At 46.0% G+C, this 71,255-nt stretch overlaps 2 protein-coding genes across 5 annotated transcripts in view; both read left to right on the top strand.

The window, feature by feature from the left end:
• wdr5 (WD repeat domain 5) overlaps positions 1-26,034 on the top strand; it is a 37,962-nt gene extending 11,928 nt beyond the window's left edge. For both annotated transcript variants that reach the window (XM_078550253.1, XM_078550254.1), the window contains exons 2-14: positions 2,608-2,814; positions 3,465-3,573; positions 4,454-4,527; positions 6,308-6,397; positions 8,591-8,680; positions 12,939-13,022; positions 13,809-13,864; positions 15,195-15,241; positions 18,603-18,678; positions 19,074-19,107; positions 20,575-20,649; positions 21,638-21,725; positions 24,242-26,034. In XM_078550253.1, the coding sequence (XP_078406379.1) occupies positions 2,608-2,814; positions 3,465-3,573; positions 4,454-4,527; positions 6,308-6,397; positions 8,591-8,680; positions 12,939-13,022; positions 13,809-13,864; positions 15,195-15,241; positions 18,603-18,678; positions 19,074-19,107; positions 20,575-20,649; positions 21,638-21,725; positions 24,242-24,342 (1,131 nt within the window). In that variant the 3' untranslated portion in view covers positions 24,343-26,034. The remainder of the gene's footprint in view (positions 1-2,607; positions 2,815-3,464; positions 3,574-4,453; positions 4,528-6,307; positions 6,398-8,590; positions 8,681-12,938; positions 13,023-13,808; positions 13,865-15,194; positions 15,242-18,602; positions 18,679-19,073; positions 19,108-20,574; positions 20,650-21,637; positions 21,726-24,241) is intronic.
• Positions 26,035-29,404: 3,370 nt separating this feature from the next.
• On the top strand, positions 29,405-67,728 carry LOC144685585 (MFS-type efflux pump MSMEG_3705-like). 3 transcript variants are annotated; one of them, XM_078550251.1, is made up of 10 exons: positions 29,405-29,910; positions 45,072-45,190; positions 45,553-45,700; positions 47,862-48,024; positions 49,460-49,685; positions 51,454-51,647; positions 58,992-59,076; positions 60,535-60,732; positions 62,823-62,866; positions 67,164-67,728. In XM_078550251.1, the coding sequence occupies exons 1-10, from the start codon at positions 29,693-29,695 to the stop codon at positions 67,182-67,184; spliced, it is 1,416 nt and encodes a 471-aa protein (XP_078406377.1). In that variant the 5' UTR covers positions 29,405-29,692; the 3' UTR covers positions 67,185-67,728. The 3 variants fall into 3 exon arrangements, with proteins under 3 accessions (XP_078406377.1, XP_078406376.1, XP_078406378.1); XM_078550250.1 differs by lacking the exon at positions 62,823-62,866; XM_078550252.1 differs by lacking the exons at positions 29,405-29,910; positions 62,823-62,866 and adding an exon at positions 34,763-34,875.
• Positions 67,729-71,255: the final 3,527 nt, after the last annotated feature.

The raw sequence follows: 71,255 nt of genomic DNA, 5'->3' as shown, positions 1-71,255 counted from the left end.
GCAAGTCATTGTGAGGAGGTGACTTCATGCATCGATGATGGGACAGAATCTCGTTCTGTTCCATTTACATTGAGGGAGGCTTAGCTGAGGCAGAATTTGGGGAGCTATCTGACCCCACCTCAGTGGCAATGTATTCAGAAGGCTCGCAGCAGATTAGCTTGAGTAGTTTAGATAGTGGGAGGAAACTAATGCCCAAAACTGAGGAGCGTAAAGAAATTGATTGTGCTTATTGTGAAAACTGTAGTTGATTCATTTAAAGAAGAGCATGCTGACAAAATATCGGTAGAAGCAGAGTTGGTAGAAGTAATTGATAAGAGTGAAAATTGATTGGCAGGATGTACTGGAAAGGCTGGCTATGTCTTAAGTAGATGTTGCTTGGTCCAGATGCCTCGCATCCCACTTTGCAAAGGGAAGTGGGAGTGAGATGGTGGAAGGGCTTGTCATAATCTCCCAACCTTCCTGAGATATGGGGGAGGTGCCAGAGGATTGGCGAGTGACAAGCGTGACACCCTTACTCAATAAAGGGTGTAAGGACATTCAAAGTAACTACAGGGTGGTCAGTTTAACATCCGTGGTAGGTAAGATTTTAGAAACAATAATTAGGGAACAAAGTGAACAGGGAGTTGGAGAGATTTGAGTTAATTAAGGAGACCCAATACAGGTTTGTAAAAGGCAGGTAGTGTTTGATTAATCTAATTGAATTTTTTAATGAAGAAACAGAGGAGGTTGATGAAGGGAATACCATGGATGTTGTCTACATGGATTTTAAAGTGTTTCACAAAGTACCCCATAAAATTGAGGCTCATGGATAGGAGGATCAGTGTCAGCATGGATAAAAAATTGGCTTAAGGAGAGAAGATGGCAAGTACTGGTAAATGGTTGTTTCTCAGCCTGGAGGATGGTGGTCGGTGATGCTTCCCAAGGTTTAGTGCTAGGACTACTGCTTTCTTGTGATATACATTATATTACTTGGATATTGGAATACGGAGTAAAATCTCAAAATTTGCTGATACCAAATTTGGAAGTGTGTGCAGCAGGATATAGGCTAGCAGAATGGGCAGACAAATGGCAGATAGAATTTAATACAGATAAGTGTGAAGTAATGCATTTAGGCAGAAGGGATAGGGAGAGGCAAATAAACCAAATGGCACTGTGCCAAAGGAGTGTACAGGGACCCTGGGGGTTCATGTGTATCAATCTTTGAAGGTAGCAGGACATATTGAGAGTAATTAGCAATGCATATGAAATCTTGGCCTTAATAAATAGAGGCATGGAGTATAAAAGCAGGGAGGATATGCAGAATCCTGACCTAGAGTGTTGAATATTGCTGGAAAGAGAGACATGTTGCTGAAGCTTTCCGTCTTTCACTCATCAGGACAAACACGAGAATGCCAAATTTCAAACAATCAGAACAATTTATGGTACAGGAGAAAAGGGTGCTGATTGGTTGGCAAGCCAACTTTGATTGGCCAAGATGATGTGATGGAGAAAGCAATGGAGAACTATAAGCTCCCCATGGTTCTGGGTAATTCAGAAAAGGCTGGAAGGATTGATTCCTTTTGTTTTCAGGGAACGGATCCCTGTGTATGAATGTATGTTCCTTCCAGCAATCATAAATGAGCCACATTACGAGCTCGGTGGATTATCTTAAATTGGTTGTTACTGTAGCTATTAGCACATTCAGGATTATTCAGCAAGTGCTGCCCAATTGCGGAATCACATCTAAACAGTAGACATGTTGTTTGGGTTTTGCAAGCGAGGGCTGGTTGAGTACAGTCTGCCTATTACGGACAGCCCGAGGAACATGTTGCTTGATTCAATCAGCCAATCTTTGGGGTGTACAGCCTAGGTAACTGGCATCGCACCAGCACTGAAATTCATACACAATGTTGCCCAAATGTGTGGTAGGCAGAACTTTGTTTGGACTGATGGCAGCATCCTGTTTGTGGAAAATACCACTTGCATCACTACTGCATAGCAGCAGCATGAAATGGCAAACTTTTGAGATACTTTGCCTTTCCAGGGTAAGTTGAAAAAGACCAGGCATTTTTCAGGTCCGAATGTGGTAGCCTTAGGCCCATTTGTGAGTTTGCGTGATACACAATGAGCAATGATCTGATCAGGATAGCCATTGTTCCACAGGATAGCTTTGATGTGCTCTATTTCTGTGCCAAGCCTGCAAGGTGAACAAAAGGCTAGGGCCCTATTTGTAAGGTTGCTGATAAGGCCAATCTTATAGTTTGTGGAGCTATATGAATTCCAATGAGTATGTTAACTGGTGAAGATAGGCTTGTGGTAGACAGTCATTGGGAACCCATTAGTGGATTTCTCAATTAGCACAACGAGAAAAAGGAATGTGTTAGATTGCTCCACCTCAAAAGTGAATTTGAGCTTGCAATGGAAAGTATTAAGATGTGTACACAATGCGATAGATCGAAGTGAATAGTTTGTTTTATGCTGTTAATTTGAAGCTGTTTCCAAGTCGATTTGTCCAGAGATTCGTTAAATGATTACATCCTTCAGCTCCATGAACTTGCAATATTCCATTATCTTGTCCGTGTGAATTTGAGCTGTGTTTCTGACTGCCAGTTTGCTATTCTTCTCCAGTTTTTTCAGAGACTCTGCCCACACCAGCTGCACCTGGGAACAGTGGTTGTTTTTGCTGAGGTTTGGCACGAGCCGTGCCCCTATCCGTCGAAATACCAGAGCTCTGCCAGGCTCGTGTGGTTGACAACGATGGCGACCGAAGATAAAAAATCTGAGTCAGAGTGCACGAAAGCACAGTCGGCACCTTCCTCCTCCAATCAAAATAAGGTGAATAGTAAAAGATATTTTCAGGGGAAGTTCACGCACCAAAGCATAGGCCATTTTGCCTTAGCTCAATGGGTAGCACTCTCAGCTCAATCAGAAGATTGTGGATCAGCCCAGGATTGGCCATCGGTCCATTGCTCGCTGGTCCGATTGGCCATTGATGCTGGTGCATGCTGGCATCTAATGGAAAGTTTAAGCACAAGAGGCTTTTTATTTTTGTTTGTTCATGGGACGTGGGCTTCGCTGTCTGGGCCAGCATTTATTGCCCATCCCTAGTTGCCCTTGAGACGGCGGTGGTGAGCTGCCTTCTTGAACCGCTGCAGTCCATGTGGTGTAGGTACACCCACAGTGCTGTTAGGGAGTGAGTTCCAGGATTTTAACCCAGTGACAGTGAAGGAACGGCAATATATTTCCAAGTCAGGATGGTGAGTGGCTTGGAGGGGAACTTCCAGGTGGTGGTGTTCCCGTGTTTTTGCTGCCCTTCTCCTTCTAGATGGTAGAGGTCACAGGTTTGGAAGGTGCTGTCGAAGGAGCTTTAGATTGTTGCTGCAGTGCATCTTGTAGATTGTATACACTGCTGCTACTGTGCGTCGGCGGTTCATGGGGTTCAGCAAAGCTTTATGTAAAATCTCTCCTGTGTGTTTGAATAACAGCCTTCTGCGGTGAAACCGAACTACACCTTGAAGTTCACGCTGGCCGGACACACAAAGGCTGTGTCATCTGTGAAGTTCAGTCCAAATGGAGAATGGCTGGCAAGTTCCTGTAAGTAAATTTGTTTAGTTACTATTCATTTGGTAACTGCAATCAGTGATTATATAAGGTGGAAATATTCAATGTAAGATCTGATTTTCACGAATCAGTCTCAGCAGTCAGTGGCTAAATGCCACGCTGATAGTGACTGCCCTGCAAGGCTTGGGCAGTGTCACAATGGTTTAATTCCTGGTGGTGGTGAGTTAGCTGGTTCCAGTTGATGTGAGGTGTGGGGGGGTGGCATTGGTCTGTAATGCCCCTGGTTTAGGGTGGGCTTTAACCAGGCAGGATACCTGCTGCCTGAATCCAGTAACTCTGGTTGGATGAGATCTTTAGCTCAAATTAGAGCCTTACCACCAGTACTTCAGCTGCTGCTCATTACAGTGAATTTCAGCAGGCTGTTCAGCTACAATAGGCATCCTATCTGAGTTTGTTCTTGACTATACCTCACTTCACAGCATCAGCCACTGGAGCGTGGTCGGGTGGGAGCTTTCACTGATTATTTTTCAGTATTTCTCTCTCTATGGCGCTAAGGCCAGATGTAGCACCATTGCTTGCCTGGCCAGGAATGAAAGCTATGGCCCTCTGGTCTCTTGAGATGCTGACCCTCAGCTATAGTTAGGTGAAGCTTGGCAGGAGGGAACTTCACATCAATTCCTGAGTCAGCCACACGGAGGCAGATTGACTGGCTTGGCATGTGCCACCTCATCTCGAGGCAGTGTGCTGCACCCAGGCAGCCAGGATGGCACAGACGGAATCATGGGCAGGGGCTCAGTCCTACCCTCAGCTTCCCTACACTAGTGGGCTGAATGAGCAGAGTAGCTCTCTTAACCTATGAAAGTGAAATTACTTTATCTTGAACCTGAAACCTTTTTTGCGTCTTACTTCACAGCTGCTGATAAATTGATTAAAATATGGGGTGCTTACGATGGCAAGTTTGAGAAGACCATATTAGGACACAAACTGGTGAGTGTGTGAAGTACAAACAGAGCTGTCCTCTGCTGTTAGTAACCTGCCTTCGGTGGCTGTTGTTGAGATAATTCAGTAAAGCCAGTGATGTCTTTTCTGTCTATGCTGTATTGAGATGCTCAGCGAGTGTCCCTGTTGCATTGTGTGAGAGTAACTATATGTCAAAAAGCGCAGTGATCCTGATACCGAATCTTGGGGAACACCACTGTATTCCTTCATCAGTCTGAAAAACAGCAGTTCACCACTACCCTCTGCTTTCTGTCCCTTAGTCAATTTTATATGCACGCTGCACAGTGTCTTCAATCCCATAATTTTCAATTTTGCCAACAAGTCTAATATGTGGTCTTTCATCAAACACCTTCTGAAAATAACATCAACATAACTACCCTCATCAACCCTCTCCATTGTTTCATCAAAGAACTCTCAAACAAGTTAATCAGGCACTATTTACTTTTAGCAAATCCGTGCTGGCTGTCATTTATTAGCCCATGTTCTTCTCGTGATGTTGAGTTGACTGGCCTGCAGTTAGCTGATTTATCTTTATCTTCAATGAACAGGGATGTACATATGCAATCCTCCAGTTCTCTGAGGACACTACCCCCATATCTAATGAGATTGTGACCAGAACCTCAGCTATTTCTAATCTTGCTAGGCTCCCTCAGCAACCTCGGGTGCATCCCATCCAAACTGGGTGACTTTACACTTGGGGCATTGCCAACCATTTTACAAACTTACAATTTTTATTCTATCCAATTTCTTCATGCCCTCATCCTTTCTGTGACATTGGTAGCATCCTCTTCTCTACTGAAGACAGATGCAAAGTCCTCATTTAATACCTCAGCCTTGCCCCTACCTCTACAAGAAAATCTCCTTTGGTCCCTAATTGGCCCCCCCTTCCTTCAACTACCCTTTTACCATTTTGTGTTAATAAAAGATTCTCATACTCTCCCTTTCTCCTCATTCCCTTTTGAGTTCTCCCCTGCACTTTCCATATTCAGTTTGGTTCTCTATTGTGAACCTGATATTAATCCTAAGTCTCCCTTTTCTCAATGGAAGGAACCGCATTTTATCTTTCGATCAAGCACTTTAAACCCTTCCAGACGCAACATTGAGTTCAACAATTTCAGATCATGAAACTCTACCCCTATTTTTTCGTGTGCTGGCTATGCTTTTGCTAGTCCCATTTTACAACTCCCATCTTTTGTTACTTTACCTGTCCCATTATCATCTATTGCCTTGCACCATAATTCCTTTTGGCATTTAATCTCTCCTGTCATCCACCTTATTAAAGACCTTCTCTTTTGTTCTTCCTTTTCTGTCTCTGCACTACTTCAAAATCTGTTACATCTCTTCATTTTTTCTGTTTTGATGAAAGGTCATTGATCTGAAACATTAACTCAACTATTTTTACTCTAATGCTGTTTGTCCCTCCCAGTACTGTGTGCATCTTGGTTCTCCTCTTCTGCTTCATTCTGGCCCCCTATCCACAGCCAAATTAGTTCAACCACCACCCACTCCCACCCTCTGTCCTCTACCTGATGATCTCATTATTCCTCTCATTTGCTATCTGTGCAGTATCAGTGTGCACAAGTTGCCTGCCATTTGGTCTCACAACAGCAGGTGTACCTCATTGGTTGTGAGGTGTGTGGCAGAGTTCTGGGAGTGTGAATGCTGGTTGTTTCTTCTTGCAGATTGCCATTGCCAGTGGAATCCCCCTATTACCCTACACAGGTAAACTGAGCAGATTTTTAAATATTTGTTATTTGGTTTGAAATAGGGGATCTCCGACGTTGCCTGGTCCACAGATTCGAACCTGCTGGTATCAGCTTCAGATGACAAAACCCTAAAAATATGGGACGTGAACTCGGTAAGTGAGTGAGTTAGTGTTGAACACAGGATATAGAAATGAGTTATCAGCAGTTTCAGGAATGTCAGGAGGTGGTAGTTGGAAGTCAGGCTTCATTCTTTGTCCTGGGGCCAATCAGGCAAGGTAACTGGTGGATGGGACCGTAATTTAATCCATGACTGCATAATGAAGGAGCGATGTCTGCTTTATTTCACTTACTTTACCTGCTCCCCTTTTAAAATTTTTATTTAAGTGAGGCTCCTCTGCTTTTCCTTAACCTGCTCCTTGGAGGTGAACAGAGAGCAGTGAGATATTTATACTGGTCTGCAGATTTCCTCTCTCTCAGCCCTTGCAATGATGCACGATTCTGCTTGTGTTCTCTCACAAAGTGTGATCCCACATGGTGATGCAGTAACATAAAGGTTATGAAACTAAACTAGAAGCCCAAACCTCAAGATTTCAATTCTGCAGTATTCAATGAATAACTGTGAGCTGGCACAAGAAAAATTAGCAGTTTATTGTAAAAAAAAAGACCCAGCTGGGAGCCTGTCCATTCTAGCTGAAAGGTGATAACAGTTTCACACAGTTTTCAACAGTCTCTTGGTGTTCACAGGCCAGTGTCAGCCATGTCCCGAGAGCAGATCAATGTTACATGGTGCTAGCGGACCCACAAACAGGGCCCATGGTCACACTACCACTCAGTGTTCAGTACCAGTGCTCTGCTGCTCCGTCCCACTCTGCAGGACTGTTTCATTACTGGCTACAGATTCTCCAGGATACACAGCATACCTGTCCCAGTGAACCGGGGACCTCTTGTTCTGACTCAGCCAACAGGATCCACACAGACTGGTGGAACTACTGCCCTCAGGCGAATGGTTGCTGTGCTTGCTTGGACACACTGGGTACAAAGAGCAAGCTCCAACTACTGCACCGTTCACGACTCCTCAGATACTGAAGCAGTCCATGTCCAAATGCAGCAAGACCTGGACAATATCCAGGCTTGGGCTAACAAGTGGCAAGTAACATTCACACCACACAAGTGCCAGGCAATGACCACCTCCAACAACAGAGAATCTAACCATTGCCCCATGACATTGAATAGCATTACCATCACTGAATCCCCCACTATCAACATCCTGGGGGTTACCATTGACCAGAAAGTGAACTGGACTAGCCATATAAATACTGTGGCCACAAAAGCAGGTCAAAGGCTAGGAATCCTGCGATGAGTAATTCACCTCCTGACTCATCAAAGCCTGTCCACCATCTACAAGGCACAAGTCAGGAGTGTGATGGAATACTCCCCACTTGCCTGGATGAGTGCAACTCCCACAACACTCAAGAAGCTTGACACCATCCAGGACAAAGCAGCCCGCTTGATTGGCACCACATCCTCAAATGTTTACTCTCTCAACCACCGACGCACAGTAGCAGCAGTGTGTACCGTCTACAAGATGCACTGCATAAATTAGCAAGGCTCCCTAGAGAGCACCTTCCAAACCCATGACCACTACCATCTGGAAGGACAAGGTCAGCAAATAGATGGGAGCACCACCACCTGGAAGTTCCCCTCCAAGCCACTCACCATCCTGACTTGGAAATATATCACCGTTCCTTAACTGTCACTGGGTCAAAATCCTGGAACTCCCTTCCTAACAGCACTGTGGATGTACCTACACCACATGGACTGCAGCGGTTCAAGAAGGCAGCTCACCACCACCTTCTCAAGGACAACTAGGGATGGGCAATAAATGCTGGCCCAGCCAGTGAAGCCCACACCCCATGAATGAATAGGGAAAAAACTGCATGACTGAGGCAGGACCGCACTGTGGGGGGAATCAGCACAGAGGGAGTGCTGCACTTTTGGAGGGTCAGTACTGAGAGGATGCTTCACTGTTGGAGGGTTAGTACTGAGGGAGTGCTGCACTGTCGGGGGATCAGTACTGAGGGAGCACCGCAGGGACAGAGCCCCGCACAGTCGGATGTGCTGTATTTCAGATGAGGTGTTAAACCCCTACTGCCAACTCGCCCCTGGGATCTTGTACACACACTGGCTGGTAGGGTTCCTGCATTCTAATAGTGACTACATTTGAAAAACTACATTGTTCGCAGTTAAAGCATTTTGGGACATCTTAAAAGTGGGAAAGTCTCGATAGAAATGCATGTCTTTTTCTCACTGCGCTGCATTGAGCTCAGACTCTGTTATGATTTCAGGGCAAATGTTTGAAGACCTTGAAGGGGCACAGCAACTACGTTTTCTGCTGTAACTTCAACCCTCAGTCGAATCTGATTGTTTCTGGATCGGTGAGTAGCTGTTTTAATGGCCAGGAGTTGTTTTGTCATTTTGAACGTTAAACTGCAAAGCTCCAGTGTTGATCCAGGGTGTTCAATATGTAACTTGTCTTCAATATTCTCCCTGAAGGTTTTGTGTCTCACTCGGGTATGGATCCCACACACACTGACTCTCACTGGGGTACGGATTCCACACACACTGATTCTCACTGGGTTACGGATTCCACACACACTGACTCCCACTGGGTATGGGTTCCACACACACTAACTCTCACAGCACACATTACTTCCTCAAAGAAGTTGGTTAAACATGATTTCCCTTTCACAAAACCATGTTGACTCTGCCTGATTACTTTGAACTTATCCAAGTGCCCTGCTATAACTTCTCTAATAATGGCTCCTAACATTTTCCCTATGACAGATGTTAAGCTAACTGGCCTGTATTTTCCTGCTTTCTGTCTCCCTCCCTTTTTGAATAAAGGAGTTACAATTGCTATCTTCCAATCTAATGGGACCTTCCCCGAATCTAGGGAGTTTTGGAGAATTAAAACCAATGCATCAACTATCTCACTAGCCACTTCTTTTAAGACCCAGGCACTTGTCAGCCCGCAGCTCCAACAATTTACACAGTACCACTTCTCTGGTGACTGTAATTTTCCTGACTTCCTCTTTCCCTTCCAATTCCTGATTTATAGCTGCTTCTGGGATGTTACTTGTATCCTCTGTAGTGAAGACTGATGCAAATACCTGTTCATCTGCCATTTCCTTGTTTTCAATTATCAATTCTCCAGGCTCACTTTCTATAGGACCAATGCTCACTGTGTTAATTCATTTCTTTTTAAAATATTTATAGAAACTCTTACTGTCTGTTTTTATATTTCTGGCTAGCTTTCTCTCGTACTCTAATTTTTCCCACCTTATTAATTTTTTAGTCACCCTTTGCTATTTCTTATATTCTGTCCAACCTTCTGGCCTTCCACCTATCTTTGCACAATTATATGTTTAAGTTTGGTACTATCTTTAACCTTTCTAGTTAACCACGGATGGTGTGTCCGTACCTGGGACTTTTTCTTATTTGTTGCAATGTATCTACTCTCTGTATTCTGAAATATCCCCTTAAATGTTTGTCACTGCATTTCTGTTGACTTATCCCTTCATCTAATTTGCCATATCACTTTAGCCAGCTCAGCTTTCATGTCCTCATAATTTCCCTAATTTAAGTTTAGAAACATAGTCTTGGACCCACTTCTCTCTCCCTTGAACTGAATGGAAAACTCAAACATATAATGATCGCTCCTATCAAGGGCACCTTCTTAATGAGATTATTAATTAATCCCATCTCATTGCACAATACTAGGTCTCATATCGCCTAATCTCTGGTTTGCTTCAGAACATGCTGTTTTAAGAAACTATCCCGCAAACATTCTGTGAACTCCTCACCTAGGCTACCTTTCCTCACCTGACTTATCCAGTCTATATGTAGATTAAAATCTCCCATGATTATTGCTGTGCCTTTCTGACAAGCTCCCATTATTTCTTCCTTTATGCTCCATCCTACCCTGTGGTTACTGTTAGGGGGCCTGTACACAACTCCAAGTGACTTCTTGTGTTTACCATTTCTCATCTCTACCCAAACCACATCCTGGTTTCCTGAATTTAGGACATCCCCCTCTTGTGCTAATACCATCATTAATTAACAGGACCACCCTCCACCTTTTCCTCACTTCCTGTCCTTCCTAAATATCCTGTATCCTTCAACATTCAGGTCCCAATCCATGGCCTCCTGCAGCCATGCCTCCCTAATGGCTATCAAATCGTACATATTGATTTCTATGTGCACTCTCAATTCATGTGTTTTGTTTTGAATGCTTTGTGCATTCAGATACAAAGCCTTTAATTTTATCCTTTTATTCTTTTTATAACCTTTAGCCTTATCCATTGACTTACTGTTAGATTTGTACTCTCTATCCCTTCCTGTCACGCTCTGTTTTTCATTTCCCATAATAATACCTTTCTCTTTTGCCTTGTCTCTACTCTTTGATTTAACACACCTTCCCAAATTTGACCCCTTGCCCCCAACGCTTAGTTTAAAACTCTCTCTACTTCCCTAGTTATACAGCTCGCAAGAACACCAGTCCCAGCACGGTTCAGGTGTAGACCATCCCAACGGTACAGATCCCACTTTTCCCAGTACTGCCACCAGTGCCCAAAAATCGAAACCCACTTCTCCCACATCAGTCTTTGAGCCACACATTCATCCCCCTAATCTAATCTGTCCTGTGCCAATTTGCACGTGGCTCAGGTAATAATGCTGAGATATTGACCTTTGAGGTTCTGCTTCTTAATTTAGTGCCAAGCTCCTCATACTGACTATGCAGAGCCTCCTCCTTTGTCCTGCCTATATCATTGGTACCAACATGGACCATGACAATTAGGTCCTGCTCCTCCCACTGCGAGTTCCTGTCCAGCCCTGAGCAGATGTCCCGAACCTTGGCACTGGACAGGCAACACAGCCGTCTGGACTCGCACTCTTTGCACAGAGAATGGTGTCAATCCCTCTGACTATTCTGTCCCCTACTACCACTGCATTCCTCGTAACTCCCTGTGTTTAAATGGCTTCCTGCATCGCAGTGCCATGGCCTGCCAGCTCATCCAACCTGCAGCTCTCACTCTCATCCAAACAAGCTGAAAAACCTCAAAGCTGTTGGACATTTGCACGGACCGAAGCTCCTGCACTTCTGCCCTCTGGGTCCCCTTATCTGCCTCACTTGCATTCACACCCTCCTACCACAGATCAGAAGACCCTATCCTCAGGGGTGTGACCGTCTCCTGGAATAAAGTGTCCAGGTAACTTCTCCCCCACCCCCCGATATGCCGCAGTGTCTGCAGCTCGGCCTCCAGCTCAATAACTCAGAGGTGAAGTTCCTGCAGCCACAAACACTTAACTGCAGATGTGTTTGCCCTGGATCACACCGGTATGCAGAAGCTCCCACATTCTGCAATCACGGCACATCACCTGCCCTGCCATCTCTAATATATGTTAATTAATAATTGCTAATTAATTATAATCAATAAAGCCTACAAGTTCCAATAGGTTTTGACACTGCCAGTAAACTTTACAATACTGATAAAACAATTCAGTCGTTATAATACTGATAAAACTAATACAAGTTGCTGGTTTACCTGCTGCACCAAAGTGGAAATCAAACACTGGAGGCTGAAAAAGAGTAGAAGAACAAGCACCTCCTTCTCACCCTTCTCTGAACTCCCCATTCAGCAGAATTTAACTTTTGCAGTAAACCTTACAAAAGCACCTCTTTCCCCCTATGCACCGAACCCCCACTTTGAACTAAATTCCCAAATATGCTCACTCGGTCTCTGTCTCACTCAGGCTGAAGTCTCCCCTCATTGACTCAAGTTTTGCTGAGGCTCCTTGATGCCACATTCGGTCCAATGCATCCTTGTTGTCAAAGGCAGTGACTCTCACCTCACCCCTGGCTCTTTTGTCCATGATTGAACCAAGGCTGTGATGCATTTAGAAGCTGAGTGAGCCTGGTGGAGCACAAACTAAATGTCAGTGAGCAGGTTATTGCTAAGTAAGTGCCGCTTGGGGTATGGGTCCCACACACACTGACTCTCACTGGGGTACGGGCCCCACACACACTGACTCTCACTGAGGTACGGGTCCCACACATACTGACTCTCACTGGGATATGTTTCCCACACACACTGACTCTCACTGGGATATGTTTCCCACACACACTGACTCTCACTGGGGAACGGGTCCCACACACACTGACTCTCACTGGGGTACGGGTCCCATACACACTGACTCTCACTGGGGTACGGGTCCCATACACACTGACTCTCACTGGGGTACGGGTCCCATACACACTGACTCTCACTGGATTCTTGAAGCTCTCAAACTGAACCTCACCTAGAACTCTGCTGCCTCTACCGTAACTTGGTGAAGTTGCTTTCACCTGTCGCCATCTATGTTCATCGATCTTCATTGACTCCTAGTCTTAAAGTTCTCTTCAAATCAGTTTGTTGTCTCAGCTCACTTGATTTTTTTATTACGTTTTTCCGACTCCTACCTAGGTTAAAACTTCACAGTTCCTCTGGCAGAGTTACCTATTTGTGATGCTCAATCACCACTCAGCCTAGGAACCAGGACAATCAGTGTGGCTGAATTTCAGAATGTCCAACTTCTCAGCTTACTTTGCAAACCTTGGTCACTTTTAGATTTGACTTTTTTTTGTTTTCACAGTTTGATGAGAGTGTTAGGATCTGGGATGTGAAGACTGGGAAGTGCTTGAAGACCCTGCCAGCGCATTCTGACCCTGTATCTGCTGTAAGTGTTGGTATCTGGCAACTCACTTCTCCCACCGAGGAGGCAGAGACTGGGGAATGTTTGAGCTTTTGTTCTGTATTGTGCACTATTGCTGATGCGGTGTTTGTCTGTCAACCATTACTTCAAACCAGAAACGTTTGCAGTGCACGAGAAGTGGTTTTTGCCCCATTGCGCCCCCGGTCTCTTTGCCAGGCTCCCAATCCTGGGCCTCCTGGCCCCTGGTCTCGTCCCCGGCCTCCCGACCCTCTCCTAATCCCACCCTCACTCTCGGTGAGGATTTTGATTTGATGACCCTTTGGAACTGACTCCCCAACAAGAGTGACTTGGCTCTCCCCAATCACACATCGCAGCCCTTCACATAAATTGAATAACTAACGTTTACTTGCCTCTTAGCCTCTCTGCTGAAGTGTAAACAGTCCCAGTATTTCAACACTCACCTGTAGTCTCCCATCACCTTCATTACCCTGGTGAACCTGCACTGTCACTCTTTATGGATGTGATGATGGGCCCTCCAAACTTCCTGCAGTCTGCATCTTTCTGTGGGTGAACCAATACACAAAATTGTAACTTCACCCTTGGAGTCTATGCTGTTATTTATAAAACCGTTGTGGTTATCTTGTGGCTTGAACAGCCCATCTGACCTAGAGCTCCTTGTGCATGAGTTTACTTTATAAAATTGGTTCAGTGTCGCTGTGAAATGCTGCCACCTTGTGGAAGTTTGTGTTGTACTGAGTTGATGCCATGGATGTTTATGTGATTGGACATCTGTTGAATTCATCCTCTCAGGTACATTTTAACAGAGATGGATCCCTCATTGTCTCCAGTAGTTATGATGGGCTATGGTAAGTGTTACTTGGATTGCAACAATTACTTTGAATTTTGCTCCATGCCCCATGTTTATGCATTGAAGTGACTGGAATCTGGGTAACAACTTTCAGATATCCCAAATTGTTTTACAGACAATGGAATAGTTTGAAGCGTACTCATTGTTGTAATTTAGGAATAATGCCACCAATGTGAATGCAGCAATGTGGTGGAGGAGACTTCATGGGGTCTGGAGTCGATGTTGAGGGCAACTCCCTCCCGACTGTATACCACTGTGCCACCACCTCTGCTGTGTCTGTCCTGCCGGTGGGACAGACACACCCAATGATGGTGATGGTGGAGTCTGGGACATTATCTGTAAGATATGATTCTGTGAGGATGACTATGTCGGGTGGTCCGTCCGGTTTCAATCCTTGTTGACTTTCTAGCAGTTTGATACAATGTAGTGGCTTGCTAGGCCATTTCTGAGGGCATTTAAGAGTCAGCCACAATTCTGTGGATCTGGAATCATGTGTAGGCCAGACCGGGTATGGACGGCAGATTTCCTTCCACATGAGTGAATGACAATCGACAATGGTTTCATGGTCATCATTGGACTTTTATTTCCAGATTTTTATTGAATTCAAGCTCCACCACCTGCCGTGGCGGGATTCGAACCCGGGTCCCCAGAGCATTACCCTGGGTCTCTGGATTACGCATCCAGCGACAATGTCATAACGTAACCACCTCCCCCTGTTTGTAGCCTGTGTCATCCAGAACAGTGAACTTTCTAAATTAAAAGCAATTTTAGTAAAAAAAAACTTACAGCTCAGCAGAAGGCCATTCGGCCCATCATGCCTGTGTCAGCTCTTTGAAAGAGCTGTCTAAATATCTCCACCCATCTCCAACAAATATCTTCCCCGTTGCCCTGCAAATTTCTCCACTTCCCTTTTGAAAGTTCCTATTGAATCTGCTTCCACCGCCCTTTCAAGCAGTGCCTTCCAGGTCACAATAACTCGCTGTGTAAAAAAATATACAAATAAAAATACCTCCTCTTCCCTGGATCTTCTGCCAATTGTCTTAAATCTGTGACCTCGGACTACCAACATTCTTACCAATAGATGCAGTTGCTCTTTATTAACTTGATTAAAATCTCTCAGCATTTTGAACACCTCTATTAAATCTCCCTTGTACTGTTATTCTCTACTTTGTCCACAAAACTGAAATCCCTCAACCCTGTTTGAGCCTTGTTGAATGGCCAAAAGCACACGGTGTTGTAGTTAGACGGAATGTTGGTTGGCATCAGAGGGAAAAAAGCAGTTCTGGGGGCAGACCCTTTTTAAACAGCCTCTTTTTCTATTGTTGCAGCCGTATTTGGGATACTGCGTCAGGCCAGTGCCTCAAAACATTGATTGGTAAGTGATCCTGAGGATCTGGGTATGGGCTGGAGGGATGTGGCAGTGGGGGAGCAGTGCAAGTCCAACCCTGCACACTGATCAGTGAGATGTTGACTATGTTCATTTGTATCCAGCCACACTGGGTAATAGGAAATCAAAATATAAGATACTGTTGTAGCCTCTCAGCTGCTGTCTCCCTCTCCCTGGTATCTTCCCCTCCCCTGCCCCCCACCGTCCCCCACAGTAGCTAGTCATTATAAGTGAGACTAGTGTGGGTTGATAAGCCATTCACCTGGGACAGGCATTGTAGCTTTTCCCGATCCCACATATTTTCCAGCAGGAATCAGGCGCAGGAACCCTGGCTGATTTCCCCTTCTTTCTCTAACCCACAGGTCATTGGGCAGTGATATGAACATTCTAAATAGGAGCAGGAGTAGGCTATTCAGCCCCTGGAGCCTGCTCTGCCATTCTTTAAGATCATGGCTGATCTTTGTTTCGAATTTCACATACCCATCTACCCTCCTAACCTTTGGCTCCCTTGCCTGACGAGAATCTCTCTACTTCTGCCTTAAAAATATTCAATGACCCCACCTCCACCACCTTCTGAGGCAGAGAGTTCCAAAGTCTTTTCAACCCTCAGAGAAAAAAATTATCCTCATCTCTGCCCTAAAAGGGTGACCCCCTAATTTTAAAATTGTGCCCCCTAGTTCTGGACTCACCCACAAGAGGAAACATCCTTTCCATGTCCACCTTGTCAAGGCCGTTCAGGATCTTGTATAATTCAATCAAATCACCCCTCACTCTTCTAAACTCCAGTGGAAACAAGCCCAGTTTGTCCAACCTTTCCTCATAAGACAACCCACTCATTCCAGGTATCAATCTGGTAAATCACCTCTGAACTGCCTCCAACACATTTACATCCTTCCTTAAACAAGGAGACCAAAACTGCACACAGTATTTGAGGTGCGGTCTCACCAATGCCCTGTATAACTGAAGCATAACATCCTTACTTTTATGTTCAATCCCTCTAGTAATAAAGGATAGCATTCTATTAGCCTTCTTAATTACTTGCTGTACCTGCATACTAACTTTTTGTGACTCATGTACTAGAACACCTAGATCCCTCTGCACCTCAGAATTATGCAGCTGTTCTCCATTTAAACAATGCTCTGCTTTTTTATTCTTCCTGCCAAAGTGAACAACTTCACATTTTCCCACATTAAACTCCATCTGCCAGATTTTTGCCCACTCACTCAACCCATCTATGTACGTCCACAACACCCTTATGCCCTCGTCACAAAATATTTTCCTACCTATCTTTGTGTCATCTGCAAATTTAGCTACCATGTCTTCACTCCCCTCATCTGAGTCATTGATGTAAATTGTAAAAAGTTAAGGTCCTAGCAGAGACCCCTGTGGGACTCCACTCATCACATCCTGCCAATCAGAAAAAGACCCATTTATGCGTACTCTGTTTTCTGCCAACCCAGCCAATCTTCTATTCATGCTAATATGTTACCCCCTGCACCATGAGCTTTTATTTTCTGCAATAACATTTGATGTGGCACCTTATCAAATGCCTTCTGGAAATCCAAGTACAGTATGTCTACAGGCTGCCCTTTATCCACAGTGCATGTTACTCCTTCAGAGGAATTCCAGTAAGTTGGTTAAACATGATTTCCCTTTTGCAAAACCATGCTGACTCTACCCGATTACCTTGAGTTTCTCGAAGTACCCAGCTTTAACCTTCTTAATTACCAATTCTAACACCTTCCCCACAACAGACTTCCTGGCTAACTGGCCTGTAGTTTCCTGTTTTCAGCCTCCGTCTCTTCTTGGATAGGGGGGTTATATTTGCTACTTTCCAGTCTGATGGAACCTTTCGAGAATCTAGTGAATTTTGGAAAATTAACACCAGCGCATCGACTACCTCAGCCACCTCTTTTAAGACCCTAGGATGAAGTAAATCAGGACCTGGAGACTTGTCAGCCCACGGCTCCGTTAATTTGCTCAGTACCTCTTCCCTAGTGATTTTAATTTCACCAAGTTCCTCTCTCCCTTCCACTTCCTGATTTACAGCTATTTCTGGAATTTTTTTTATATCTATTCTCTACAGTGAAGACAGAAGTAAAATATTTGTTCATTTCATCCACTATTTTACTTCTGTCTTCACTATAGAGGATATCTACTATTAACTCCCCACAGTCACTAGAAGACTAACACTCATTTTACTTACGCTTTTCCTTTTTAAGTACCTGTCAAAACTCTTGCTATCCCTTATTACATTTCTAGCTAACTTCCCCTCATACTCTAATTTCTTTCTCCTGATTAGCCTTTTCATCATTCTCTGCTCTATAGACCACTCCAACTAGTGGCAACTTTCTCCTACTATTCCTCATCTCTACCCAAATGGATTCTACGTCCTGATGTCCTGAACCAAGGTCATCTCTAACTATTGGACCAATCCCATCCTTGATTAACAGTGCTACCCCTCCACCTTTACCGAGCTTCTTATTCTTTTTGTGTATCAAATACCCCTCAATATTCAAGACCCAACCCTTGTCATCTTGCAACCACATCTGCTTGATGGCTATCAGATCACATTTATTTACTTCACTAGGCACTTTGAATTAATTTATTTTATGAATGCAATGTGCATTTAGTTTTGTCTTTTTGTTATCTTTGTAACATCTAGTCTTGACAATTGGTGTATTCTTACGTTTTATCTCTCTGTCCCTTCCTGCTATTCTCTGGTGCTCATTTCTTTTATTGCTATTACGGTCTCCTGCTTTGAAGCTACCTCTTGATTTGCCCCATCCACCCAAGCTTGACCCCTCACCCCTCCCTTGTTTAGCTAAAGCCCTCTCTACTTCCCTGGTTATGCGATTCGCTGTAACACTTGTCCCAGCACGGTTCAGGTGTAGACCGTCCTGACGGTACAGCCCCCACTTTCCCCAGTATTGCTGCCAGTGCCCCACAAACTGGAACCCACTTCTCCCATACCAGTCTTTAAGCCATGTATTTGACCCTCTAATCTTATTTGCCTTATGCTAATTTGCATGTGGCTCAGCTAATCAGGCACAGGTAACTTGGCTGATTTCTCCCCCTCTCTCCAACCCACAAGTCACTGGACGGTGATCAGGCGTAGGAACTCTGCTTTGGCTGAGATCTGCACAGAATAAGGAGGATTGTCTCAAATCTTACTTTCAGGGCTCATTGACCAAGGATCTGGGTCAAACTGATCCATCTGTGTGTATGCTGCTGAAATACATTTTGTTCCTGTTCCATTCGGGCTGTTGCTGATCCAGTCAGCTCATTCTGCAGCATTGGGGCCAGTGGGTAATCTCTATTTACATTAACAGTGCGTTTCTCTCAACAGATGATGATAATCCTCCTGTGTCCTTCGTGAAATTCTCCCCGAATGGGAAATACATTCTGGCAGCAACACTTGACAAGTAAGGAACCCCTACCGACTGCTCATCACTGATGACAGCCCTGAGCCCAGTTGTTGTGATCCAGTGATGGTCCTCCTGATTAGTGCAATAAGAAACTTTCCCCCTGAACCCGGAGCCTCTGTGCCAGCTGTTTCTAATCTCCCCATTCTGCAACCTCCTCACTGAGCAAGAAGGAAAACTCATTCTGTGCAGGAGGACCCTGGAGTGTTGGCCCTGCCCCCCTCGCCTGCCGTGCCCCCTTTCGCCTGCCGTGCCTGCCTGCCCCCCCCGCCTAACGCGGGTCCTTGCCCGCTTCGCCTGTGAAGGAATAGCTGTTATTTGGAACTGGTATCCTGACTGCAGTTGTAGAACATTTGAATTTCTTTTACCAATATTCATAATTCTCTCTCTTTCAGCACTCTGAAACTTTGGGACTACAGTAAAGGAAAGGTACGTGTTGCAAGACTGATGGATTATATTTCAAATTCTTTTCTTTCTAAAGTTGAAGGCATTGACTCTCACTGGGGTACGGGTCCCACACACACTGACTCTCACTGGGGTACGGGTCCCACACACTGACTCTCACTGGGGTACGGGTCCCACACACTGACTCTCACTGGGGTACGGGTCCCACACACTGACTCTCACTGGGGTACGGGTCCCACACACACTGACTCTCACTGGGGTACGGGTCCCACACACACACTGACTGTCACTGGGGTACGGGTCCCACACACTGACTCTCACTGGGGTACGGGTCCCACACACACTGACTCTCACTGGGGTACGGGTCCCACACACACACTGACTCTCACTGGGGTACGGGTCCCACACACACACTGACTGTCACTGGGGTACGGGTCCCACACACACACTTGACTCTCACTGGGGTACGGGTCCCACACACACACTGACTCTCACTGGGGTACGGGTCCCACACACACACTGACTCTCACTGGATTACAGGTCCCACACACACTGACTCTCACTGGGGTACGCATCCCACACACACACTGACCTTGTAGTGACAGCTCAGTGTGTGTGGGACCTGTACCCCAGGTTGGCATTCTTCAAGTTTGTCTTCAGTAATGAGCTACTACATGGAGTAGGGGAATCAGAACACAGCCTGGTCTATAACCCGCCCAACATTCAGTCAGGTGCATGTTCTAGCAGAGGTCAAGCAAACTGCCTGATCTTATTTCTTTATCCCACCAGTGATGAGTCCATTTATATACCAACTATTGCCCAATCCTCAATCAGTGTAGGCTGGTCCTGGAATCTGAGAGGTGGTTTGTGGGGCTCAGTACCTGAAAAAAGGATTTATAGTGAAAAAAGAACTGGGAGATGTGATTTTTTTTTTAAAAATGCAATAAGTTATGAGCTGGAACGCGTGCCTGGAAGCAGGTTTAATAACTTTCAAAAATGAAATTGGATAAATGCTTGGACAGAAGAAATTTGCAGGATTGTAGGGAAAGGGCATTAATTAGATAGTTCTGTCAAAGGACTGGCACAGACAAGGTGGCCAGATGGCTGCCTCCAGTGCTGTTTGATTCTCTGAGGATTCATTTAGGGAGGAACCACCTACCAACTTTCTAAAAACTGCAGTTTGAAAATTTAAGCCTTCCTGATTTCTGCTCCTCACTGGAGACTCGGGCAGTCAGGGCCTCCAATGCTGCCCCAGAACCAAGCTGGCATCTCCTTGTGAGATATCATCTGAGCTTGAGAAGCAGAATTACTGGAGTCATAGACTTCGCGATTTCATATTTAAACGTTTTACCTACACCATCTTCAAGGTTCAATTAAATGGTTGTTAATTTGCCTGTATTACCCTGAGTGCTTTAGCTGATGTTATTTGCTGCTGGTGTGCAGCACTGCCTGGCTGGGATGAGTTGCTGACACTTACTGCATGTGTTTCAGTGTTTAAAGACATACACAGGGCACAAGAATGAGAAGTACTGCATATTCGCCAACTTCTCTGTTACTGGTGGCAAGGTAAGTCCAACAGTTTGTCTTTCATTGTAACTGGAGTCACTCAGTTTTTATTATGGGAGTATAATAGAGTTCCCTATTTGTACCTCCTTTTGACCAAATTGTTGGCTGACTGCTGGAGTCTGTGATCCCAGTTTCCCTCTCCCCAAGTTATCCTTCTGCTTATATGAGCCTTGCCGAGTTATTGAACAGCAAAGAGCAATATGCTTGGGCCAACCCTGTCATTTTCCAGTGGGGGTCACTGGATAGCAGTGCGGGGCCCGGAGTCCTGAGGGCAATTTTACACTAGCCTGTAGTCATGACAAGGGTAGGGTAGAATGCCTGGGCCCATTGGATTCGAAGAGCTCCCAGGAGGTGTAAGGACAATATTCCTGGTATTAATCTTGCTGATCTGAGTGAGATACTGTAGGTTACATGTTCATCTGTGTAGATTTTAACCACAGTTAATTGTGCACAGTTCTGGTCTCCATATTCCAAAATGGCACTGGAGAAAGATTTGCAAGGATAGTACCAAAACTGAGAGGTTATAACTATCAGGAAAGACTGAATGGGCTTGGCTCTTCTCTCCAGAGGAGAGAAGGCTTGAGGGGTGACTTCATCGAAGCCTTTAAAATTCTGAAGATGTTTGATCAGGTAGACGTAGAGAAAATGTTTCCATAGGTGGTGGAGACCAGAACTAGAGGGGCATAAATGAATATAAGACTGTTACGAATAAATCGAATTGGGAATTTAGGAGAAACTCCTTTACCCAGAGAGTGGAGAGAATGTGGAACTCGCTCCCACAGGGAGTGACTGAGAGGAATAGCAGAGATGCATTTGAGGGGAAGCTGAATAAGTACATAAGGAAGAAAGGAATAGAAGGATATGTTGATGGGCTGAGATGAAATGTGAAGCATAGACCTGTTGGGCCGAATGGCCTGTTTCTGTGCTGGGAATTCTGTATAATTCTGGGGTTTTTTTTGATGAATAATTGTGAATTTTCTTTTTGAAGTGGATTGTCTCAGGATCTGAGGACAACTTTGTATACATCTGGAACCTCCAGACAAAGGAGATAGTGCAGAAATTACAAGGACACACAGGTGAGGAGTCGCGTCCCTTGTCTGTGAACAGCACTCGTGGGTTTGGGCACATTAGGACTACGACATAGAAACATAGAGCTGAAGTAGAGTTACCCAGTCTATTCCTACCTTCCAGCTCTTGGTCCATAGCCTTGGAGGTTACGGCACCTCGAGTGCGTATCCCAGTGTTTTTTCAGATGTGATGAAAGTTTCTGCCTCTACCTCCCCTTCAGGCAGTGAGTTCCAGACCCTACCCTCTGGGTGAGAAAAACGCTTAACTCCCCTCTAATCCTTCCACTAGTTACTTTAAATCTATGCCCCCTGCTTATTGGTCTCTAATAACGGAAATAGCTCCTTCCTAGCCACTCTATCTAGGCCCCTCGTAATTTTCTAATCCTCAGTTAAATCTCCACTCAGCCTCTGCTCCAAATAAAATAATCCATTTATCCAATACTTCCTCTTAGTTAAAATTCTCCATTCCTGCGCTATCCTCGGAAGTCTCCTGTGTACCCTCTCTCTATGATCATATCCCTCCTGTAGTGCACAATCCAGAACTTCACACAGTACTCCAGCTGCAGACTAACCAGTGTTTTTATACAATTCTAGCAGAACCTCCCATTCTTCCACTCTAGGCCTCAACCAATAAAGGAAAGTGCCCCCTATGCCTTTTTAACCACCTTATCTACCTGTCCTGCTACCTTCAGGGATTGGGGGACATGCACACCAAGGTCCCTCTGTTCCATTACACTTCTCTGAGCCATACCATTTATTATTTATTCCATTGCTTTGCCTGCCCTCCCCAAATGCATTACCTCACACTACAGGTTAAATTCCATTTGTCACTTTGCTGCCCACCTGACCAGTACATTGATATCTTCCTGAAATCCAGTTTTCTTCCTCGCTATCAACCGCATGACCAATTTTTGTACCATCTGCAAACTTAGTCATGTCTCCTACATTTAAGTCTAAATCATTGAAAGATACCACAAGCATCAAAGGACCCAGTATTGAGCCCTGTGGAGCCACACTGGAAACAGCCTTCCAATCACAAAAGCAACAGTCGACTGTAAGCTTTTTATTTCTGCCATTGAGCCAGTTTTGGATCCAATTTGTCTCTCCCCTGGATTCCAAGAGCTTTTACTTTTCTGACCAGTCTGACATGTGGGATCTTGTCTAAAGCTTTGTTAAAATCCATGTAGGGAACATCAAATATACTACCCTCATTGACCCTTCTCAAAAGCGACACAAACACTGCACATTCACTGAAGTACCTGACGAGTGGAGTGACGCTTGAATTTTTGACTCAGGTGTTGCCAACTACACCAAATAAAATTAAAACCCTCGAAGCTCTACAAATAAAACCACAGAACAAGAGTTGGCTCTCAGGCCTGTTCCTCCATGCAGTTAGATCATGGCTGATCTGTATCTTAGCACCATTTATCCACCTTGGTTCCATAACCCTTAATACTCTAATCCAACAAAAATTGATCCATCTCAGTTTCTAAATTTCCAGTTGACCCCCAGGCTGAACAGCTTTTTGGGGAGAGAGTTCCAAATTTCCACTACCCTTGGAAATCTGTGGAGAGAAACAGAAGTAACATTTCATCGGAATTTTTACAACTTTCTGTTGCCCTCTGTGCTATTTTGCTGCCTAACTTGGTGTCATCAGCAGGCTTTGTATATACAGCCCTCTATCCCTTCAGTCAACTCATTGGTAAAAATGTTAAATGTCTAAGGCCCCAGTACAGATTCCTCAGGAATATTACCAGTCACATTGTGCCATGGTGTAGGGAAGGGAAAGAAATCCAATGTTGGGGAGGAGGAAGAGGATTTTGTGATGGAGGTTTAGAAAGTTTGGGTGATGTGATGAGTAAGTGGAATATAATAAGAATGCTAAAAAGACTGGAGCTTGGTTGAAAGCTTTGCTGCTGAATTTCCCTTCAGCACAATTCAAAAGTATCTCCTTGAATGTGAAGGGGGCTTATGGACACTTCGAGGTTATTATTAGGTGCCATATAAATGCAAGCTGCATTAACGGTGCTGTGGAGGTTTCTGGCTCTTGTACATTGTCTGCTTTTAACTGGATCCCATGCAGGACCACTTCCTTCAATTGCATCCATGATTTTAGTTGGAGATTGTTACAATTTAGCTTAATTCTCTTGGTCTGGGCTGAGCTGCTCACAACTGAGAGAATTAGGTACAGGTGGAGGCCATTTAGCCCCTCGTGTGAAAAAGTACCTTCTGGCATTACCCCTGAATGGTCTAGCTCTGAAATTATGGCTATGCCCTGTGTTCTGGACAGCGTAATCCTCTGTAAAATGAAGCAACTGATGTCATCAAACCATACCCCAGACTGCACCAGCAGCCTTTTGGCTACCGAGTGGCAGTTTAATGATGAATTCAGCAGTTATGTGACCCTGACTCTGCCCATTAGAGTCTGTCTAGACTCAGTGCATGGGATTGTGACGTTTATTGGAGGGATTTCCTCTCCCTGTGCCAGGGTTTGTCTCATCAACTCTCTGCCTGTTCCGTTGCAGACGTTGTGATCTCCACAGCCTGTCACCCAACAGAAAACATCATCGCATCGGCAGCACTGGAGAATGACAAGACAATCAAACTGTGGAGGAGTGACTGTTAGAGAGCAGTGTCTCCACTTTGAGAAGTACACCCTGTTCCAACCTGCCCAACATGGGGACAGGCCTCTCGAACTCCTAATGTCTGAGACTGTGCAGACTCTGCCTGAACCAGTGACACGGGATTACAGACCCAGTGGGAGCATCGGAACAATTCCCGTTTTTACTGTGGATTCATAACACTTAGCAAATTATTGTACGCTTAAAAAATACATACACAGACATGCACACACACGCTCGTGCATACTCACACCTAACTAAAGTTTTTTTAAGTGACCAAATCACTTGTGGCTTTCCCCCACCTCGATTCTTGTGAAAACTCATTTTTTTAAAAGCGGTTTTAGTTGTTGATAAAATGTTTTTGTAAACTTGATGTTGATGGTTGGCTGCAAGTTTAAATTAGCCAGGGAACCATCTTTGTCTTTTAAATTTTTTTTTGTGTATCTCATTGTCTCCAGATCCCCTCTGCCCCCTGCCTCTTCTCCCACTGCTGTCCCAGCTGTGGCCCCAGGTCAGTGACTGTACTGACTGGCCACCGCCACTGACTCCTGTGACCTTCAGTGGTCCTGCAATAGGGTTCTGATTCCCAAGCCCCTGCCCAACCTCAGATCTAGTGTCACATGGAGGAAGATTCAGCCTGGTAAACAAATGCTGTTGTGTCCAGAATACTCACCTAGCATTGTTAACAGCGCACCTGGTTACCCTGGGTGTGGCCTGTCGGTGAGCTGTTTCAGGAGTCAGTGCTACAGGCTGGTCACGATTAAATGTCCCAACTCAACCCACCAGCTGCTTCCAAACAAAACTGAACTTGTGCCCAGAAGGTGTGTTAGGTACGTCCCCAGCTGCTTTAGACAGCATTGGTAGACAGCCAACTGTCAGTGGATTTAAACTGTCAATGGGAACACCTCTGATTGTCACCAGTTCTGTCAGTGTGTTACAGGAGATGATTAATCCTTGTAACCTTGGGCTCTTGTCATCGTGATTGTTTTCATGGAGGGGGTTGCACTGTCATCTGGCATCAGACCTATGGTTCTGGTCATTCTGCTCTGAGCCCGTTTCAAACTATGAGAATAACTGATTCATGGCCATGATTGGCCTCAGTGCCACTGAGCTGAGGATGGGAAAATCAAATTGGCCAAGGTTCCTGCTCCTGAGCAGAACCTTTAATTCCTGGACAGTGGGATCCAGGTTCCAAGGGACTGAAAATACCCTTTCAAATGAGCTGACATCACAGACTAGCAGTGGAACAAGGGATTTCCAGGTACATTCAGTTCATTGAGCAAACTGCCTGAGCCACTGGGAGATTTATTGCAGTCTCTGAATTGAAGGTTGTTTGCAGGAAGATACCGGGAGGTTAAAGGCTTGGCTGGAAATTGGTGCTGAAATGTGTTTTTCCCCCAAACTTTTCCCTGTGATCTCAGTGCTGACAGCTTTTCCTGGACATGCTTTGTACAGGGTCCCATGACTGTGTGTAGCCAATATCTTTTAATATTTCCGTTTGTTTGAGTTGCTGACAGTACTGTGTAATAAATAGACACTGAGGAAAGAACTTCCCATTGCCTGTGAATAGTCAAATAGTTGTGATGATCTCTCCTGGAGTCAAGACTTACAGCTGTGTGAGGTTTAGGTGTAATTTTCCCCTTGATTCCTGGTTAATACAAGAGGTTTGAACATAATAAAAACCTTGTGTGTTTCTATTTTTTTGTTTGTTGGGGGGTGGGGGGTGGGTTTCGTTGAGTGATATGTCACCTCAGAACAAATCTTACTGCAATCAGTTTCTATTAAATGCACAGGACGTTTTTGGAGAGCGAAACTCCAACATCAACTTACTGAAAAAAGCCCACATATACTCACTGGCTGGAGAACATGGGTGCAGGACTAGTGGGTGTAATTCTGTCATTAACAAGTATGGGTTCCATAGACACTGACTGTCAGTGGGGCATGGGTTCAGCAGGCGCTGGCTCTCACTGGGTTAGGGGTTTTGCAAGCATTTGACTCTCACCAGGGCACAGGCTCCACAGCTGCTGACGATCCTTAGGTTTTCTTATTAGTTTGGCTGAGGAAGCAGTTATGGTTTAACATTGAGGTTAACAATCCATTCAATAGCTTCAGCTGATGCCATGTGAATGGTTGCGGTGCCAGCAGGAGGAAATCTCAGGGCAAAAGGTCAGTAAGTGGGTGATGGTCTGACTTAGAAGGTCCCAGGAGCAATTTGAGCTGTTCCTCATGTTCCATTTGCCCAGCAATTGGCCACACCTTCCTTAGCCCATCCTCAAGTGGTTGAGGGTTGTGCACCATCAAGTGACAGCAAATGAAAGGACTCCCCTTGATGTAGGACCTTTTAAAAAAAAACATTTGCACCTGTCTGAAAACCTGTAGGCCTTACTGAAACACACTACACACCCTACAAAATGACCCCCTCGATGGCGCATCTCCTGGTTGACCGTAAACATCGCCAACTGCAACCCAGTAACTGGCCCAAGAGATGAAGTCCCAGGCTTCAACCTTCCCCGGAAAATTCTCTGATAATTGATTTATTGATCCATAAGCCTGCACATCCTGTATCATCATGATAACTATCCATGTAGGCCTCAAAGGGAAGCTCAATTATAAATTACATCTTCACACGAGGCAAGACTAGTTTGTGATCAGGAACTAGAACCAGAGCTGATTCCCATACCCACCCCCCATCAAACCACCACCACAACTCAGCTCCAATACTGCCAGGACAACTTGGTTTTAGGTCCCATTACAGCCTTGGTACAAGCATGGTCACAATTTAAATCCCGAGGTGAGAATGACTGTCCTTGACATCAAGGCAGCATTTGACCGAGTGAATGGGAATTAGGAAGAAAACTCTCCACTAGTTGGAGTCATACCTAGCACAAAGGAAGATGGTTGTGGTTGTTGGAGGTCAGTCACCTCAGTTCCAGGACATCACTGCCAGAGTTCCTCAGTGTAGTGTCCTCAGCCCAACCATCTTCAGCTGCTTCATCAATGACTTTCCTTCATCAGGTCAGAAGTGGGGATGTTCACTGATGATTGCACAACGTTCAGCACCATTTGCGACTCCTCAGATATGGCAGTAGTCCATGTCCATATACAGCAAGACCATGACAATATCCAGGCTTTGGCTGATAAATCGCAAATAACATTATTACCAGACAAGTGTCAGGCAAAGATCATCTCCGACAAGAGACCTTCCCTTCTGATTCAATAATATCACTATAATCATAACATTGAACCGAAACTCAACTGGATCAGCCACATAAATGCCATGGTTCATGGAGCAGATCACAAGCTTAGATTTTTGTGGTGAGTAACCCACCTCCCGTCTCCACAAAGCTTGTCCATCCTCTACAAGGCACAAGTCATGAGTATGATGGGATACTGGCCACTTGGATAAGTGCCGGTCCAATGACACTTAAAGCAGCTCAATGTTATCCAGTGCAAAGCAGCCCGCTTGATCCACACCCCAGAGACCAACCTATTTCACCATCGACACAGTCTGCAATGTGCAATTTAAATCGTTCATGGGGTGTGGTGTCACTGGCTAGGCCAGCATTTATTGCCCATCCCTAATTGCTCTTGAGAAGGTGGTGGTGAGCTGCCTTCTTGGAAGCGCTGCGGTCCATGTGGTGTAGCTACACCCACAGTGCTGTTAGGGAGGGAGTTCCACAATTTTGACCCATCAACAGTGAGGGAGCGGTGATATATTTCCAAGTCAGGATGGTGAGTGGCTTGGAGGGGAACTTCCAGGTGATGGTGTTCCCATATGTCTGCTGCCCTTCCAGCATCCGCAGTTCTTTGCTTTTATGTCTGCTGCCCTTGTCCTTCTAGATGGTGGTGGTTGTGGGTTTGGAAGATGCTGTCGAAGGAGCCTTGGTGAATTCCTGCAGTGCGTCTTGTATATGGCACACACTGCTGCGTTGGTGGTGGAGGGAGTGAATGTGGATGGGACGCCAACGAAGTGTGCTGCTTTGTCTTGGATGGTGTCAAGTTTCTTGAGTGTTGTGGGAGCTGCAATCATCCAGGCAAGTGAGGAGTATTCCGTCACACTACTTGTGCCTTGTAGGAGATGGACAGGCTTTGGGGAGTCAGGAGGTGAGTTACACGCTACAGGATTCCTAACCTCTGACCTGCTCTTGTAGCCACAGTATTTCTGTGGGTAGTCCAGTTCAGTTTCTGGTCAATGGTAACCTCAAGGATGTTGATAGTGGGGGATTCAGCGATGGTAATGCCATTGAATGTCAAGGGAAGATGGATAGATTCTCTTTTCTCTCATTGCCTGGAACGTGTGGTCTGAATGTTACTTGCCCTTTGTCAGCTGAAGCCTGGATATTGTCCAGGTCTTGCTGCATTTGGATATGGACTGCTTCAGTATCTGAGGAGTCGTGAATGGTGCTGAATATTGTGCAATCATCAGCGAACATCCCCACTTCTGACATTATGATGGAAGGAAGATCATTGATGAAGCAGCTGAAGATGGTTGGGCTGAGGACACTACCCTGAGGAACTCCTGCAGTGGTGTCCTGGAACTGAGATGATTGACATCCAACAACCACAACCATCTTCCTTTGTGCTAGGTATGACTCCAACCAGCGGAGAGTTTTCCCCCTGATTCCCATGGACCCCAGTTTTGCTAGGGCTCCTTGATGCCACACTTGGTCAAATGTTGCTTTGATGTCAAGGGCAGTCACTTCCACCTCACCCCTGGAGTTCAGCTTTTTTGTCCATGTTTGAACTGAGGTTGTAATGAGGATAGGAGCTGAGTGACCCTGGCAGAACCCAAACCGAGCATCAGTGAGCAGGTTATTGCCAAGCAAGTGCCACTTGATAGCACTGTTGATGTCCCCTTGCATCACTTTACTGATGATGGAAAGCAGACTGATGGGGTGGTAATTGACCAGGTTGAATTTGTCCTGCTTTTTGCGTACAGGACATACCTGGGCAATTTTCCACATTGCTGGATAGATGACAGTGTCGTACCTGTACTGGAACAGCTTGGCTAGGGGCGTGACAAGAGGTGTTAGAGGTCGTGGGCTTTCTTTGTCTTGGGAGGATTTAGACTGTCTCCCTCTCTGGAAGGGTGATGTTCTCCCAGGTGTCTGTCTCAAGGGAGGTCTCTCCCAGCTGATGATGTCTGGGGGATGGGGTCTCTTCTAGTTGGCTGATTTTGTTGGTCTCTCTGTTACTGTCATTTATTTCTGGTGTTTCTATTTTTGATTGGAACACCGTAAAGGAAGTGAGACTGAGTAAAACCGCAGTGTTCCATTAACTGTTTGACACCACCTGTAGCTGCTGTCATTTTGAGGAAGGTTTTCTGCTAAGGAGGTTGATAGTTGGATTTGGGTGATGGGGTGTCTGGGTATCTGCCAGGCTGGTGCCTACTCGTTTCATGTGCTGTGCTGTCTCCTGCTCACTTACCTTCTCAATCAACTGGACCGCTACGTCCTGGCCATTGTAATCCAGCCTCTAGCCCAAGACATTCAGTTTGGAGAAAGGAGTTGTCTCTCCAGAGAGAGTGCAGAGCAGGGTGGAGCACAATGTCGCAATGCTAGCACCCAGGACAGGTGAGTACACAGCGAGACACGAAGCTGGCACCCCAGGAATGGGGCATGAAACCTGGGAATGGGGAGAGGGGGAGAGATGAATATCTGGATGTCACCAAGTCAAATATCTAGGGACATCTGTCGTCAGAGTTGGAGACCCTGGGATTGTTGGAAGGGAGAGGTGGAGGTGTCAGCACTTGGGTCCTGGACATGTTGGAGTTTGGAGAAATCTGGGAGAGAGAAGTCAGGTCTGGGGGTGACTGGAGATGTGAATGAGGTTCGAGCAGCCCTGGAATGAGAGTAAGTGAGAGTTGGCAAGTCACAGGATGGAGCCGGGAGCGCATCTGAAGGGAGGTCAGGGTGGGCCAGGACACAGTGGGCCAAAATTGCAATGTTCACAGCAGACATCTGGAAGAGAATGAACAGGCCAGAATGAGGAAGATGCAGTTTACTGCAGCAAGATGGAGGGTTTGTGGAAACTCTTTTTTTACTGGGGTTTTCAACCAACTTAAGTAGAAACTGAAAATACCCAAGTGGTTTTGAGTCTGAGACAGTGTTTGTGGCAGCTGCACTTTGATTCAGTGTGTTTGCAAGTTGAAATGACAATGACCATGCAATGTGAATCATACATTTCTATAGACACATTTCAACTCCACAGAAATTAAAATTTCTGCCCTGTAAATTCACTGTTGTAATGTAGGAAATGTGGCAGCCAATTTGTACACAGCAAGATCTCGCAAACATCACACTATCAGATTTTAGTGAAGTTGGTTGAAAGTTAAATATTGGCCCCAGGACACTGGGAAGGACCCCCCACCCCCTGCTCTTCTTTGAAACAGTGGCCATATTATGTCCTTTAGAGAGAACAGGGGATGGATATGGTCTCATTTTATGTCTCATCGATAGATGGTACCACTGGCAGCACAATATTCCCTCCATACAGCTCCTCCAATAGTGCTGCACTCTATTTGTACTGCACCTTTGATATTGCGGTGCCTGCCCAGTACTGACCCTCCGACAGTGCAGCGCTCCCTCAGTACTGACCCTCTGACAGTGCAGCACTCCCTTGGTACTGACCCTCTGACAGTGCAGCACTCCCTCGGTATTGCCCCTGTGACAGTGCAGCGCTCCCTCAGTACTGACCCTCTGACAGTGCAGCACTCACTCATTACTAACCCTCTTACAGTGCAGCACTCCCTCAGTGCTGCCCTCTGACAGTGCAGCACTCACTCAGTACTGCACAGTTGTAACCCACCTGGATTTTATGCTTATACCTCTGGAGTGGGTTTGAATATGTATGGGAAATCGTGGGGAACCAAGGGTCTAATGAGAATAAGGAACCTAAAGTATTTAATATGTGTAAAGAAAAGAAATTAATGGGATTAAAAGCCACGAAATCCCTTGGACCTGATGGCCTACATCCCAGAGTTTTTAAAGAAGTGTTTGCAGAGATAGTGAATGCACTGGCTCTGGTCTTTCAGAATTCCCTGGATTCGAGAGCAGTCCCTCTGTTATTGTTGTTTATCTTCTCAGAAATGATAGTTATGGAGCTGGGCTTGCAAACAATGCTGGAGGCGATACTATTAGCAAACTCTATTTTTTATTCAACATTATACTAACTGTTTACAAGTTAGACTCTGCATAGATCTATCTCTCTCCATTCTCTGTTATCATGTGATCCTACGTCACTGATGATGTAGACTGTATGTTTACATATTTAATATTAACCCTTTATACTACAGTCCCCAATTGATTGGAAAACAGCAAATGTAACCTCGTTCTTCAAGAAAGGGAACTGAGTGCATATTTGGGAGTTTGGTGAGTGGAAGAGTTCAGTGAGGAGGGAAGGAAGTGCTCCTTTGCTTTTTCTTTTTCTAACTTTTCCACCCTGTAGGACTTGGTTCTTACTCCACTACAGGGAAAATAGCTAGCTGTTTGGTGAGTATCTGGTAAGTGGTTAAGGTCTATTCCAGTCCCAAGATTTAAAACAGTATATGAACTGGTGGTAAAGTTAATAAAACATGTAAAGGAAATATTATTTTTTCTAAATATTACCGTGGGATACTTTAAAGCAGGCTTGTGGGGGCTGTGTTGGTGTGTGTTTCCTTGTGTGTGTGACTAATTTAATTAAACTGAAGATAGTCAGACTGCAAGGTTTGAATCATCAAAGGGATTACGTGTAAAAAAAACAGGCATTTTGAAATAGAGATGGGTAAGCTAAGATGAGTTCTCAGCAGAAATAGTGTGATTGGAATTTGCAGTTGTAGATAAGTTGAGAGGTTGTTTGATTTTCAAAGAGACATGATAAGATGTTTTACAACTGGCAAAGTTAGTAAGTTTATTTTTCCAAAAGTGTTGGCCATAAGGACAACAAGAAGGATTTTTATATTCTGGGAAAAGTAACTTTCAAAGCAAGGGTGAAACAACGGGATTTACAGATCAGAAGAGAGAAAATATATTTCAAGAAAGACGGAAAACTGTATGTGGAGAGGTCCTGTGAGATCTTGAGTGTGAAATAGACCTATGAAAAAGCAACCTCAAGCCACCCCAGGGATGTGCTGGTTTGGTCCAGAGAGCAAGGTTTTGTTCAAAGCCATGGACTTCCTCGAATCAGAGGGAGAGAAAAGCTATGAAATACCTCCCTTATAGCTTGTGGTAATATTGCTGGATGTTTTATAAATTAATAATCTATTTGGACTGTTGCCTGAAAGGGGTGTGTAGTTGGGAGTCAAGTAGAAATCTTTTGGAAACTGCTATAAGACTAAATATAACTAATCTTGTGTGTTTAACTTATTTTCTTTTGTTAATAAATGTTTTAACTTAATCCTTAAAATCTCCAAAGGTGGTAGTGGACTCTTTACTTCTGACTTCAGTGTAAACACCTTCTCATGATAAATACAAATTGCAAAATCATTGTAATAGCTTGACCAATTTTCCCTTCAGGATTTGTTCAGCCTGGCAACTACCATCTGCCATATCATAACAAATATATAAAAGAGGAAAATAACTAAGTGAATAATATAATTAAATAATTAATTAAAACACATTGAGGATGGTAGACAGGTGATGCATCCTGGCTGCAGCATGTGGGAGCACCTGATTGCCAGTGTGATCCAGTAAGTGTTTGCAGCTTGAGGAGCTTCAGCTCAGAGTCATTGAGCTGGAGGCCGAGCTGCAGACACTGCGACACATCAGGGAGGGGGATAGTTGTACCAGGAGGCAGTCACACCACTTAGGATAGGGTCTTCTGATTTGGTCAGTGGTCAGAGACAGGAGGGTGTGACTGCGAGTGAGGCAGGTAAGGGGACCCAGAGGGCAGGAGTGCAGGAGCCTCAGCATTTGCAATCATCAAATAGGTTTGAGGTTCTCTCAGCTTGTATGAATGCAAGTGGGGGCTGCAGGGTGGATGATCTGACTGACCATGGTACCATGGTCCAGGAAGCCACCCAAGTGGGGGGAGCAAAAAGGAATGTAGTGGTAGTAGGGGACAGTATAGTAAGGGGGCTTGACACTATTCTCTGCAGCAAAGAGCGAGAGCCCAGGCGGCTGTGTTGCCTGCCTAGAGCCAAGGTTTGGGATGTCTGCTCAGAGCTGGAGAGGAACTTGCAGTGGGAGATGACGGAGTGGGGGTGATCCAATTATCGTGGTCCATATAGGTACCAACAATATAGGTAGAACTAGGAAAGAGGTTCTTCATGGAGAGCACGAGGAGCTAAGCACCAAATTAAAAAACAGAACCTCAAAGGTGATAATTTCTAGATTATTACCTGAACCATGTGCAAATTGGCATAGGGTACATAAAATCAGAGAGATGAATATGTGGCTCAAAGACTGGTGTGGGAGAAGTGGGTTCCGGTTTGTGGGGCACTGGCCCCAGTATTGGGGAAAGTGGGGGCTGTACCATTAGGACAGTTTACACCTGAACCATGCTGGGACCAGTGTTCTAGCAAACCGCATAACTAGGGAAGTAGAGAGGGCTTTAAACTAAATTGTGGGGGCAAGGAATCAAATTTGGGAAGATGTGGTAAATCAAAGAATAGAGAAAAGACAAGAGAGAAAGGTATTAATATGGGAAATGATAAACAGACTGTGACAGGAAGGGACAGAGACTATAGGGAATACAAATCTAGGAGTAAATCAGCAGATAGGGCTAGAGGTTACAAACATAATAAAAGGACAAAACTAAAGGTCTTGTATCTGAATGCATGTAGAATTCGAAACGGAACAGATGAATCGATAGCGCAAATAGAAATAAATAAGTACGATCTGATAGCCATTACAGAGACATGGCTGCAGGATGACATAGATTGGAACCTGAATATTGAAGGGTATGAGACATTTAAGAAGTTCAGGAAGCTAGGAAAAAATGGTGGGGTGGCTCTGTTAATTGATGGTATTAGCTCATTAGAGAGGAATGACCTAAATTCAGGAAAATAGGATGTAGAAATGGCTTAGGTAGAGATGAGAAATGATAAAGGTAAAAAGTCACTTGTGGTAGTGGTGTACAGGGCCCCTAACAGTAACCATGCGATAGGACATTCACTGCTTCATTCCCTATGGCAATGTCATGACCAATCAGAGTCGAGCTGCCTGGTTTAAATTCCAAACTCTGCTTGGCATAACTGTCAGTCACCATCCACTCGTGCAACACGTCTATCAATCAGAGTCCACTTATCCACCAATCAGCAATCTCTTCTCATACAGTATAAGCATGTTGTTTCCTCTGACATTGGTATTTTCTTGCAAATTGTCCTGATGAGTGCAAGATGAAAAGCTTCAACAAAATTGTCTCTTTTTTCAGCAATTGATAGGTTAAGTGATTGGGCAAAGATCTGGCAAATGATGTGGGAAAATGTGAAATTGTTCATTTTGGCAGGAAGAATAAAAAAGAAGCATATTATCTAAACGGTGAGAGATTGCAGAGCTCTGAGGTGCAGAGGTGTCCTAGTGCATGAATCATAAAAGGCTAATATGCAGTTATAGCAGGTAATTAGGAAAGCTAATAGAATGTTATCATTTATTGTGAGGAGAATTGATTACAAAAGTAGGGAGGTTATGCTTCAGCTATACAGGGCACTAGTGAGACCACATCTGGAGTATTGTGTACAGTACCAGTCTCAATTTTTTTTATCCATTCACGGGATGTGGGCTTCGCTGGCCAGTATTTATTGCCCATCCCTTGTTGCCCTTGAGAAGGTGCTGGTAAGCTGCCTTCTTGTTACACCCACGGTGCTGATGGGGAAGGAGTTACAGGATTTTGACCCAGCGACAGTGAAGGATCAGCGATATATTTCCAAATCAGGATGGTGAATTATTTGGAGGGGAACTTCCAGGTGATGGTGTTCCCATCTATCTGCTGCCCTTGTCCTTCTAGGTGGTAGTGGTCATGGGTTCGGAAGGTGCTGTCTGAGGAGCCTTAGTGAATTTCTGTAGTGCATCTTGTAGATGGTACACACTGCTGTTACTGTGCGTCGGTGGTGGAGGGAGTGAATGTTTGTGGATGTGGTGCCGATCAAGGGGGCTGCTTTGTCCTGGATGGTGTCAAGCTTCTAGAGTGTTGTGGGAGCTGCATTGATCCAGGCAATTGGAGAGTATTCCATCACATTCCTGACTTGTTCTTGTAGATGGTAGACAGGCTTTAGGGAGTCAGGAGGTGAGTTACTTGTCACATGGTTCCTAGCCTCTGACCTGCTCTTTTAGCCACAGTATTTATATGGCTAGTCCAGTTCAGTTTCTGGTCAGCGGTAACCCGCAGGATGTTGATAGTGGGGGATTAAATAATGATAATGCCATTGAACATCAAGGGGCGATGGTTGGATACTCTCTTGTTGGAAATGGTCATTGCCTGACACTTGTGTGGCGCGAATGTTACTTGCCACTTGTCACCCAAGCCTGGATATTGTCCAGGTCTTGCTGCATTTGGGCATGGACTGCTTCAGCATCTGAGGAGTCGCAAATGATGCTGAACATCGTGCAATCATCAGCGAACATCTCCACTTCTGACCTTATGATGGAAGGAAGGTCATTGATGAAGCAACTGAAGATGTTTGGGCTGAGGACACTACCCTGAGGAACTCCTGCAGTGGTGTTCTGGAACTGAGATGACTGACCTCCAATGAGCACAACCATCTTTCTTTGTGCTAGGTATGACTCCAACCAGCAGAGAGTTTTCCCCCTGATTCCCATTGACTCCAGTTTTGATGCCACACTCGGTCAAATGCTGCCTTGATGTCAAGGGCGGTCACTCTCACCTCACCTCAGGAGTTCAGCTCTTTTGTCCATGTTTGAACCAAGGCTGTAATGAGGTCAGGAGCTGAGTGGCCCTGGCAGAACCCAAACTGGGCATCCGTGAGCAGGTTATTGCTGAGCAAACGCCGCTTGCTAGCGCTGACCCCTTCTATTACTTTACTAATGATCGAGAGTAGACTGATGGGGCGGTAATTGGCCGGGTTTGATATGTCCTGCTTTTTGTGTACAGAACATACCTGGGCAATTTTCCACAGAGTCGGGTAGAAGCCAGTGTTGTAGCTGTACTGGAGCAACTTGGCTAGGGGCGCAGTAAGTTCTAGAGCACAAGTCTTCAGTACTATTGCCGGAATATTGTCGGGGCCTTTGCATTATCCAGCGCATTCAACCATTTCTTGATATTACGTAGAGCGAATCGAATTGGCTGGAGACTGGCATCTGTGATGCTGGGGACCTCTGGAGGAGGCCAAGATGGATCATCCACTTGGCACTTCTGGCTGAAGATTGTTGCGAATGCTTCAGCCTTATCTTTTGCACTGATGTGCTGGACTCCTCCATCATTGAGGATGGGGATATTTGTGCAGCCTCCTCTTCCAGTGAGTTGTTTAATTGTCCACCACCATTCAGAACTGGATGTGGCAGGACTGCAGAGCTTAGATCTAATCCGTTGGTTGTGGGATCGCTTAGCCCTGTCTATCACTTGCTGCTTATGCTGTTTGGCACACAAGTAGTCCTGCGTAATAGCTTCCCAAGGTTGAGACCTCATTTTTAGATATGCCTGGTGCTGCTCCAGGCATGCCCTACTGCACTCTTCATTGAACCAGGGTTGATCCCCTGGCTTGATGGTGATTGTAGAGTGGGGGATATGCTGGGCCATGAGGTTACAGATTGCGTTCGGGTACAATTCTGCTGCTGCTGATGGCCCACAGCCCCTCATGGATGCCCCGCCTTGAGTTGCTAGATCGGTTCGAAATCTGTTCCATTTAGCACATTGGTAGTGCCACACAACATGATGGAGGGTGTCCTCAATGTGAAGGCGAGACTTTGTCTCCACAATAACTGTGCGGTGGTCACTCTTACCGATACTGTCATGGACAGATGCATCTGCGGCAGGCAGGTTGGTGATGATGAGGTCAAGTATGCTTTTCCCTCTTGTTGGTTCCTTGCCCATGTTTGACCTAATGCCATGAGACTTCAAGAGGTCCGGAGTCGATGTTGAGAACTCCCAGGGCAACTCCTTCCCGACTGTATACCACCATGCCACCACCTCTGCTGGGTCTGTCCTGCCGGTGGGACAGGACATACCCAGGAATGGTGATGGTGGGGTCTAGGACATTATCCGTAAGGTATGATTCTGTGAGGATGACTATGTCGGGCTGTTAAGCTGACTAGACTGTGAGACAGCTCTCCCAAATTTAGCTCTAGCCCCCAGATGTCAGTAAGGAGGACTTTGCAGGGTCGACAGGGCTGTGATTGCCATTGTCGTTTCCGGCGCCTAGGTTGATGCTGGGCGGTCCATCCAGTTTCATTCCATTTAAGGAAGGATGTAAATACATTGGAAGCAGTTCACAGAAGGTTTACTGAGCTAACACCTGGAATGGGCAGGTTGTCTTATGAGAAAAGGTTGGACAAGCTAGGTTTGTATCCATCAGAGTTTAGAAGAGTAAGTGGCGACTTGATTGAAACATATAAGATCCTGAGGGGCCTTGACAGGGTGGATGTGCAGAGGATGTTTCCTGTTGTGGGAGAATCTAAAAGTAGGGGTCACTGTTTATAAAAAGGGGCCACCCATTTAAACAGAGAAAAGGAGAATTTTTTTCTCTCAGAGGGTCAGGAAACCTCTTCCTCAAAAGGTGGTGGAAGCAGAGTCTTTGAATATTTTTAAGGCAGAGCTAGATAGATTCTTGATTAACAAGGGGGTGAAAGGTTATTCAGGGTAGGCAGGAACGTGGGGTTGAGGTTACAATCAGATCAGTCATAATCTTATTGAAAGGTGGAGCAGGCTCAAGGGGCCGAATGGCCTACTCCTGCTTATAATTTGTATGTTCGCATAATGTTTGTATGAAAGGGGATAGAGAACAGGGAACAAAGGGCCAGTTAGCCTGACATCTGGAGTGGAAAAATGCTAGAATCTGTTATTGAGGATGTGGTAACAGGACCTATAGAAAGACTCTGATATGATTGGACAGAAGGAATGTGGTGTTCTGAAAAGAAATTTCCACAAAGATGATGGGGTCAGAGTTGGGAGCAAGTGCAGGGTGAATTATGGAATTCTACACTCGTACAGTACATAAAGAGGCCTTTCATCCCATCTTTCCTGTACCGGCTCTTTGAAATAGTTTTCCAATTAGTCCCACTCCCTTGCTCTTTCCCTACAGCACTGCAAAATGTTCCCCTTCAATTATTTATCCAATTCCAGCCTATTCCAAATCACATCAACTCGCTGTGTGTAAATAAAAGAATAAAAATTTTTAAATGACAAGGACGGATTAATTAATAAATGATGGGTTATCCCAGTGATGATTTCCTGCGTGTACCCTCCAGGGGGTGCTCCTGATGAGAATGCTGGATGAAGCATCACCCCCAAACTGATCCTTCTTTTAAGGACACTGGTAATGTTCTTGGGGTGTTAGCAATTCAGTACAAATTATTGGCAGATTTCAATAGGTGAGTTAGCCCATGCGCTGATGTTATTTAAGGTAGACAATCAGTGTCATACTCCTGGGGATGGGAATTTCTGGGGATCTTTATATCATTCAGTTCAGTTGTTAAAGGGAATGGATCAAGAGTTAGACTTGGGCTCGTGATTGATTACTGATTTAAAGTGTACAGGCAATATGGGGAGGCAATAAAGTGTTACAACTTTAAGGTCTAACCGTATGCATTCCCTTGGGTAGCACAGTACTGGCCATTCCTTAAGCAGTCTGAGCACCTTACATTGAGGGGTGCAGCATTGCTGCTCCGCATGTAGCAATATATTAACATAACCTCAGCTGTAGCTGGTTTGGATTGTCCTATGCTCCTGTGGTTACAGGCTGAATGAGGTTCCTGTTACACTGTGAGTGACTCAGACATGGGTAGTATTATTTAAACTATTTATTTACAACCAAGACCACATGGTTAGAAACATTACTCTCTTTACACAGGTTGTTCTGTGACCTGCTTCTTCAGAGTCCCTTGGTCATCTGACCTGATGTCATGCTTACATCATCATTAACATCATTGTCTAATTAACATAAACATTAACTCTTTACATCTCCCCTCAAACGTATTCTCAAAAAATTTTTGAACTATTTTGTTAAACTATCTACATTCCCACCAACTCCGCACGGCGATATTAACATTACAAGTTAAGTCTGCTGCTTTTACAACTCCTGATCTTGTCTTTTGTACTTTAGGTCAAGGCTCAGTTCTTGAACTCAAAATGTCACTTTTTGAGGTGTTTGATGTAGAGTCTATCTCATCATCCCAATCTTGGTAATACTCGAATTATTTTTTTCTTGCGGCTTTAACAGTATCGAGCCTTTCTGATTCTCCGGAGAACTCCAAATGGTGTCTGAACAGGACATGATTGCTGCTGCTGAGTTTGCCCTGGGACTGTACCTTCAGCCTGGTGGTCTCTTATCCATATCTTTTGTCCAAGTACTAATGTGGATATTGTTTTTGCTCTATGCCTGTGATTATACCAGTTGGACTGTTTATCCTCCTTATGCCTTACTTGCTCATAATCTTCCAAGGTGATGTTAAGTCTGATGCTGTAATGAAGGAAGTTGAATCTTTAGCCTTCTCCTCCATTAGTAGTTCTGCTGGCAAAAGTCCATTACTTCATGGTGTCATTAAGTATGCAGGTTATTATTCTTTTTCATGAGCATCTTGATAGTTTTTACGCCTCTCCCTGCTTCTCCTTTAGCCAGCGGATGGTGTGGTGAACTGGCCACATGGTGAAATCCATTTATTTTGGCAAATTGTCTGAAATGTTCATTTACAAACTGTGGACCATTGTCCGAGACTACATCATCCAGAATACCATATGTGGAAGAAATGAGTTTCAGATCTTTTACCACGCCTTCTGCGCTGGTGGTTTGGAGTCTGCTCTGAGGTAAATTTTCCCTCTGAAAGCAAACAGATCCATTCCTAGCAACAAAAACAGAAAATGCTGGAAAAACGCAGCAGGTCTGGCAGCATCTGTGGAGAGAGAAGCAGAATTAACGTTTCGAGTCCGTATGACCCTTCTTCACAGCTGGCCATCCCTAGCCTTTGCCAAGGCCTAAACGGAAATGTTGATGGTAGGAATGGTTCTGTAGGTTCTAGACTATTGATGGCACAAATAAGCTCTTCTATGGCTTATGAGATTCCAGGCCACTATACTGATTCCCGTGCCTATGGTCTGCATTTGGTAATGCGCAAATGACCGCAGTGAGCTTTTGGAAAATGTCTTCTCGCGTCACTCCCAGAAGTACCAGTCTGCCATTGAAGACTAGAAAGTCATCAATGATTGTTAGAAAAATCTTTTTCACGCAGCGAGTGGTTTGGGTGTAGAATGCATTGTCTGGAAGTGTGGTGGAGGCAGGTTCAATCAAGGCATTCAAGAAGGCATTGGATGATTATTTGAATAGAAACAAAGGCAGGGCAATGGCACTCGGTCATAATGCTCATTTGGAGAGCCGGTGCAGACATGATGGGCCGAATGGCCTACTTTTGTGCTTTTAAAATTCTGTGATTCTGTGTCCATTGTTCTTGATATTGCCTTAACACCTGGTCGCTTGGGACATATTCAGGCGAGCTGGCCTGGCAGTACGCTCTGACCTGAGCACATTCTGTGTCCTTCAACTGGGCTTCTTCAATCTCGCTGAGCTTATTTTCTGAGGCTGGTGGGAAGAATTGTGGAAGAATAAGCTTCTACCTCAGAGACGAGCGCCAAGTCTTTCCTGCTAGCCTAGTCAACTGTAGCTCTCAATAGAGTATCTGTAGTTGTTTGACTTTTTCCAGACGTGCTCTGTTGTGGAGGCTAAGCACATGTTCTGAATATTGCCTGTATGTCATCTTGTGTTACTTTGTCCACTTTCTGTAGAAGACCAGGTTTTGAACAAGCTCTCCTGCTCAGCAGAAAAATTTGCTGGTACTGCAAGATATAAAGAGTTTCATGAATTCCTTTGTCTTTGCGCCCAAGGGTTGTTGTGACCCTTTACATTGAGGTCTGTGTATACTGGTCCTTGTAGTTTTATTTTAAATGACTGAATTTCGATGTCTTTAAGCTGCTCCAATTTGTCCGATAAGACTGTGACTCCATCCCCTTTGTCCAGTTTAAATTCTGATCTGTATCCTTTGACTTCTAATTCTACAGGCCAGGACTTCTTATCGGGATCTTTTATTTCTCCTAATTTCTCTTTAGCTTCAATTGCTTTATTGCCAATTTCACATACTTTGAAATTGTTGGGAGTTTGTTCCAGCTTTCCGTCTTTAAATGAGGGTTTGGATCTGCAGAACCCTTTAAAATGCCCTGTCTTGCCACAGAGACAGCATTCGGCTGCCCCTGCTGGATATTCTTTTCAGTAATGTGGTTTTTTGGTGCCACATCAGGAACACTTTAAAGTAGATGAAATGGTTCTCCTCATTTCTTCAGCAGTTCTGGCAGGCTTTTCGATGGGCAGGGCACCCGACTTTGGGCCCACACAATGGATGGAACCCTCCTGAGCCTCAGAGTTTCCCCGATGAACGCCCTAATTCTGCTTCTGCAGCTCCGCCTGCCTTGCATATTGTACAGCCTTTTCTAAAGTTCAATCATGTTTAGTTTGTAAGAAGTCTGATAGCACCATATCAAGCAAGCAGACCACTATATGGTCACAGATAAACTTCGGTGTCTGTCTTCTTTGGTTTAGTCTCACCTGCTTAATTACCAAATTTTTCTTAGGGCTGAATTAGGTACCAAACACCCTCAGAACCTCCTCGAGTATGCCAAGGTCTCCTTGCCTCGCCAGGACATTGTCTGTTATGGGCCCAGTGGCATACAGAAGGGTACTGATCTGGTCTTTTTTTTTGCCTTCTCCTGTAAGCCCCAAGCTGTTCAGCACCTCGCAAGCTGGTGTCTCCAGATCTCCCATCGTTGTCCTTGCTGCGGACGCTCAGTGTTTTTGAAGGGCTGTGGAAGGAGTAGTGACTGTTCAATCGATGCAGACATCCTAAACAGTTCACTTCAAGCTTCCGACTGAAGTAATGCGTTTTCTTTTTTTCTTCTTTCATCTTCTTTGCGAAATCAAACTTCTACTTTGAAAGCGATGTTCCTAGGTTTTCTCCTGTTGGTTTCAAATCCATAGCTTCGGTTATTTTAAATTGCTGCCTCTACTGCTCCCACCATGGTTTGGATCGTTGTCCTATGTTCTGTGTTGGTTTCGGGCTGAATGAAGTTCCTCTATTTTTTTATTCATTCATGGGATGTGAGCATCGCTGGCTGGGCCAGCATTTATTGCCCATCCATAATTTGCCTTGAGAAGGTGGTAGTGAGCTGCCTTCTTGAACCGCTGCAGTCCATGTGGTGTAGGTACACCCACAGTGCTGTTAGGGAGGGAGTTCCAGGATTTTGGCCCAGCGACAGTGAAGGAACGGCGATATATTTCCAAGTCAGGATGGTGAGTGGTTTGGAGTGGAACTTCCAGGTGGTGGTGCTCCCATCTATCTGCTGCCCTTGTCCTTCTAGATGGTAGTGGTCATGGGTTTGGAAGGTGCTGTCTAATCTTGGTGAGTTGCTGCAGTGCATCTTGTATTGTGCATTGGTGGTGGAGGGAGTGAATGTTTATGGATGGGATGCCAATCAAGTGGGCTGCTTTGACCTGAGTGTTGTGGGAGCTGCACTCATCCAGGAAAGTGGGGAGTATTCCATCACATTCCTGACTTGTGCCTTGTAGATGGTGGACAATCTTTAGGGAGTCAGGAGGTGAGTTACTCATCGCAGGATTCCTAACCTTTGACCTTCTCTTGTAGCCACAGTATTTATATGGCTAGTCCAGTTCAGTTCCTGGTCAGTGGTAACTCCCAGGATGTTGATAGTGAGGGATTCAGCGATGGTAATGCCATTGAACATCAAGGGGCAATGGTTGGATTCTCTTTCATTAGAGTTGGTCATTGCCTGACACTTGTGTGGTGAGGATGAGGTCAAGTATGTTCTTCCCTCTTGTTGGTTCCCTCACCACCTGCCGCAGACCCAGTCTAGTAGCCATGTCCTTTAAGACTCAGCCAGCTCGGTGAGTAGTGGTGATACTGGGCCACTCTTGGTTATGGACATTGCCACCCTTGCCATTCTGTACCCTAGCCACCCTCAGTGCTTCCTCCAAGTGATGTTCAACATGGAGGAGCACTGACTCATCAGCTGAAGGGGGGGCGGTACGTGGTAATCAGCAGGAGGTTTCCTTGCCCATATTTGACCTGATGCCATGAGACTCCATTGGGTCCAGAGTCAATATTGAGGACTCCCAGGGCAATTGCCTCCCGACTGTATATCACTGTGCTGCCACCTCTGCTGGGTCTGTCCTGCCGGTGGGACAGGACATACTCAGGGATGATGATGGTTGTGTCTGGGGCATTGTAAGGTATGATTCCGTGCGTATGATTTTGTTAGGCTTTTGCTTGACTAGCCTGTGAGACAGCTCTCCCAATTTTGGCACTAGCTCCCAGATGTTAGTAAGGAGAACTTTGCAGAATCAAAAGGGCTGAGTTTGCCTTTGTTGTTTCCAATGCCTAGGTCGATGCCGGGTGGTCCATCTGGTTTCATTCCTTATGGACTTTGTAGCAGTTTGATACAGCTAAGTGACTTGCAAGGCTATTGCTGAGGGGCATTTAGGAGTCAACCACATTGGAGTCAACCCTCTTACACTGAGTGACTTGGACATAGGCTGTGTTTTTTTTATCAAACTATTCATTTACAGCTATTTACAACTAAGACCACATGGTAAGAAACAGTACTCTCTTTACACAGACTGTTTTGTGACCTGCTTCTTTGGAGTCCCTTGGACATCTGCTCTGATGTCATGTTTGCATCATCATGAACATTATTGTCTAATTAACATAAACATTAACCCTTTGCTCTACAATAGCTACAGGATCCCACACTCCAAGTCACCCAGTGATCTGAACTGAATATATGCTTGTGTGTTTCTTCAGTTCTTGACTAACGATCGACACTCAATGAGGCGAGTCCAAAAATGAATAATTGAGCCACTTTATTAAAGCCAGTGAACATGCATTTATGTTGAGCTCACTTAGTTTTTACAGCACAACTTGTTTTCCTGTAATAATGCAAAATAATGAACATCCCACAGTTCCAAATATCAGCAGATTAACTTGCTTGACTTTGACAAAATAATTCATAAGAATCCTTCTACATTCTCCTTCATGCCAAAGAATTGCCTCAATGATTTTTAGACCAGACGGAGTATGTTTGCAGGTGTGGGAATGGGAGCACGCGTGGATGTGTGTGCACAAAATGGAGTGTTGGCATGTGCGTCCCTATCTTTTTCTCTCTATGTTCACAATACCAGACTACAGCTACTGATAACTAACGCTTCTGTTATTCCTTCACCTGCTTCTTTTAATACTGTAGGGTAGAAACCATCAGGTCCTGAACATTTATCCATCCTAAGTCCCATTATTTTCTCCATCACCATTTTGTTACTGATACTGAGTACAGAAGATCTTCTCTGAACTAAATGAAACAAGCAGAACAGTGACAGATGAAATTCAGTGTAGCGGAAGATTGTGGATTGTGAATGGTGCTCGACCGATTAATGCTGATGTTGGATTAGATGTTTATCGTTTAGATGTGGGGAGTGTGCTGGACAGAAAGGAATTTAAGTTGAAGCGAACGAAACATGATGTTGTCAGAGATGCAGTGAATCCTGAGAGTTTTATTCTTTTATATAATCTAAACTCACATTGATTCCCAGCTGCCTGTCTCTCCTGAATGAGAACAAGACGCAATATTGTCAGTGGGACTATGATGGATCCGGATGGGAATATCAAGTCATTGCTGGTCCTGTCTTCATTCTTGTTTACACCTTCACAGGTCAGTGTCTCAATTAAACAATATTGTCTAACCTGTAGAATTTGATATTTCTGTGAATCAGGAGGGCATCCCACCCTATCCTCCCCCTCAGTCAAGTTCCTTGATAGTTATCACTGAGCAGGAACTCTTGCTGATTTTGTCCTCTTGATCCTCCAGACACTGAGGTCAGTTTGGGGCCCTGCTGCTGGTCTAACTGAGTCAGTAAGGATTGGGTCTGGGCTCTGCTCATTGCTCACACTTTGATTCATTCTCTGTCTGTACAAGTTTTGGTGTTGGTGTCAGTGATTCTCCGATGGACCCACTTTTTTCCCTCAGGTCCTGGTGCAGTTTATTTATGTTATAATTCTGTGTTTCTACCTCAGGGATTTTCATTGGATTTGTGGCTGATTCTGTGAATCGGAAGAATTTCCTGTCAGCCAGCCTCTTCCTCTGGAGTCTCATGACACTGCTGATGGGATTTGCCAAACATTACTGGCAGCTGGCGATTCTGCGTTTTGGCCAAGGGATCAGGTGATGTCTGCACCCTCCGTGTTCTCGTACCTTCACCAATCATTTACCATCCCTGTCCCGGTTACTGGGTTTCCTGGGCCCCAGTCAATGATCGCTAGCCTGTAACAGTCCCTCCTCAGCTCAATCCTCATGGCTTTGTTTCCAGGTGTTGGCTGGAATAAGATCTAGATGATGTAGCTCTGGGCCAATCACTCAGCCCCATGTCTCTGGCGGCTGCTGCTGGGAGCGGAGAGTTGGAGGGGGTCTGAGCCTCCCCAGAAACACAAATAACAGCAAAGACTGGAATATAACTGTGTTCAGCTGGTACCTTGCGTCAGAACAATAGAAAACCAGGGGTGTAGCAGGGAATTGGATGGGATGAGTTGGGTGGAGGGTGAGATGTGTTGGGTGGAGAGCGAGGTGTGTTGGGTGGAGGGCGAGGTGTGTTGGGTGGAGGGCGAGGTGTGTTGGGTGGAGGGCGAGGTGTGTTGGGTGGAGGGCGAGGTGCGTTGGGTGGAGGGCGAGGTGCGTTGGGTGGAGGGCGAGGTGCGTTGGGTGGAGGGCGAGGTGCGTTGGGTGGAGGGCGAGGTGCGTTGGGTGGAGGGCGAGGTGCGTTGGGTGGAGGGCGAGGTGCGTTGGGTGGAGGGCGAGGTGCGTTGGGTGGAGGGCGAGGTGCGTTGGGTGGAGGGCGAGGTGCGTTGGGTGGAGGGCGAGGTGCGTTGGGTGGAGAGCGAGGTGCGTTGGGTGGAGGGCGCGGTGCGTTGGGTGGAGGGCGCGGTGCGTTGGGTGGAGGGCGCGGTGCGTTGGGTGGAGGGCGAGGTGCGTTGGGTGGAGGGCGAGGTGCGTTGGGTGGAGGGCGAGGTGCGTTGGGTGGAGGGCGAGGTGCGTTGGGTGGAGGGCGAGGTGCGTTGGGTGGAGGGCGAGGTGCGTTGGGTGGAGGGCGAGGTGCGTTGGGTGGAGGGCGAGGTGCGTTGGGTGGAGGGCGAGGTGCGTTGGGTGGAGGGCGAGGTGCATTGGGTGGAGGGCGAGGTGCGTTGGGTGGAGGGCGAAGTGTGTTGGGTGGAGGGTGTGGGCTAATTGGGTGGAGATTAAGGGGGTGTTTAGTGGAGGATGAGCAGGTGTTAAGTGGAGGGCAGGGGGTGTTGAGTTGTGGATGGGGGGGCGTTTGGTTGGTGAGAGGCTGTTAAATGGAAGGTGAGGGGCTGTTGAGTGCAGGGTGAGGAGGTGGTGAATGAGGAGGTGTTGAGTGGTGAGTGAGGGGGTGTTGGGTGGTGGGTGAAGAGGTGTTGGATGGAAAGTGAGGGGGGTGTTGAATGGAGGGCAAGGGGATGTTGAGTGGAGGGTGAGGGGGTGTTGAGTGGAAGGACGAGGGGTTGTTGCGTGGTGGTAAGGGATAGTTGGGTGGAGAGTGAGAAGGTGTTCGGTATAAATCGGGAAGTTGGGTGGGGTCTGTACTGGGTTATTTAGCCTCAGCTGGGGTTGTGGTTGGAGTTCTAAATTTCCTTAAGTTAGGGAGAGGAAAGCTCATTGTGGACTCTTGCCCAAATCTCTTTATCCCGTATCATGGCGAAAAGTACATGGGTGGGTATGGGCTGGAAACAGTATTGATTCAGTTCTAACTCAAGGATCTTGGAGAAGGTGTGGAGGAAATTTACTAGAATTGTTCTAGGAATGAGCGACTTCAGTTAATGTGGAGGAACTGGAGAAGCTGGGATTGTTCTCCTTTGGGCAGAGAAGATTAAGGGGGTGATTTTAGGGGAGAGACATTCAGGATTATGAGGGATACTGATAAAGTTAAGGAGAAACTGTTTCCACTGGCTGGAGGGTCGGTAACCAGAGGGACACAAATTGAAGTTGATCGGCAAAAGAACCAGAGGAGGTGATGAGGAGAGTTTTTTTATACAGTGAGTTGTTGTGATCTGGAAGGCGCTGTCTGAAAGGGCGGTGGAAGCAGATTCAATAGGAACGTTCAAAAGGGAATTGGATAAATAATTGAAGCGGAAAAAATTGCAGGGCTATGGGGTAAGAGCAGGGGGGTGTGGGTCTAATTGGATAGACCTTTCAAAGAGCCAGCACAGGCACAATGGGCTGAATGGCCTCTTCTTGGGCTGTATCATTCTCTGAAATTGTGGAGATGTGAGTTTTGCTGTTTGTTTTCAATGTCTTATGTCCTGTTTCACAGTGAGGCTGGGTGTACACCATTCGCAGTCAGTCTGATCATGGACTATTTCCCAAAGGAGGCGCGAGGCTCGGCCATGGGCTTCTATAACTGGGGCATCTACGCTGGCTACAGTCTCTCATACGCTATTGGTAACTATGTTACCAGGGCCAACATCTTGGGGCAGGTAAACTTCATCTACAGGACATTACCCCACTACCACCAGCGCAAGCCCACCAGACCCTCCGCGGAACCAGTTCCTCTTGTCTCAGGTACCTCTCCCTCAAATGGAGCCTCTTTGTGAGTGGACCTCAGAACACAGAAACGTGAAGACACGAATATCCAAAATAGACAACACAGCTGGCGAGGCCATTGAAACAACTCCTAAAGCAAGCTCCGGCTCTTTCTCCCGAGACATTAAACTAATCTCTTGGGTGGGTGTAAAGATCTCATGACATTATTTTGACGAAGAGCAGGGGAGTTCTCCCCGGTGTCTGAGGGCCAATATTTATCCCTCAACCAACAACACAAAAACAGATGATCTAGTCATTATAAAATTGTTGTGTGTGGGAGCTTGCTGTATGCAAATTGGCTGCCACATTCCCACATTACAACAGTTCAAAAAGTACTTTTTTAAAATATTCATTTACAGGATGTGGGCGTCGCTGGATAGGCCAGCATTTATTGCCCATCTCTAATTGCCCTTGTTCAGAGGGCATTTAAGAGTCAACCACATTGCTATGGGTCTGGAGTCACATGTAAGCCAGACCATGTAAGGACAGCAGATTTCCTTCCTTAAAGGGCATTAGTGAACCAGATGGGTTTTTACGACAATCAGCAATGGTTTCTTGGTCATTAGACTTTTAATTCCAGATTTTTATTGAATTCAAATTCTACCATGGTGGGATTCGAACCCAGGTCCCCAGAGCATTACCCTGGGATTGTGGATTACCAGTCCAGTGACAATACCACGATGCCACCACCTCCCTTTTCTGTGACTGTAAAGCAATTCGGCATGTCCAGGGGTTGGATACCCAATTGAGCAGAAGTGAACATGAGGCCATTCAGAGCCTGAGTTCAGAGAGGCAATGGGTGAGGCCAAAACAGCCATTGCTGGTCCAACAGGTTCATCACAGGCTCAAAGGGGCATCACTAGCCTGATGGGGGTCATCGCTGGCCAAGTGGGGTCATCTCTAGCCCAAAGGGGTCAGCACTAGCCTGATGAAGTCATCACTGCCCTGAAGCGGTCATCACTGGCCGGATGGGGACATCACTGGCCTGATAGGGTCATCACTGACCTGAAGGGGTCATCACTGGCCTGAAGGGGTCATCACCAGCCTGATGGGGTCATCACTATTCAAAAAGGGTCACCACTGGCCTGATGGGGCCATCACTGTCCTGAAGGGGTCATTAATTGGTCTGATGGGGTCATGACTGGCCCAATAGGGTCATCACTGGCCCAAGCCCAAGATCAATATTGAGAGGAAGGGAAAAAATAAAATCGGAATAAGAAAGAGAAGGCGATAGGTTAACATTCCAGGAGTGGGGATTTTCTGATTTTAGCTGAGCAGCCAGATTAAGCAGTGGTGAAGTGTGATTTTCTGACAATCTGTTTCTCTCAGGGATGGAGATGGGCCTTCATTCTCAGCGCTATCCCAGGGTTCGTTGTTAGCGCCATTGTGCTGCTGACAGTTCGCGAAACCCCACCTACGAAGACAGATGGTGATGAGATGGAAACCGCTGTAAGACCCAAGCTGACCATTGGACAGAAAGTGCTGCAGGGCCTGCGACCATTCATCAGACCCTCACTTCTACTCCTGTGTGTCGCTGGGTCTGTCAGGAATGCAGGTAAATGAGAGGGAAAGGGAGACACAGAGAGACCTGCATTTATACAGCACCTAGATTGTCTTATCACATCCCCGGAACATTCCAAACTTGACAAAAACTCAAATGCTCCACAAACTCATGGAATGTTCCAGCATGTGCTGTCCAATTTCACTCTACCCCTTACTTTCCACACCCTTTAATATCCAACTGAGTAACAGGTTCCAGGGATTGGATGTTCCATTTATCACTAGGCTCCGGATCTAAATCCATCTGTTCCCTTTGCCTCACTTCATCTTATTGGTCTTTTTGCAAAAGCCGTGAGTCTGCTGTCAGGACAGTCTGATGTCACAGCAATGAAAAAATAACTTCTATGGGTTAGATACAGAGCAAAGTTCCCTCTAGACTGTCCCCATCAAACACTGCTTCATCAATGACCTTCCTGCCATCATAAGGTCAGAAATGGGGATGTTCGTTAACGATTGCACAATGTTCAGCACCATTCACAACTCCTCAGATACTGAAGCAGTCCATGGCTAAAAGCAATATCCAGGCTTAGGCCATCATGGAATCCCCCACTATCAATATCCTGGGGCTTACCATTGACCAGAAACTGAACTGGACTAGCCATATAAATACTGTGGCTACAAGAGCAGGTCAGAGGCTAGGAATCCTGTGGCAAGTAACTCACCTCCCAATTCCCCAAAGCCTGTCTGCCATCTACAAGGCACAAGTCAGGAGTGTGATGGAATACTCCCCACTTGCCTGGATGAGTGCAGCTCCGACAACACTGAAGAAGCTCAACACCATCCAGGACAAAGCAGCCCGCTTGATTGGCACCACATCCACAAACATTCACTCCCTCCACCACCACGCACAGTAGCAGCAGTGTGTACCATCTACAAGATGCACTGCAGAAACACACCAAGGCTCCTTAGACAGCACCTTCCAAACCCATGACCTCTACCATCTAGAAGGACAAGAGCAGCAGATGCATGGGAACACCACCACCTGGAGGTTCCCCTCCAAACCACTCACCATCCTGACTTGGAAATATATCGCCGTTCCTTCACTGTCGCTGGGTCAAAATCCTGGAACTCCCTTCCTAACAGCACTGTGGGTGTACCTACACCACATGGACTGCAGTGGTTTAAGAAGGCAGCTCACTACCACCTTGAAAGGGCAATTAGGGATGGGCATTAAATGCTGGGCCCAGCCAGTGAAGCCCACATCCCAGGAATGAATAAAGAAAAAATTCCCAGGACAAGTACAGCACGGGGTTAGATACAGAGTAAATCTCCCTCTACACTGTCCCCATCAAACACTGCCAGGAAAAGTACAGCACGGGGTTAGATACAGAGTAAATCTCCCTCTACACTGTTCCCGTCAAACACTCCCAGGACAGGTACAGTAAAGGTCTGTTACTGTATTAATAATTCAGCAATCATAAATTCATACTCCTCAACAGGTGGTTTGAGAGTTTGAATCCAAAATCTGGAAAATTAAAAAGAACATGAAGTTCACCTGATTCATTGATGTCCTTTGGCAAAGGAACCCTGCAGTGCTTACCCAGTCTGCGCCCGGGCATGACTCCTGTCACACACCCAGATGATTGTCTTTTCATAGCTTCCGAAATGGCTGAGAGGGACCCCCACTAAAAAACTCTCAGAGCAATAAATTATGGACACATTTGAGAATGAATTCGGAGAAAGGTGAATGGTTACCTGGCTGGAGTGATGGCTTTAGCATCATCTGCTCCCTGAGCTGATAGACTGTGTTTTACTCATTTCAGGAGGTTATGTTTGGGCCTACAATACCCAACTGTATTTCAATCTGTACCACAGTGGTGTGGATGTCGGACGCTGGTTGTCATGGATACCTCTGGTCGGAGGCTGTCTTGGGGCTCTATCTGGAGGGTTTATTTCGGATCATTTGGTGAAAAGAAGTGGATTGTACGCCCGTGTCTGGGTGTTGGTCTTCAGTCAGGTGAGTAAATTGGTGACCCTGCCCTAGTCTTAGAGCTCTCGAACCACTGGAATCATAGAAAATTGCAGCACAGAATTCAGTGTCAGCTGTGCCTCAGAGGGGAGCAACCTCACCACTCAGTCGAAACTCCTGGATTCAACTCCCACTTTAGAGACAGAAGTACAAAACACTGGATGACACTCCCAGTCCAGTACTGAGGGAGTGTTGCACTGTCAGAGGGTCAGTACTGAGGGAGTGCTGCACTGCCAGAGGGTCAGTACTGAGGAGTATGCAATGTCAAAGGGACAATGCTGAGAGAGTGCTGCACTGTTGGAGGGTCAGTACTGAGCAAGTGCTGCAGTGTCGGACAGTCAGTAGTGAGGGAGTGCTGCACTGTCAGAGGGTCAGTACTGAGCGAGTGCTGCACTGTCAGAGGTTCAGTACTGAGGGAGTGCTGGACTGTCAGAGAGCCAATACTTAGGTAGTGCAATATTGTTGGAGGATCAATACTGAGGGAGTGCCGCACTGTCGGAGGGTCAGTACTGAGCAAGTGCTGCACTAACGGATGCTCAGTAATGAGGGAATGCTGCACTGTCAGAGGGTCAGCACTGATTGAATGTTGCACTGTCAGAGGGTCAGTACTGAAGGAATGCTGCACTGTCAGGGGGTTAGTACTGAGGGAGAGCTGCACTGTCAGAAGATCACTACTGAGCAAATGCTACACTGTCGGGCGGTCTGTAATGAGGGAGTGCTGCTGTGTCGTAGGGTCAGTACTGAGGGAGCGCTGCACTATCGGACGATCAATACTTAGGAAGTGCCGCATTGTCGGAGAGTCAGTACCGAGGGAGCGCTGCACTGTTGGAGGGTCAGTACTCAGGGAGTGCTACACTGTCAGAGGGTCAGTACTCGGGGAGTGCTGCACTGTTGAAGGGTCAGTACTGAGGGAGTGTTGCACTGTCGGAGGGTCAGTACTCAAGGAGTGTTGCACTGTCATAGGGTCAGTAATGAGGAGCGGTGCACTATCTGAGGGTCAATACTTAGGGAGTGCCGCATTGTTGGAGGATCAGTACTGAGGGAGCACTGCACTGTCGGAGGGTCAGTACTGAGAGAGTGCTGCACTGTCGGAGGGTCAGTACTGAGTGAATGTTGCACTGTCAGAGGGTCAGCACAGAGAGAGTGCTGCACTGTCAGAGGGTCAGTACTGAGGGTGTGCTGCTGTGTCGGAGTGTCAGTACTGAGGGAGTGCTGCTGTGTCGGAGGGCCAGCATTGAGGGAATGCTGCACTGTCAGAGGGTCAGTACTGAGGGAATGCTGCACTGTCAGGGGGTCAGTACTGAGGGAGACCTACACTGTCAGAGGATCACTACTGAGCAAATGCTGCACTGTCGGGCGGTCTGTAATGAGGGAGTGCTGCTGTGTCGGATGGTCAGTACTGAGGGAGCGCTGCACTATCGGAGGATCAATATTTAGGAAGTGCCTCATTGTCGGAGAGTCAGTACCAAGGGAGCGCTGCACTGTCGGAGGGTCAGTACTCAGGGAGTGCTGCACTGTCAGAGGGTCAGTACTCGGGGAGTGCCGCATTGTCGGAGGATCAGTACTGAGGGAGCACTGCACTGTTGGAGGGTCAGTACTGAGTGAATGTTGCACTGTCAGAGGGTCAGTACTGAGGGTGTGCTGCTGTGTCGGAGTGTCAGTACTGAGGGAGTGCTGCTGTGTCGGAGGGCCAGCATTGAGGGAGTGCTGCACTGTCACAGGGTCAGTACTGAGGGAGTGCTGCTGTGTCGGAGGGCCAGTACTGAGGGAGTGCTGCACTGTCGAAGTGTCAGTACTAAGGAAGCGCTGCACTGTCAGAGGGTCAGTACTTGGGGAGTGCTGCACTGTCAGAGGGTCAGTACTCGGGGAGTGTTGCATTGTCAGAGGGTTAGTACTCAGGGAGTGCTGCACTGTCAGAGGGTCAGTAATGAGGGCCGGTGCACTATCGGAGGGTCAATACTTTGGGAGTGCCGCATTATCAGAGAGTCAGTACTGAGGGAGCAGTGCACTGTTGGAGGGTCAGTACCGAGGGAGTGCTGCACTGTCGGAGGATCACAGACTTGTAAACGTCTGCAGTACAGAAGGAGGCCAGTTGGCCCATTGTGTCCGTGCCGGCCAGCAAAGGTCTGACTACATGAATCCCATTTTCCAGTGCTTGGCCCATAGCCCTGGAGGCTATGGCAATGTAAGTGAATATCTAAATGCTTTTTAAATGTTACGAGAGTTTCTGACTCGCCTACCCTTTCAGGCAGTGAGTTCCAGACTCCCACTGCCTTCTGGGTGAAAAGATTTCTCAACTCCCCTCTTCACCTTCTACCCCTTACTTAAATCTATGCCTCCTGGTTATCAACCCCTTTACTAATGGAAAAAGTGCCTTCCTATTCACCCTATTTATGCACTCATAATCTTATGCACCTCTATCAGGTCCCCTCTCAACCTTCGCTGCTCCAAGGAAAACAACCCCAGCCTATCCAATCTTTCCCCGTAGCTCAGACTCTCCAGCCCAGGCAGCATCCTGGTAAATCTCTGCACCCCCTCCAGTGCAATCACATTCTTCCTATAATGTGGTGACCAGAACTGCACGCAGTACTCCAGTTGTGGCCTAACCAGTGTTTTATACAGTTCCGGCATAACCTCCCTGCTCTTGTATTCTATGCCTTGACTAATAAAGGCAAGTATCCCATATGCCTTCTTAACCACCTTATCCACCTGCCCTGCTACCTTCAGGGATCTATGGTTATGCACATCAAGGTCCCTCTGATCTTCAGTACTTTCCAGAGTCCTACCATTCATAGTGTAATGCCTTGCCTTGTTAGCCCTCCCCAAGTGCATTACCTCACACTTTTCCAGGTTGAATTCCATTTGCCGCTGCTCTGCCCACCTGACCAGTCCATTGATATCCTCCTGCAGTTTACGGCTATCCTCCTCACTATTTACCACCCTACCAATTTTCGTGTCATCCATGAACTTCTTGATCGTACCCCCTACATTTAAGTCCAAATCATTTATGTACACCACAAACAGCAAGGGCCCCAGCACCGAGCCCTGCAGAACCCCACTGGAAACAGACTTCCAGCCACAGAAACATCTCCCTACCATCACCCTCTGCTTCCTGCCTCTCAGAAAATTTTGGATCCAACTTGCCACTTTGCCTTGGATCCCATGGGCTCTTACTTTCAGTACTGAGTGAATGCTGCACTATCAGAGAGTCAGTACTGAGGGAGTGCTGCACTGTCAGAGGGTCAGTACTGAGGCAGTGCTGCACTGTCGGAGGGTCAGTACTGAGCGAATGCTGCACTATCAGAGGGTCAGTACTGAGGGAGTGCTGCACTGTCAGAGGGTCAGTACTGAGGGAGTGCTGCACTGTCAGAGGGTCAATACTGAGGGAGTGCTGCACTGTTGGAGGGTCAGTACAGATGGAGTGCTGCACTGTTGGAGGGTCAGTACAGATGGAGTGCTGCACTGTTGGAGGGTCAGTACAGATGGAGTGCTGCACTGTTGAAGGGTTAGTACAAATGGAGTGCTGCACCATAGAAGGTTCAGCTCAGAGAGTGCACCACATTATCGGAGTTGCCACCATTCAGATTAGGCCCCATTTGTTCTCTGAGATGGACACAACTACTCCCACACCCAATATTGGATAAGAGCTGGGGTGTTTTCCTGTGTCCTGGGTCATTATTTATCCATCAACCAAAGGAACATAGGAACAGGAGTGGGCAATTCATCCCACCTCTTTGGACACGTGCACTTCCCAACCTCTCACCAGTGAAGAAATAATTTACCTTTCTATTTTTCCTATCAAAGATTCATTTTATATTCCTTCTGCCTTGTTCTAGCTCATTCACTTAACCTGTCCCAGTCCTGTTGAAGCCTCCTTGCATCCTTCTCACAACTTATATCCCCACCCAGTTTAATGTCATCAGCAAATCTGGAAATATTACATTTGGTCCCCACATCCAAATCATTTATATGGATTGTGAACAGCTGTGGACCTTGCACTGATCCTTGTGATACCCCACTAGTAACAGCCTGCCATCCTGAGAATGATCCATGTATTCCTAATCTCTGATTTCTGTCTGTTAACCACTACTAGTATATTTCCCGCAATTCCATGCGTTCTAATTTTATTTACTAACCTCCTGTGTGGGACCTTATCAAAAGCCTTCCGAAAATCCAAATACACCACATCCACTGGTTCTCCTTTATCAATTACAAGTGATACACAAAAAACAAGTTTGTCAAACATGCCTTCCCTTTCATAAATCCATGTTGACTCTGCCCAAATTTACCATTCTTTTCCACATCCTTTATGATAGATTCTAACGTTGTCCCTACTACTGACGTCAAACTAGCAGGCCTGCCATTCCCCATTCTCCCTCTTCCTCCATTCTTAAACAGTGGGATTACATTTGCTATTTTCCAGTCCGCAGGAACCTTTCCAGAATCCATCGAATTTTGAAAGATAACCACCAATGCACCCACTATCTCTAACCAGCTCCTCCAACACTCTGGGATGAAGTTCATCTGCTCCAGGAGATTTATCAACCTTCAATCCAGTTAACTTTTCAAGTACTACCTCTTTATTAATACTAATTTATTTTATTTCCTCAGTTTTACAAGTCCCTTGGTCGCCTAGTATTTCTGGGAGATTTTCTTTGGCTTCTTCCATGAGGACTGTGTTACGACCAGGATGGGAGGAGCGCGCTGACTTTCTCTAGTTCCACTAATCCATGGCTCACAACATAGATTTAAATGATTCCACCAGTTAGCTATCGGCCAAATATGCTTCACCCATGAATCTCAGAACGACCATCCAATGCCCAGGTTTCTTCAATAAACAACAACAATATTAGTTTATTATAAAACCAGACTTGTCAAGTAGAAGGCAAAGCTTATTAACATACAGTATGAAAAATTAAAGTATAATAATTACTCTTTCTAAATGCCCTAACCCCCTCACACACACACACGCACACACCCATACACATACACACAGACGGACTTTGAGGAAAACTTGTAGTCAGTCAATTTCAGAACATGGAGTGACTTTGGAGCAACTTCCATTCACTTTTTGCTTTCGACTGGGTCTGGAGCTTTAGGAGCTGTTGTCTTCTTTACCCAAGTTGATCCTTCTTGTTTCCTCCCCAAAAGCAAAACCAGCCTCCCAGCTTTTAAAACACAGTTTACCAGGCAGAGTTTCTTTTCAAAGCCTTAAACCACCATGTGACCCTTAAACCGTCCACTGGGGTCAAGAGGTTCTTTAAAACTGCTTAATTACCTTCTTTTAAAAAATGCTGTCTTTTCCAGGAACAGCAGCAACCAGAGTCCTTGCATTAACCCTTTAAGAGACAGTGTCTTTTAAGAAACACAAATTCTTCCAGAATGTTCTTAGCCTTTGAAGATGAACCATTCCCTGTGATGAAAGTGTTTATGACAACAGAAGCAAAGTAATTGTTTAGTTGCTCCGCCATTTCCCTGTTCTCCACTATAAATTCTCCTGTCCCCATCCGCATTTGTCCTAACTAATCTTTTCCTCTTCACATACCTAAAGAAGCTTTTATAGTCTGCTGTTATGTTCCTCACTAGTTTGCATTCATATTCTTTTTTCCCTTTCTTAATCGGTTTCTTGGTCCTCCTTTGCTGGATTCTAAATTTCTCCCAGTCCTCAGGTTTACCACTTTTTCTGGCATCCTTATAAGCCACTTCCTTTGATCTAATGCAATCTTAACTTCTTTCGTTAACCACGGTTGACTTGGGTGTTTGTGCCTTAGAGGAATGTATATCTATTGTAGACCATGTAGTATTTCTTTAAATACTAGCCATTGCCTGTCTACTGTCAAATCTTTTAGTGCATTTTCCCAATCCACCATAGCCAACTTGCCCCTCATACCGTCATAATTTCCTTTCTTCAGATTTAAGACCCTAGTTTCAGAATGAACTATATCACATTCAAACTTATTGTGAAATTCTACCATATTATGGTCACTATTTCCCAAAGGCTCCTTTACAGCAAGGTTATTAATTAGCCCTTTCTCATTACACAACATTAAATCCAAAATAGCCTGATCCCTAGCTGGCTCCTCAACGTACTGCTCCAGAAACCCATCCCCTACACACTCCAGGAATTCTTCCTTCACAGCATTAGTGCTGATTTGGTTAACCCAGTCTATGTGTAACTTGAAGTTGCCCATTATTACTGTTTTACCCACATTACATGCATCTCTAATTCCCTGATTTATACCATGCCCAATGTTACCACTACAGTTTTGCGCCCTATAAACAACTCCCAGCAATGTTTTCTACCCCTTGCTGTTTCTTAGCTCCACCCAAACTGATTCTACATCTTGATCCTTTCATATAAGATTCTCTCTCACTAATATACTGATCTCGTCCCTTATTAAGAGTACTACCCCACCTCCTTTTCCTACCCCACCTCCTTCTCCTTTTCGCCTTCCCTCCTAGATGCCGAATATCCTTGGATATTCAGTTCCCAATCTTGGTCACCCTGTAGCCATGTTCCCTTAATGGCAATTAAATCATACCCATTTACCTCAATTTGTGCATTCAAATCATCTACCTTTTTGCGAATGCTACATGTATTCATTGAGTGCCTCTAATTCTGCTTTCTCAACATTATTCTGTATTCTGATCCTATTTGACGCTGCAACATTACTGCAACAGATGATCTGATAATTATCATTTTACTTGTGGGATCTTGCTGTATGCAAATTGGCTGCCGCATTTCCTACATTACAACAGTGACTACACTTCATTGTCTGTAAAGCATTTTGCGTCAATCTGAAGTGGTGAAAGGTGCCATAGAAATGCAGGTCCTTTACAGAGCAAGGGAATCCCAGTCTCCATCCTTGGCTTCTGCTGATCTCAGCCTTGGACTGTTGTTGGCTTTAGTGAGTTTAAGAAAATGTGAGCTGGGATCCTGCTGCTGATGGCGACCCTGTGAGCTGGTGACCCCCTGCTGCAGAGTCTGGTCAGGGGTCAGGGGTGATTCGCCTGCCTCCCATTGTTGAATATTCGAGCTGTGATAAATGGACTTCCAGATGAGATACTGGGGTGGGGGGCTGGAGGGGTGGCAGGGTTGGGGGATGCAGGTGTAGTTGGGTCCCTAATAGAACCTGTGTCCCTGTCCACTGACCCCTCCTCTGTGTGAATCTGTATAGGCCAGGAGAGCAGCAACAATACAGGGAAACTTGTTTGAAGCAAGTTGTAATTTGTAAATGTTCAGTTGATGAATTTAAAGTGCAGCTTAGGGTTTGGGGAGTTTCAGTAGTGGACTTGCTGCTGCCTGTAGTTAATGGTCTCTGTTTTCTGCAGGTGTTGGCTGCACCCTTTGTGGCTGGAGCTCTCTGGCTGAATCCTCCATACTGCTTTCTGTCATTAATTCCAGCCAATATATTGGGTGAGTCTCTGCTCTATATTAACTCACTGCATCCGTTAACAACTAAGATTAACTTTCCATAGAAACATGGCGATGGAGTAAATGTATCAGACATGGGGGGTAAGATTTTCCCTCCGAGGGTTAGAAAACTGAGGTCAGGAATGTTTCCTTATTCTGAATATCCCAAATACACCCCCCCCAGGGGGATGCAGTCACTCGATGTGATTTTCCCTGGGTTGACCAATAAATGGCCAGAGAGCAGGTTCACTGCCCATTTAAAGGTGATGGTCGGGCTCTCAAAGCTGGATGGCCAATCAGAGGACTTCCAGCTTGAGAAGAGTTGGAGGCTGAATAAAGGGTAAGTAAGGAAGAGGGAGTTTCAAAATGGAGGCACCCTCTCTCCAAAATTCTGAACTTCAATTGGCCTCAATTACAAAGGGCCTCTGCCAACTGCAGTGTGTGTACAGGTAACTCTGGATCCTCCTACCTGCAGTGTGTGTACAGGTAACCCTGCCTCCTCCTACCTGCAGTGGGTGTACAGGTAACCTTGCCTCCTCCTACCTGCAGTGTGTGTACAGGTAACCTTGCCTCCTCCTACCTGCAGTGTGTGTACAGGTAACCCTGCCTCCTCCTATCTGCAGTGTGTGTACAGGTAACCCTGCCTCCTCCTACCTGCAGTGTGTTTACAGGTAACCCTGCCTCCTCCCACCTGCAGTGTGTTTACAGATAACCCTGCCTCCTCCCACCTGCAGTGTGTGTACAGGTAACCCTGCCTTCTCCCACCTGCAGTGTGTTTACAGATAACCCTGCCTCCTCCCACCTGCAGTGTGTTTACAGGTAACCCTGCCTCCTCCCACCTGCAGTGTGTTTACAGGTAACCCTGCCTCCTCCCACCTGCAGTGTGTTTATAGGTAACCCTGCCTCCTCCCACCTGCAGTGTGTTTATAGGTAACCCTGCCTCCTCCCACCTGCAGTGTGTGTACAGGTAACCTTCCTCCTCCCGCCTGCAGTGGGTGTACAGGTAACCCTGCCTCCTCCCACCTGCAGTGTGTTTACAGGTAACCCTGCCTCCTCCCACCTGCAGTGTGTTTACAGGTAACCCTGCTTCCTCCCGCCTGCAGTGGGTGTACAGGTAACCCTGCCTCCTCCCGCTTGCAGTGGGTGTACAGGTAACCCTGCCTCATCCCACCTGCAGTGGGTGTACAGGTAACCCTGCCTCATCCCGATCCACACAAATGACTCAGAGCTTGGATGAGGCCAGGGAACCTGCACGTTGACTGACGGGCTATTTTTAGCTTGTGTCCATCTCCGGTCCCAGTGGAGCCTGAAAATCTAGGGGGTCCGGGGTGGAGGTCAGGAAACGTCATGAGTGGTGAGATTTTATGTGTGTGTGATTTTCTGTTCTCACTGAGAGCCTATGCCCAGTGAGATTGTTTTTTTCTCTGTGAATGACCTCTTCTCTCTCTCTGTTTGCCCCAGGTGAGATGGGGATTGGAGTCACCTTAACCATCATCGTTGAGCTGGTCGCACCCTCAATTCGCACTCCTGCTGTGGCCATTTACATCTTCATCATTTCCAATGTTGCAGGCAATGCCCCATTGCTGGTGACACCACTAACCACAGTGTGGGGTCTCCGAGTTGCTCTGTTTGTGCTCTGCCCTGGCATGTACATCGCTGGTACGTCCCCTCCCCACACGGCTCAGGGACACGCTCCAGAATCTGTTTAATTATCATCAGTTTCGAATTTCATCAATGTTGTTTCCTGGGCTACAATGCTCCAGCAACCGGGTTACTGATTGCAGAAAAACGCAAGTTCTCAGATCTCTCGGAGAATTATATTCCTCTCCTTCTACCTCCTCCACCCTTCTCCCCCTCCTCCTCTTTCTCCCTCCCACAACCAGCCTCACAGAAAATGGTACTAAGTGTGTAAGTGTATTCTTATCAAAAGGAAACCTCATTTTAAATGTCTGTTTAACCCTCAGTTTTAAACTCTCTGACCTGACAATGTATTTGTATTCTCTAGGCAAAACTTAGGGTTAACAGTGAGCACTTCAACTCCTCTCTACATCTATAACCTCCTCCAGCCTGTACAATCCTCCCTATCTCTGTAACCTCCTCCAGCCCCTACAATCCTCCCTATCTCTGTAACCTCCTCCAGCCTGTACAATCCTCCCTATCTCTGTAACCTCCTCCAACTCTAAACTCTCTGAGATCTCTGCGCTTCTAAAAAAGGGGGACTTGCATGTGGAGGCAGGCAAAATAGTGGAGCTATTAAACAAGTACTTTGCATCTATCTTTACAAAGGAACAAGATGCTACCCAGGCCGAGGTTAGAGAGGAGGTAACTGGTACCCTCAAAGAATTTACAATTGAGAAGGAGTCGGTCTTAGAAAGGCTTAAAATAGATAAGGTACCAGGATCGGACGAGATGCGCCCAAGGGTACTGAGGGAAATGAGAGTGGAAATTACAGAGGCACTAATGATAATCTTCCAGTCTTCCTTAGGCACAGGGGGCAGAGGACTGGAGAATTGTGAATGTTACACCCTTGTTCAAAAAGGGGTGCAAGGATAAAGCTGGTGACTACAGACCAGTCAGTTTGACCTCAGTGGTAGGGAAACTTCTGGAAACTATAGTTCAGGACAAAAGCAATATTCACTTAGAGAAGTGCAGGATAATTCAGGAAAGCTAGCATGGATTCATTAAGAGAAAATCATGTTTAACTAACTTGCTGGAGGGTTTTGAGGAGGTAACAGAAAAGGTTGATAAGGGCAATGCTGTTGATGCGGTATATATGGATTTTCAAAATGCAGTTGATACAATGCCACACAACAGACTTGTGAGCAAAATTCTAGCTCATGGAATAAAAGGGAAAGTAGGCACTTGGATAGGAAATTGGCTGAGTACAGGAAACAAAGAATGGTGATAAATGGTTGTTTTTCAGATTGGAGGAAAGTTTGTAGTGGAGTTCCCCAGGGGTCAGTGTTGGGATCCTTGCTCTTCCTGATGTATATTAATGACCTAGAAAGTGGAGTTCAGGGCATGATTTCAAAATTTGCAGATGATACAAAGATTGGAAATGTTGTCAACTGTGATGGGGATAGTCTGAACTTCAAAGGATATAGACATGTTGGTGGATTGGACAGACAAGTGACGGATGAAGTTCAATGTAGAGAAGTGTGAGGTGATTCATTTCGGCAGGAAGAATATGGAGAGACAGTATGAAATAAAGGAGAAACTCTAAAGGAGGCACAGGTACATAACTTAACTGGTATAGCAGAGGACTATAGATGACTGTGAAACTGGCATCCTTAGGTTGCTGGTTCAATTCCGGCTTGAAGCAAGCTCTCCTTGCTTTGCTTTTGTGCAGCCTGGGCAAACAGACTGCAGCTGACGCACTGAATTAAGACTTGGAGTTTGGGGGAAGGAAGTTTTAAGTGTTAAGTTTGTTCTTAAGTGTTGCTCTTACAATCTAATCTAGTCTGTCATTAGCAGTAACTGGGAAGTCCTGTGCAAACAGGCTAAGTTCTTTCTTTCTTGCAGTTTAGACAGGGTAAGCTCACTCTTAGCTGTAGGAACTGAGTAGTTAATTAGCTAACTGGTTGAATACTGTAGCCCCAGCTCAATCTACTATAAATTCAGGGTTCTTTAGTGCAACTTTGGTAAATGGAGTGCAGCTGACTAACTGAGTGAAAACTTGGAGTTTGGTGAGAGGGGGGATCGGGGGCAGGAATCATTTGTTTCCTTTTTCTATCTTTCTCACCCCATAGAAATTGGTTCTTGCTCTACTACAGGGAGACGAGCTAGCCATCTGGTGAGTATCTGGTAAGTTGGTAAGTTCAATTCTGTCCCTAAGGTTTAAAATAGTACACAATTTGGTGATAAAGTTAATAAAATGTTTAAGAAAGCAACATAAATATGTGAGTAATATAATTATTTAAAATACATTAAGGATGGTAAGACAGGTGATGTATCGAGGCTGCAGCGTGTGTGAGCTCCTGGATAACATTGTGACCCAGGACAAACACGTCTGCAGTAAGTGTTTGTGGCTTGAGGAACTTCGGCTCAGAGTCATTGAGCTGGAGGCTGAGCTGCAGACTCTGCAACACATCAGGGAGGGGGAAAGTTTCCTGGACGCTTTATACCAAGAGGCAGTCACGCCACTTAGGATAGGGTCTTCCGATTTGGTCAGTGTCCAGGGACACTGATGGCGCAAAGAAAGAAAAATAAGTATGATCTAATAGCCATTACAGAGACATGGCTACAGGATGACATAGATTGGGACCTGAACATTAAAGGGTATGTGACATTTAGGAAGGACAGGAAGTTAGGAAAAGGTGGAAGGGTGGCTCTGTTAATTAACAATGCTATTAGCACATTAGAGAGGGATGACCTAAGTGCAGGAAACCAAGATGTAGAAGTGGTTTGGGTTGAGATGAGGAATGATAAAGGCAAGAAGTCACTTGTGGGAGTGGTGTACAGGCCCCCTAATTGTAACTACACAGTCGGACAGAGTATAAAAGAAGAGATAATGGGAGCTTGCCAGGAAGGTACAGCAATAATCATGGGGGATTTTAATCTACATATAGACTGGAAAAATCAGACGGGCAAAGGTAGCATAGATGAGGAGTTCAAAGAATGTTTTTGGGATAGTTTCTTAGAACAGCACATTCTGGAACCGACCAGAGAGCAGGCTACACTAGACCTGGAAATGCTGGAAAAACTCAGCAGGTCTAACAGCATCAGTGGAGAGAAAAACAGAGTTAACGTTTTAAAGTACGCAAAGACGGGTGACAGGTCAGAAGATTGGAAAGAATGTAATATGAAAAACAGCAAAGAATGACAAAAAGATTAATAAGGAGGGAAAAATTAAGAGTACGGGAAAGCTTGCTAGTAATATAAAGACTGATAGTAAGAGTTTCCATAGGTATTTAAATAAAAGTTAACAAAGTGAGCGTGGGTCCTTTAAAGAGTGCATCTGGGGAATTGACCATGGAAAGTAGGGAGATGGCAGATGAATTAAACAGGTATTTTGCTTCGGTCTTCACTACAGAGGACACAAGTAACATCCCAGAAATAGCTGTAAATCCAGAAAAAGGAGGGAGGGAGGGACTTGGGAAAATTACAAACACCAGGGAAGTGGTATGGAGCAAATTGTTGGGGCTGGGGGCTGACAAATCCCCAGGTCTGGAGGGAATTCACCCTAAGGCCTTGAAAGAACTGATTAGTGAGATAGTTGATGCACTGGCTTTAATTTTCCAAAATTCCCTAGGTTTGGGGAAGATTCCATTAGATTGGAAAATAGCAAATGTAACTTCTTTATTAAAAAAGGGAGGGAGACAGAAAGCAGGAAACTACAGGCCAGTTACCTTAACATCTGTCATAGGGAAAATGTTGGAAACTATTATTAAAGATGTTGTAGCTGGGCACTTAGAAAAACTGAAGGCAATCAGGCAGAGTCAACATGGTTTTGTAAAAGGGAAATCATATTTAACCAATTTATTGGAATTCTTTGAAGGAGTCACACATGCTGTGGGTAAAGGGGAACTGGTGAATGTACTGTACTTAGATTTTCAGAAGGCATTCGATAAGGTGCCACATCAAAGGTTAGTGTGGAAAATAAAAGCTCATGGTGTAGGGGGTAACATATTGGCATGGAAGGAAAATTGGCTAGCTAACAGGAAGCAGAGGGTTGGCATAAATAGGCCTTTTTCTGGTTGGCGAGTGGTGTGCCACAGGGTACAGTCCTGGGGCCTCAACTTTTTACAATTTATATAAATGACTTGGATGAAGAAACTGAAGGAATGGTTGCTAAATTTGCTGATGACACAAAGATAAATTGTGAAGAGGACATAAGGAGACTACAAAGTGACATAGATAGGTTAAGTGAGCGGGCAAAGATCTGGCAGAAAGAATAAAAAGGAAGCTTATTATCTAAATGGTGAGAGATTGCAGAGCTCTGAGATTCAGAGGGATCTGGGTGTCCTAGCGCATGTATCACAAAAGGTTAGAATGCAGGTACAGCAGGTAATTAGGAAAGCTGATAGAATATTATCATTTATTGTGAGGGGAATTGATTACAAAAGTAGGGAGGTTATGCTTCAGTTGTACAGGGCATTGGTGAGACCATATCTGGAGTTTTGTGTATAGTACTGGTCTACTTATTTAAAGAAAGATGTAAATGTGTTAGAAGCAGTTCAGAGAAGGTTTACTAGACTAATACCAGGAATGGGCGGGTTGCCTTATGAGGAAAGGCTGGACAGGTTAGGCTTGTATCTGCTGGAGTTTAGAAGAGTAAGAGGTGACTTAATTGAAACTTTTAAGACCCTGAGGGGTCTTGACAGGGTGAATGTGGAGAAGATGCTTCCTCTTGTGGGAGGATCTAGAACTGTTTAAAAATAAGGGGTCACTCATTTAAAACACAGATGAGGAGAAATTTTTTCTCTGAGGGTTGAGAGTCTTTGGAACTCTCTTCCTCAAAAGGCGGTGGAAGCAGAGTCTTTGAATATTTTTAAGGCAGAACGAGATAGATTCTTGATTAACAAGGGGTGAAAGGTATGTTGGGTTGAGGTTACATTCAGATCGGCCATGATCTTATTGAATGGCGGAGCAGGCTCGAGGGGCTGAGTGGCCTACTCCTGCTCCTAATTCGTATGTTTGTAGAGGGACCCCAATATATATGTACGTAAATCATTGAAGATGGCAGGGCATGTTGACATAGCAGTTAATAAAGCATAAGGTATCCTAGGCTTTATTAATAGGGGCATTGAGTACAAGAGTAAGGAGGTCATGTTGAATTTGTATAAGACACTAGTTAGGCCTCATCTTGAGTACTGCATCCAATTCTGGGCACCATACCTGAGGAAGGATGTGAAAGCATTGGTGAGAGTACAGAGCAGATTCACATGAATGATTCCAGGGATAAAGAACTGTAGCTATGAGGATAGATTGGAGAGGTTGGGACTGTTTTCCTTGGAGAAAAGAAGGCTGAGAGGAGACTTGATAGAGGTATTCAAGATCCTGAGGGGTATGGACAGGGTAAATAGTGAGAAACTGTTCCCACTCAAGAACGCATCAAGAACTAGAGGGCACAGATTCAAAATAATTGGCAAAACGAGTAAAAATGATGTGAGGATTTTTTTTTTTCACCCAGAGGGTTGTTGGAGTCTGGAATGAACTTCCTGAGAGGGTGGTGGAGGCAGATTCAATCGAGATATTCAAAAGGGAATTGGATTGATACCTGAAAAGAGAGAATGTGCAAGGTTATGGGGATAAGGCAGAACAATGGGACTAAGTAGAATGCTCTTTCAGCGAGCCAGTGCAGACTTGGTGGGCTAAATGGCCTCCTTCTGCACTGTAAAGATTCTGTGATTCAATCCAATTCCGGTTGCTTGAACATCCCTGATTTCCATCGCTCCACCATTGATGGCTGTTCCTTCAGCTTCCGGGGTCCTAAACTCTGGAATTCCCTCCCTCAACCCCTCCACCTCTGTACTTCTCTTTCCACTTTTAAGACGCTCCTTAAAACCTACCTCTTTAACCGAGCTTTGGTCATCTGTCCGAATATCTCCTTATGTAGTTCAGTGCCAAGTTTTGTTTTATAATTGTTCCTGTGAAGCACCTTGGGATGTTTTAAAAATGTTAAAGGTGCAATGTGAATGCAAGTTGTTGTTATTCTGCCTTTCAGCTGTCTGCGTTGCTGCTTTATTGAAACATATAAGATTCTTAGGGGGCTTGACAGGGCAGATGCTGAGAGGTTGTTTCCCCTTGTGGGAGAGTCTAGGACCGGAGGGCATAATCTCAGAGTAAGGGGGTGCCCATTAAAAACAGAGATGAGGAGGAATTTCTTCTCCGAGGGTAGTCAACCTGTGGAATTCTTTACCGCAGAGGCTGTAGAGGCTGGGTCATTAAGTATATTCAAGGCTGAGATAGACAGATTTTTAATCAGTAAGGGAATCGAGGGGAAAAGGCAGGAAAGTGGAGTTGAGAATTATCAGATCAGCCATGATCTCATTGAATGGTGGAACAGACTTGATGGGCTGAATCGCCTACTTCTGCTCCTACGCCTTATGATCTTTTCTTGGTTTTGAGGTACTGTCTCTTGATTTCAGGGTCCGTGCTCTACTTGCTGACCCTGTGTGTGATGCGCTGGGATCAGAAGCTGGCCTCTGCTGAGGAATTGCGCCCGCTGCTGGCGTCTGACAGTTTGCTGCCAGGAGACCGATTAACACGAGCGTGGGAGTCTCGGAAATACAGCTGAGACCCTGACTGAGAGTGATGCCTGTGGGGTAGGGTCCGGCCTCTGATAGACCCTATCTGGGTGATTCTGATGAAAGAGGCTGTTGGACAGTGAGCTGCAGAGTCGAGTGTTACTGAGGGTGATGTAAATTAATTCAATGCAAACATCACAAGCACAGATTGTTGTTATTAAAATGAAATGCAGGAAATGGCTGACACTCCATTTTCCATTTAAATTATTTCTTGTTTTAGTGATTTCTGTACTTGGATCCCTGAACACCTCTGTTGCCCCACAGTTCATTGCTTCTTGGGTTTCTCACACGACTTTTCCCAGATGACACATTGTTCTTAACACTGCTGTGACTCCTCTGACCACAGACTGTGTCATTGTGTCTGTCACCTGTTATAGACCCTCATTAAAACCTCACTTGTTCTCTTCTCCTTTCCCAGATTCTGAGTTTCAGTTTTGCCTCAGTTTAAAATATTAAACTTGTTTTGGTGCCTCACTCTTGAGTGGTCACTCGGAGTTAATTCACGTGTCCAACCAATCAAATGACAGAGATTCACTTGCTGATCAACCATGTGTGGCTCACAAGAACATGGTGAACGTGAAAAGAGACCGAAAAGCCAATAGACACTTTCCCCCACTGTACAGGGAGAGGGGGAGTGGGATAAAGTGGGTCAGGTTCAGCTGCTAGAATCTTGGTTGTCTAGTGTTGGACATGTGCACACCTCTCTGACTGGCTGTGTCCGATTCCATACAAACTGCACCAGCAAATGTTCCCATGCCTGGAGTGGGAGAAGCATGGCTGGTGGGGGTTGGGCAGTCGGGGAGGCGAAGCACGGGATTGAGGGGGGACTGGGGTTGGGGGTTACAGGGGATGGGGGGAGCACAGAGGAGAGGGAGAGGGGTTTCTTTTTTCATGGGATGTGGGCTTCGCTGGCTGGGCCAGCATTTATTGCCCATCCCTAATTGCCCTTGAGAAGGTGGTGGTGAGCCGCCTTCTTGAACCGCTGCAGTCCATGTGGTGTAGGTACACCCACAGCGCTGTTAGGAAGGGAGTTCCAGGATTTTGACCCAGCGACAGTGAAAGAACGGCGATATATTTCCAGGTCAGGATTGGTGTTTTTATTTGGGGGGTGGGGGTGGTGTTTAGGGATGGGGGCTCACAGTGGGGGTCTGACGGGCTAGAATTTCAGTCTAGTGCTGGAGGTGGAAGCTCCTGGCTCCTCTTCCAACTCTGCTGATTGGATTTCGATGACCCCTTTGAAAGTTGGAAGGCCAAAGCAACGCAATAAGAGGCAGGGTGGGCGGTCTGGGCACAGCGGGTAGGACAAAGTTGAGAGATCCACCTGTGGGGAAAATTCCATGTTTTCAGCTGGAAGGTGTTGAGCTTTTGGAGAATATCCTGGGTGATCCCTGAATTACACAAATGCCAGAACCACACTGAGCCTGGGACATGGGGCATATACCAACACTAACCGGCTCTGTCCAGCACGCACTGACCGACACTAACTGGTACTGCTCAGTACTGAACTCCAGTGACCGGCACTACCTGGCACTGGCCGACACTGATAGGCACTGACCAGCATCCTTTATAATAGGCTGGATGGAGAGCAATCCCATGAGTGCAGGTTGGGTCACCTTTGCGTGGGTGAGCTGAGGGGTGTGAGAAGGGGCTGAGTTTTGGGAATTTCCTCTCCTGGAACTCAGTGCCTGAGCAGTGAGTTACACCTGGTCAAGACCCTGCTGCGTTGAACAATTCTGTAACTAGTTACTCTGCTTTCTTTTAGTTGAATCGGATTATCCAAGCCGTCCTGCTCAGACCACCCACCCTGCCTCTCTATCCCCTATTAGCAATCAGTTAATACATCAGCCACTCAGCACTCACGGCTCCCTATATCACACTGTGTAGCCCTCTGTCTAATGATGGTGGTTTTACATCAGAGACAAAGTGTTGCCATCAGTTAGATTTCCATATCTCCCGTACTCAAACATTTTGGGCAGAATTTTCCCCCCCTTTGGGGGGTGGGGGTGGGGGGGAGTTGTGCAGGGGCGGGCGCGAACCTGATCAGCATCTCCGATCGGGTCCGTGCCGCCATTTTACGTGGCCGGGCCAATTAAGGCCTGCCAACGTGACGCACACTCGGAAGCACTGAGTGATCCCTGTGCGGGTGGTGGGGGGGGGGGGGGGGGATTCCCTGAGTCGGGGCCTGTGCCCTTTGGCGCGCATGTGCGCGGAAGAGCACAGAAATCTCCCTGAGGCACGGAGGTGCTTCAGGGAGATTAGTTAAAGTTTTTAAAAGCTAAATACAGAAAAGAAAATATTATAAGACGTCCCGTCATGTGACAGTGTCACATGAGCTGGGACATGTCAAGGAACTTTAGTGGAAAACTTTATTTAATTTATAAAAACTTCCTGAAACCTCATCCCGCCCGTGGATGAGGTTCTATGAAAAATGCGAGGGCCGCCTGGGCTCTTCGCCTGCCCGCCAACCTTAAGCTTGGACAGGCAGCTCAGTTAACTATTTTAATTAGTTTTTAAACAGGCCCTAATAGGCCTGCGACAGTTCAGCGGGTGCGCAGCTGCGTGCCCGCCGAACTGAAAATCTAAATGACGCACGCCCGGCATCACCGCGCGTCATTTTACGCGTCAGCGAGCGGGCCCCACCCCCTCTCCCCAACCGGAAAATTCTTCCCTTTGTCTCGAAAGACAACAAATAGTAACAAATGGCCTGAATGGTTAAGGCCCAGTCTCTGAAAGGTAAAGGCCGGGATTTTCTGTGCCCGCCAGCGTTGGGCATGTTCAGTGGCGTGAGCAGACAATATGGCATGATTGGTTTCACGATGACATGAAACCAGTCCGCAATTGTCTGCTTGTCCTGCCGTTGACGGGCCGCGTTCCCCGCCATCGGACATCGGGAGCCTCATTCTAATATATCTGCATATCATTATAAGGCCAGCCCACTGGACTCATTTCCCCACCACCCCCCCCACCTTTACAGGTGACTCAGACCCACCCTTCCACCTGGATCTCGTCCAAGGCCGTGTGTGTTATGAATTCCTTCGTTGTCGATATTTTTGAGCGCATCACCTCCGAGGCCTCGCACCTCGTTCACTACAACAAACGCCGCACCATCTCGGCCAGGGAGATCCAGAGCACCGTCTGCCTCGTGCTGCCAAGGGAACTGGCCAAACAGGCCATCTCCGAAGACACCAAAATGGTCACCAAATGCACCAACTCCGTTTAGGCCGATCATTCTAAAGATTATAAAAAACACGTTGGCGGGAAAACACACCGACGTGTTTCAGAACTACACATAAGTGGCGTGCACCTGGCGAGCTGCACTTCACTCGGGACTTCGAGGTATGTTTGTCTACCTTGCTTCAGTCAGCATTCGCAGCCATCAGCGCCAGGCTTCACAGGCAGCACCACATCACCTTTGGGGTGGGGGTGCTATCAGGCAGGTCTCTACCTACCAGACCAGCCATATGTGGTTGGGGTTTCAATGGCTGCAGGGCCAGGGCTTGCTTGGTGAAGGTGGAGTGGCCTCAGGTAAGGGAAGAGGCTGCAGGGCGAGGGCCATACTGGGGAAGGAGGGTATCCCAGGGTGTGTGTGGGGCACATGTTGATCTGTGCAAGTGGCCTCAAGATGGTGAGGGCTGAGGCGGCAGCCTCCAGAGGAGATGAGGCCGGATGGAGATGTGAGGGTATGTGTGAGAGAGAGTGAGTGGTGATGTCCCTTGAGCTGGCAGTGAGTGAGATGCCAGTCAATGTGTGATGGGCTTGAGTGTGTGAGTTTAGAGTGATGAGATGGTTGCCTTACCCTGGCTGCACAGATGAGATCATTCATCCTCTATCTGCATTGGATGCCAACCTCTTCTGTGCAGCATTGGCACTGATCACCACTGCCATTGCCTCCCAAGCCGGAGTAGAGATGTTGCTGCCTCTACTGCGGGCAGA

Source organism: Cetorhinus maximus, chromosome 10, assembly GCF_964194155.1.
Source record: "Cetorhinus maximus chromosome 10, sCetMax3.hap1.1, whole genome shotgun sequence".
Classification (NCBI taxonomy): Eukaryota; Metazoa; Chordata; class Chondrichthyes; order Lamniformes; family Cetorhinidae; genus Cetorhinus; species Cetorhinus maximus.
Note: the sequence above shows the minus strand (reverse complement) of the source record. Positions and strands in the feature narration are given on the sequence as shown.

What these genes read in the sequence shown, in the direction of transcription:
- LOC144685585 (XM_078550250.1), top strand. Translation starts at nt 29,693, where the DNA reads ATGGGGTGTCTGGGTATCTGCCAGGCTGGTGCCTACTCGTTTCATGTG. An exon ending in TCTTGTTTACACCTTCACAG is followed by an intron (nt 45,191 to 45,552) that starts GTCAGTGTCTCA and finishes TTTCTACCTCAG; the next exon opens with GGATTTTCATTGGATTTGTG. An exon ending in GGGCCAACATCTTGGGGCAG is followed by an intron (nt 48,025 to 49,459) that starts GTAAACTTCATC and finishes TGTTTCTCTCAG; the next exon opens with GGATGGAGATGGGCCTTCAT.